The 60948-nt window shown below is 63.8% G+C and overlaps 2 protein-coding genes and 1 pseudogene across 12 annotated transcripts; 2 read left to right on the forward strand and 1 right to left on the reverse strand.

Moving 5' to 3' along the window:
• The first annotated feature begins 2007 nt into the window (after positions 1–2007).
• Positions 2008–5031, forward strand: LOC138997552 (uncharacterized protein C2orf81-like; annotated as a pseudogene).
• Positions 5032–16115: 11084 nt separating this feature from the next.
• On the forward strand, positions 16116–39951 carry LETM1 (leucine zipper and EF-hand containing transmembrane protein 1). 3 transcript variants are annotated; one of them, XM_070400460.1, is made up of 14 exons: positions 16116–16380; positions 20432–20492; positions 25591–26011; positions 27845–27988; positions 28315–28452; positions 29183–29386; positions 33931–34050; positions 35243–35374; positions 35691–35831; positions 36317–36448; positions 36559–36693; positions 37857–38047; positions 38546–38684; positions 39327–39951. In XM_070400460.1, the coding sequence occupies exons 1-14, from the start codon at positions 16302–16304 to the stop codon at positions 39474–39476; spliced, it is 2187 nt and encodes a 728-aa protein (XP_070256561.1). In that variant the 5' UTR covers positions 16116–16301; the 3' UTR covers positions 39477–39951. The 3 variants fall into 3 exon arrangements, with proteins under 3 accessions (XP_070256561.1, XP_070256577.1, XP_070256570.1); XM_070400476.1 differs by lacking the exons at positions 16116–16380; positions 25591–26011 and having other exon boundaries at positions 20478–20492; XM_070400469.1 differs by lacking the exons at positions 16116–16380; positions 20432–20492 and having other exon boundaries at positions 25769–26007.
• A 3659-nt stretch (positions 39952–43610) lies between these two features.
• Positions 43611–60139, reverse strand: FGFR3 (fibroblast growth factor receptor 3). 9 transcript variants are annotated; one of them, XM_070400549.1, is made up of 18 exons: positions 59966–60139; positions 59368–59591; positions 53862–54131; positions 53537–53590; positions 51750–51922; positions 50905–51028; positions 50638–50828; positions 49675–49825; positions 48060–48247; positions 47724–47872; positions 47290–47411; positions 47103–47213; positions 46389–46579; positions 46156–46278; positions 46008–46078; positions 45639–45776; positions 45400–45505; positions 43611–45312 (listed from the first exon to the last, which is right to left on the reverse strand). In XM_070400549.1, exons 2-18 carry the CDS (start codon positions 59474–59476, stop codon positions 45166–45168), a joined length of 2418 nt encoding a protein of 805 aa, XP_070256650.1. In that variant the 5' UTR covers positions 59477–59591; positions 59966–60139; the 3' UTR covers positions 43611–45165. The 9 variants fall into 9 exon arrangements, with proteins under 9 accessions (XP_070256650.1, XP_070256624.1, XP_070256592.1 ...); XM_070400523.1 differs by lacking the exons at positions 49675–49825; positions 59966–60139 and adding an exon at positions 48893–49037 and having other exon boundaries at positions 51750–51919; positions 59368–59539; XM_070400491.1 differs by lacking the exon at positions 59966–60139 and having other exon boundaries at positions 51750–51919; positions 59368–59539.
• Between the last annotated feature and the right edge of the window lie 809 nt (positions 60140–60948).

Genomic DNA, 60948 nt, shown 5'->3' on the forward strand with positions numbered 1-60948 from the left:
GGATGGACTGCAGGAGCCTGAAGGTGGCTTCCTGGACAAGGAGGTCCCATGCAGGTGCACGGCGCTCGGATGCGCCCAGCTGTGAGGCTCCAGCCGGTGGGCCCACAGCTCGGAAGTTCTGAGAGCCGGGGTAGCCTCCGCTGCAGGGTGGACGGCGGGGACAGTGGTTCTTGGAGAGCAGGCCTCAGGCAGGTGGGTGAGGGCCAGGAAAGGCGGAGCCTGGAGCCCGGCCGGCCCAGAGGTGTGCAGGGCACTCAAGGGTGGCGGCAGCTGGGCCTGAACCTGGTTTTGGCCTCTTTGAGACTCATCACTTCCCTAAACGAAAACTCTGTACTCGGATGGGGGCAACTGCAGCCATTGGAGGGACTAAGAGTCCAGTCTCGACTTGAAACAGCAACCACAGACACACAGGAGGCCTTTCAGAGGGCGAGGGCTGCCCTGCTCGGACTGTTGGGGTTCAGGGGCCCTCCATCATGGCTCCCACCAGCTGCCCCCACCCCACCCCCTACAACCAGCCTCTCAGGCTGAGCTGAGCTGAGCAAGGCATTGAGGACCCAGGTACCCCAGACCTGCCCGCCGGCTCTGGAGCCAGCCCCGCAGCCTCCCGTCTCCGGCTGCCCACTGTCCACTGACCGCCCACGTGGGGCCTACAGCTCTTGGAGGCACATCTACTCTCTCTCCCTTGGAGTTCCCGCTTCCTCTCTGCGGTCCTGCTGGAGCAGGGACAGACCGGCCACAGGTTCTGCAGTTCAGGGCCCAGACCCCCTGTAAGAGCTGCTGCCAAAGGCAAGTGTCAGGCCCCTTCACTGAAGGAGCCCCCCAAGCTCCAGCCTGGCCTCCCCATCCCCCACCTGGGCCAGGGTCCCCCAGGGGCCAGGCTCATTGCTGTTTCCATGGGGATGCATGCACTCTGACCTCAGCCTTTCTCCATCCCTGGCCAAATAAAGAGGGCTTCCAAGTGGAAACCAGTGGTCTCAAGCCGCCCCTCCTCCCATGCCCCCCTCCCCACCCCCGTGGCCCGTGGCCCCCGCCTCCAATGAGAGGAGGGAAAGGAGGCCCTCCCTTCAGCCCAGGGCAAGCCCAGACCCAGCAGTGGAGAGTCCTGACCACTCTCCAGGCTTGAAGCCGGCCTTTCCCAACGCCAGGCCCTACCTCAGCTCCCACCCGGCCCAAGGACCACGTCAGTTCCTGGGGCAGCCCCCAGGAGCCAGCAGACAGCATTGCAAGGCCCTCAGGTCACATGGGCCACCCCTCTTGTGTCTAGGCAGGTGGGCGTGCAGACTGAAACCCTGCTAGCTCCTCCCCAAATGCTGGCTGAGAGGCCTGAGCCGGAGGGAGGGGTCCCACCCTCCCTGCCCACCAAGCCTTTCTCCGCCCGCCCTGGGGCTGGCCCTTAGGTGCCTGTCATCAGTCTCCGTGGTCACCTCCAGGAGCAAAGCACAGCCCAGGACCAGGGGCCAGTCCTGGGGCAACTACAGACCCATCTTCCCCACAAAGTCTGCTTCCTGGCGATTCCACCCCAGCCAGCCTAACTCTCCTCTCTTTGTCTCTCCTGCTGCCCTGTCCGCCCCCCCCCCCCCATGGCCTTAGTTCAACTTCCTCCTTGGAATTTGGGGCAGCTTTCTCCTCACTGTTCTCCTGCCCCACTTACTTCCCCTACAGTCCATTCTCTGCACCCAGCCAGGGGGATTTTTTAAATGAAATTCATATATATATATATATATATATATATCCCCTATATAATGAAAGCCTAATATGCTAAGTGTCCAACCCTTCCTTCCAAGGTTCAACCAGTCACTATGACACGCACTGACCACCAGGGGGCAGACACTCCGACCGGTAGGTTAGCTTGCTGCTGGGGTCTGGCCAATGGGGACTGGGCGAGACGGGCCGGACATGCCCTGGAGCCCTCCCACGGTCCCTCCCCAGTCCCAAGGTCCCAAACATGCATCGGTGGGGTCCCTTGGTCTGGCCTGCACCCTCTCGCAACCCAGGACCCCTCGGCGGATGTCGGAGAGCTGGTTTCGGCCCGATCCCCATACGCCAGGGGATGGTGCACATATGTATATATAATTATTATTATCATTATTGATATCAGAGAGGGAGAGAGAAATAGAAACACAGATAATGAGAGAGAATCATTGACCGGGTGCCTCCTGCACACCCTCCACTGGGGATCAAGCCTGCAACCCAGGCATGTGCCCGGACCTGGTTCCTAGGTGGATATTCAACCACTGAGCCATGCTGGCCGGGCCAGGGGATTTGTTTAAAGCACGAATTGACCACGTTACCCACCTGCTAGGTCTCCCAGTGCCCTTCACAAAGACTCCACTCCTCAGTCAGCCTCATGTTGGGCTTTCGGGAGTGGGGCTCCCCGCTGCCTCTCCAGCCCGGCTGGGCCCCCCAGAGCTGCCTCCCCACTGGCCCTCACCCTGCAGACAGCCATGCTCACCCACCTGGGCAGGTGCTGAATTGCATGACTCCCCTCTCCCATGCCAGGCCTTAGCTGTGAAGTTACTTTCTCCCTCGACCCCCTCCCAGACTGGCTGAGGTCCCTGGGTGGTACTCACGGCCCGTGTTTCTCTAGAATGCTGCCTGGAGCTGGCCTGCCAGGCTTCCAGCTCTGGTCCCCCTGTGCTGACTCTTGGGGCCATTGTTAAAGTGCCACAAAACAACACAGTCCTTCCCTCACAGGCCGAGGCCAGATGCCTGAAGGTGGGGTGTACGTAGGGCCCCCCTCCCAGCCTCTGGCGTGGCCGGCAGGCCTGGTGTCAGCATCACTGCAGGCCCAGCTCCGTCTGCACCGGGCCTTGTGCTCTTCCGAGGACACCAGCTATGGGACCAGGGGCCACCTCACTTCCCTGGGTCACCCGCGAAGACACGCTCCAAATAAGGTCACCTTCACAAGCAGGAAGTTGGGACTTGAACCCGTCTCCCCGGAGACGCAATCCGACCCACACCTCTCTTACAGCCGGATGACCTGGGCCTGTGTCTATAAAATCAATGATGTCACCAGCTGCGGGGAAGGCAGAGCTGCGTGGGGGTCGGGGCCGCCCCCCCAGGGCGCGGGCTCGCACCTGCCCAGCTGCGCTCCCTCCAGACGCGCCGGAGAAGCCCGGGGAGGAAGGTGCGGGGCCCAGCAGCCCGGCGCGGCGGGGGCTGCTGAGCTCGCGTGCTCTGGGGCGGATGTGGAGGCTTCGCCTGGCCCCTGGGGCCGCGGGGTTAGAGACCTCCCGGAGCCCCGCCCACCGCCCAGTCCGCCCCGGCCCCGCCCACATCCTGGCCCCGCCCCACAGCCCAGTCCGCCTTGGCCCCGCCCCTGTAGTAACTCCGCCCACTGCCCCGCCTTCCAGGTTGGCTACGCGCCACGAAGCCCCGCCCTCGTCCCGCCCCGCCCCGCCCCGCCGCCCAGGTCGGCCGCTCTTTCCCCTGCATCCCGACTCCACGCCTGTGGCGGCCGGGCTCCCGGAGCTCCCGGTTCCCTCGGAAGGAAGGAAGCGATGCCCGAGGACCCGGGGCAGAGAAGACAGGCGCCATCCGGCCCCCACCCTTCCTCGGGGGACTGCCCCAGGTCGGGGACCACCCAGTGCAGGGCTCGGGGCCATCGCTGCCCATGCACTCAGGCTTTGGCTACAGAAACGTTGTTTTGTGCTAAAGTAACACTTTTTTTTAAAATATATTTTATTGATTTTTCACAGAGAGGAAGGGAGAGAGATAGAGAGTTAGAAACATCGATGAGAGAGAAACATCGATCAGCTGCCTCCTGCACATCTCCTACTGGGGATGTGCCCGCAACCCAGGTACATGCCCTTGACCAGAATTGAACCTGGGACCTTTCAGTCCACAGGCTGACGCTCTATCCACTGAGCCAAACCGGTTTCGGCAACACTTCTTTTTCTAATTATGAAAATTGCAGGAAATTAAAATCCAGAAAGGCACCAGCTCGCACCCCCCCACCCGCTCGCACCCCTCCACCAGCTCGCACCCCCCCACCAGCTCTCCGCCAGTCCCTGGCAGCCAGCTCCCAGGAATCGGCAGAGAGCACACGGCCCCTCAGCTCCCAGTTCTCACTAGAGGACCTCTACTACTCGCCCTCTGCTGGGGACCTCAGTGAGCAGGGGTTCAGGAAGGGCGAGAAGCCCCACGCAGCCTTGGACCCCACCATACTCGGCTTCCACCATACTCGGCCGCTCCGAATCCTTCCAGCAGCCTTGGTGCCTGGGCTCACAGCTGAGAACACTTTTCCGTAGGGCGGGCCGCAAGGCCTCGGTGCTGCCGAGCCAATGGGGAGGCCCAGAAGTTGAGGCTGTGGACACAGACACGGAGGTACGCCCCCTGGAAGTCTACCGCAGGCCCCCCCGCCAGGTCAAGAAGAGAGAGGCCCTGGCCAGACGCCAAGCTACTGGCTCCGGTAGCCGAGCTTTCTGCCCTCTCCCTCCCAGCGGTCCTTTCCCTACTTTGTGGCCGGCTCCCGACTTCCCCCTTTAAGCTTAGGCCCATCATCACCAGGCTCCCAGGCACAGGGGCTCTTACCCGGCCCAGAGAGCCGCTTTCCGGGAAGGCACCTGAAGGTCTCCCAAATGGCCTGCAGCTGCGGTCCCAGCCCCTGCACATGGCCAGGGGCAAAGTGGCCGAGGGGCTGGGAGAGGGAGGCGGAGTTGCTGGAAGAGCTGTGGGCAGCCCACAGCCACGTACTCCGCAGGGCGGCCGGGACCAGGAGGGCCAGGCTCCTCACAGGTGAGGATTTGAACCCCAAATCCTCAAGGCCACGTCCCAGGTGATGTGGCAGCCAGTGTTGCTGCCGGAAGCCTTGAAGCTGGCTCCTGGTTGTGAGCATGTGGAACCCAACCACACAGGTGCTGCTCAGGCCTGGGCACCCCGGCAGGAGGACAAAAACGCTCCACCTCTCCTCCCATTGAGTTGCACCCCATCCGGACAGAAGCCCAGGTGACCAGGGCACAGCTAATGAAGAACTCAACCTCCAAAGTGTGGTCGCTCCCCTCCAAGATCCTGCCCCATTCTGAGCCCTGAACCTCAGCCAGTGGGAATCCTATCTTCCTTCCCACGGCTTGCCAAAATAAACACCTGAGTTGCATTAAGAAAAAAAAAAAAGATGGCGCTAAGGCCCAGAGCTTTTTTTTTTTTTTTTGGCACACATCTGCCTTTACTGTGAGCAGCAGGCAGGACACCCCTCCACCAGCTCGCAGGCTCACTGGCGTGGGTGCGTTTAAATACTCGAGGTGTGTGATTAAGTAATTATGCTCAGGTGGCTCTGGGAGCCGCTTGGTGCCCGCCCTCGGGGTGTTCGCAGAACCAGCTGGGCCAGAGCCTGTGCTCCTGCCCAGGGATGAAGCTGGCAGCCTGGGCTCCTCACAGGCCCCCCATGGCCAGGCCGCCCCCCTGCCGTCAGGCTGCTGTGGCTGCCATGACCCGGGCACAGCTCCCGCCCTGCCTCACCTGAGCTCAATCCTGGACCCCGGATGGCCGTGACGCCGTTGCCCCATTTTGCTTCCATTAGGAATGCCTGTGTATTTCCAACCCTCAGCCACCGGCTTCCCCAGCGGAGGCAGCCTGCGCCCTGGGTGAGGTCACCCCGAGGAGACCAGGGGCCTGTGGCTGCCACAAAGGTGGTTGTGAGCACAGGGGCCAAGGTTGGAACCACACCAAGGCTCCAGGGTCTTCACTGCCTGGCAGGCCGTCCACGGGACCCCGCTCAGAGGAGAGGGACGCCGGCCGGGGCGGAGAGGGGCCCGGTGCTGAGACGGTGCCCCTAGGATCGCCCTGGCTCAGCCTGACTAGCTCACGCTGGCATCGGCCAAGCCCCCTGGGCCACCGCATCAGCCACCAAACAGGAGCAGAGAAGCCGGCCTCAGCGGGTCTCCCCGTGCTGTGCGCCTCCTCCTCCTCCAGAGGGAGCCACCGAGGCGGAGGGGAGGGCGGTGTGTGGAGCGGTCTCACCAGGCGCCTCCCAAAGCCGGTGCTGGGTGTTCGGGTGGATGTTGGAGGAGAGGTCCAGCTCATTCTTCCAAGAACACACAGTCCAGTGGCTCTTCGTTCCCAACAGGAATGCAACGAAACTAACACTCCATTTCTCACCCCCACAGATGGGCACATGGTCCGCAGGCCAGAGGCACTGGGCTGGGCTGGGAGCAGGTGCTGCACCCGAGGTGGGTGTGGGAGCGGCAGCATCGGGGAGGGGTCTGTCTTGTCCCCACAGGTAGGGAGACACAGGGACCTGGCCCGCAGCCCCAGCTCGGTAACTTGGTCACACCGGCCACCTGCACAGCGACCTACATATACCATGGCTCCCGGGGCAGAGCCCACAGGGCAGAGGGTGGGAGGGCCTGGGTTATGGCGCCCGGGCTGCTGGGACACCAGGCAGCTCTGAGCGAGAGCGAGAGTGAGGGCGAGCTGCTGTGAAGGTCGTCAGAGCATGAGGCCAAGTGAGAAGCAAAATACAGACCTGCAGGGGTGGGGGGGAGGAATGTGCCAGCGTGTGCTTTTATTTACATAAACGAACAAAAATGATACAGCTGATGAGGGAATGGGTGTGGCAGACATCTCTAAGATCATGCTGCTCTTTGAACTTCAAGCTATCACCGGGCCGGCTGGTGTGGCTCAGTGGATTGAGCATCGATCTGTGAACCAAGAGGTCCCGGGTTTGATTCCCAGTCAGAGCACATGCCTGGGTTGTGGGCTCGATCCCCAGTAGGAGGCAGCCAATCAATGAGTCTCTCTCATCATTGCTGTTTCTATCTCTCTCTCCCTCTCCCTTCCTCTCTGAAATCAATAATACACATATATATATCTTTTTAAAATAGTCCTTTCTGAGCCCTGGGCCAGCCGCGCGCTGGAAAGCATGGGGAGCACTGGGACCTCGTCCGCTCTGGGCTGGTAACCAGCCCCACCACCCCAGCCAGGGCCTGACCGGAGACAGCCACCTGGCAGCAGCCGCACGGCACAGCGCAGGAAGCCGGCCCGCCCCTCCCTCCCCCCTCCCTCCCCAAGCCAGTGGAGTAGTCTTCATTCTTTTTATTGGAATCATTTCACGTTCACAGGAGAGCTCTACAGCTCACAGAGGCCCCTCCCCCTGTCTCCCCTGGTGTCGGCTCCTTACACGTCGAGCAGCTGTGTCAAAAAGAAGAAACTAACACTGTCCATTGCCACGGACTCCATCCCCGGCGTGGCCAGAGCTCACCGTTCCCCACAGACACACAAGCGTCTCCTTTAACAAGCAAACCTGGCCCGGCTGTGTATCTCAGTGGTTAGTCACGGTTCCATTCCCGGTCAGGGCACAGGCCTGGGTTGCAGGCTCACTTCCCTGTGTGGGGCGTGCAGGAGGCAGTCAGTCTCTCATAATTGATGTTCCTATCTCTCTCTCCTTCTGCCTTCCGCTCTGAAAAATCAAGAATATATATGTATATTTTTAAAAATCCTCACTGAAGGATATTTTTCCATTGATTTTTAGAGAGAGTGGGAGAGAGGGGGAAAGACAGAGAGAAACACCGATGTGAGAGAAACACATCAATAGGTGGCCTCCTGCACGAGCCCCCACCAGGGCGGGCAGGAGCCTGCAGCCAAGGTGCATGCCCTTGACTGGAATCGAACCTGGGGCCCTTCAGTCCCCAGGCCGACGCTCTATCCACTGAGCCAAACTGGCTAGGGCAATAAAAAATATATATCTTCTTTTAAAAAAAAAAAAAAAGAATAAAGTAAAAATTCTAGAAATGAAAAGTACACACATGACAAAAGCAGGGGAAGGGCTTGGAAGAAGATGGAAGGTGACGGGAGAGAGAGTCGATGAACTTACCCACAGGGGTCATCCGGTCCGAAGAACAGGGAGGAAACTGTGGAAGTGATCGTCTCAGGCACCTGACAGACAAGATTTAACGGGTGAACATGTGTGTTGCAGCCTGAGAAAGACAGGGAGGAACCGGAGAGAAAAACAGTATTTGCCAAAATAATGGCCAGAGTTTACCCAGAGCTGACAAAAATGCTGACTTGGACACCCGGACGTGCCGGGAACCCCAGCAGGATCCGGCCTGGTGGGCTGCCAACCAGGTGGGCCGGCAGCGAGGAAGGAGACAGTGGTCCTCGCCAGTCACAGTCAGAACACCCCACTTCTGCAAACTTCACCCCAAAGAGGGCCATGTGAACCCACTGACTGGCCAGGGCCTCAGCAGGGACCTCCAGCTTCAGGGAGGCTGTGCCTCCAGCCAGAGGGACCGGGAGTGGCGTCCTGGTACAGGAGCAGCTAAGACAGAGAAGACAGAGTCCAGGCCGGACGCACACATGAAGACAGAGAGGCACACAGACTGGGGAAGGAAAGACTCCTGAATGCGGAGGCCGGGGGAAGTGCGGGGCTTTGTGCAGGGTAAAAACTGAGGCTGCGCCCTGACCGGTGTGGCTCAGTGGACAGAGCGTCGGCCTGCGGACTGAAGGGTCCCAGGTTCGATTCCAATCAAGGGCACATGCCTGGGTTGTGGGCTCCATCCCCAGTAAGGGGTGCAGGGGGCAGCCAATCAATGATTTTCTCTCATCATTGATGTTTCTACCTCTCTCCCTCTCCCTTTCTCTCTGAAATCAATAAAATATATATATATATATATATATATATATATATATTTTAAAAAATTGAAGCTGGGCTGTACCTCCCATAGCATGCCAGTCTCCTGGGAACTGTAGACAGAACAGGTGTTAAATAGTAAAAGAAAATCTTTTACTCTTTTTGCAGAAGATACGAGTGAATACCTTTCTCTTTTTTTTTTCTTTTTTATTGATTTCAGAGAGGAAGGGAGAGGAAGAGAGAGAGAGAAACATCAATGATGAGAGAGAATCATTGATCGGCTGCTTCCTGCACGCCCCACACGAGGGATTGAGCCTGCAACCTGGGCATGTGCCCTGACCGGGAATCTAACCGTGACCTCCTGGTTCATAGGTCAACACTCAACCACTGAGCCACACGGGCTGGGCAGGAATACCCTTCTGACCTTTGGCCAGGGAAAATTTCTCTAAAACAGTGGTTCTCAACCTTGGCTGCACATTAGAGTCACCTGGGAATCTTTTTAAAATCCTGATTTCTGGGCCTCATCCTCCGGAAGTTCTGTTTCTTTGTTATGGGGTGGGGCCACAACATTAGTAACAAAGAAACAGAACTTCCGGAGGATGAGGCCCAGAAATCAGGATTTTAAGAAGATTCCCAGGTGATTCTAATGTGCAGCCAAGGTTGAGAACCACTGCTCTAAAAGGACAGTAGAAAAACAACAACACATCAGCTGTCAAAGGAAAGATTGACAAATTGTGCTAGAATTAAGAACATCTGTTCATCAAAGACCATCAGAAACTCCCCCAACAAACTTGAAGCAGCAGCAGCAGCAGCAGCACCTGGAGGTCAGCCAGCACCGTCTGTCAAGACAATCAGAAAGCCACGGGCCTGGGGCGCCTGGGATGGGCTCTGAGCATAAACAAAAAGGCCAAGCGGCGGGGTAGCGGCCCACAGGGCACAGGGCCACGGCAGCTCCGTGGGGGCCTGGGCGTTATCTGCTTCTGTAACAGCCTCACACGCGGAGAGGCAGAAAAGCCCGCCGACCTGTGGTCCCATGGCGCTGCGGGTCACAAGTAGGACACAGGTCTCGCTGGCTGACACCGAGCTGTCCCCGAGCTGCGTTCTCCTCTGGAGGCTGTAGGGCAGAGTTCGTGCTCTTGCCTTGTCCAGCTCCCAAAGGCAGCTCTCGGCCTGGCCGGCGTGGCTCAGAGTCCTCGCTTCTGCCTCCCTCTTGTATATTTTTTTAAATATTTGTATTGATCTCAGAGAAGGAGGCAGAGGGAGGGAGAGAGATACATAGAAACATCGACGATGAGAGAGAATCATTGATCGGCTGCCTCCGGCATGGCTCCCACCGTGGTCCCAGCCCACGACCCAGGCATGTGCCCCCACTGACCAGACTGGAACTGCGACCTGGGTGTGGACATAATGGAAAACGGCTCCCGACTACACGGAGTGACCTTTGACACCTGCCTCACAACATACCAGACAAATGGCAGCTCAAAATGATCATAAACCTAAATGCAAACGACAGGACAATTACTTCTCTAGAACAAAACGTAAGGAAAGGCCTTCAGCCCGGCCGGCGTGGCTCAGTGATTGACCTATGACCCAGGAGGTCACGGTTCGATTCCCAGGTTGCAGGCTCACGCCTCAGTGTGGGGCGTGCAGGAGGCAGCCGATCAACAATTCTCTCTCATCATTGATGTTTCTATCTCTCTCTCCTTCTCCCTTCTTCTCTGAAATCAATAGAAATATATTTAAAAAGTAAATAAATAAAAAGAAAATCCCTTAATGCTCTGGCCCAAATCAATAAAAAAATTTTTTTTTCAAAAAGAAAAATGTAAGAGAAGACAATCCCCAGAAAACAGCAAAGTTCTATTACTGTTGTGGGGCCTTTTTCCTTTTCTTTCTTCCTTTCTTTCTCTCTTTTCTTTCTTTCTTTCTTTTTCGGTTAATCCTCACCCAAGGACATTCTCCCACTGATTTTCAGAGAGTGGAAGGGAGGGGGAGAGACAGAGAGAAAGAGAGAAACATTGATTAGTTGCCTCTGCACATGACTGAATGGGCCGGGGATCGAGCCAGTGATGAGGTACGTGCCCTTGACTGGAGTCGAACCTGGGACCTTTCAGTCCACGGGCTGATGCTCTGTCCATTGAGCAACACTGGCCAGGGCCTGGCACCATTTATTATTTTTTGCAAATGCTAAGAGAAAGTTTATTTAGAAAGTCACAGAAAGCCCTTGGGGCCTATCGTGGTTGGCAAACTGCGGCTCGCGAGCCACATGCAGCTCTTTGGCCCCTTGAGTGTGGCTCTTCCACAAAATACCACGTGCGGGCGTGCACGTACAGTGCGATTGAAACTTCATGGCCCATGCGCAGAAGTTGGTATTTTGTGGAAGAGCCACACTCAAGGGGCCAAAGAGCCGCATGTGGCTCGCGAGCCGCGGTTTGCTGACCGCTGGAGGAGAAAGGCAGAGGTAATGCATCTGCGGGGGGGACCTGGGGGGAGCGGGGAGAGAAAGGCCTGGCCTGCTCCCTAGAGGGCGAGCACCGTTGGGCCAGCACCAGTTTTTAACAATTAGCTTCTCGCCCTGGCCAGTTTGGCTCATTGGTTAGAGCATCTGCCTGTGGACTGAAGGGTCCCAGGTTCGATTCCAGTCAAGGGCACGAACCTTGGTTGCAGTCTCAATCCTGGCCCTGGTCAGGGCGTGCGGGTGGCCACCAATCGATGTGCCTCTCTCACATCGATGTTTCTCTCTTTCTCGACTCTCCCCCTCCCTCCCACTCTCTCAAAAAATACAATCAATAGAAAAGTATCCCAGGTTGATGATTTACTAAAATAAAAATACAAAAGACTAAAACAAACAAAAAAAGGAAAGAAAACCCTAAAAAGACCAAAAAAAAGTCACACAACCACCACATCCCTTGGGTTCACACAAAGATGACGGAGGGGAGGCGAGCAAGGCGTCCCCTCCCCAGGTCACCGCATCCGCTGTGCGTGGCTTGAGCGCCCGGGACAGAAGCCCAGCACACGCCAGGGCTTTGGGCCACACCCAAACGCAGCATCGTCGCAAACAGGAGCAGAGTCCAGCGCTGCCCACTGGGCCCGTCCAGGGTGCTGACAGCACCGTTTCACCCCGTCTCCTCCAGGGGGAGGGAGATCAGGTGCTATACTTTGTGTTCAACTCAATTACCGTGTTTTAAAAATAGCCGCCAGAGCCCGCACAGCCCACCGGGGGCGATCCCCGCGTCCCCAGGGCGAAGGGAGCCAGTCACAGATGCAGCCCTGGCTGGGGCCACCTCGCCTTTGCCTTCGGCAGGGCTGCTCCTCTTAACACCATGAAGTGAAATGGCAAGTTTTCATTTGAAAAGGAAAGCCTTAGGGGTTGACAAAAGACACTTCTGGCCCTGGCTGGTGTGGCTCAGTGGATAGAGCAGCGGTTCTCAACCCGTGGGTCGCGACCCCTTTGGGGTCGAACGACCCTTTCACAGGGGTCGCCTAAGACCATCGGAAAACACATATATAATTACATATTGTTTTTGTGATTCATCACTATGCTTTAATTATGTTTAATTTGTAACAATGAAAGTACATCCTGCATATCAGATATTTATGTTACAATTCATAAAAGTAGCAAAATTACAGTTATGAAGTAGCAACGAAAATAATTTTATGGTTGGGGGTCACCACAACATGAGGAACCATACTAAAGGGTCGCAGCGTTAGGAAGGTTGAGAACCACTGGGATAGAGCATCGGCCTGCGGACTGAAGGGTCCCGGGTTCGACCCCCGTCAAGGGCACATGCCTCCGTTGCAGGTTTGCTTGAACCCTGGCCCAGGTCTGGGTGCATGTGGGAGGCAACCAACCCATGTGCCTCTCTCACATCGATGTTTCTCTCCGTCTCTCCCTCTCCCTCCCACTGTCTCTAAAAATCAATGGGAAGCCCTGGCCAGTTTGGCTCAGTGGATAGAGCATCAGCCTGCGAACTGAAGGGTCCCGGGTTCGATTCTGGTCAAGGGCTCACGCCCGGTTGTGGGCTCGATCCCCAGTGGGGGGCGTGCAGGAGGCAGCCGATCCATGATTCTCTCATCACTGATGTTTCTCTCTCCTTTCCCTTCAATAAAAATACTTTTTAAATAAATAAAATAAAAATCAACGGGAAAAATATCCTCGGGTGAGGATTAACAACAACAAAAAATAAAAATATGCCTCTGCAACCACACTGCCCGACGAACCCGCCTCTCAGGTCTGTCTTGAAGCCAGGTGCTCAGTCAGGTTCTAGGCACAGAAACCCCTTCTCCTCAGCCTCACGGACGGGCTGCAGCCGGCAGTTCAGGCTCCTTTCCTTCTGTCCCAACTGCCACGGTGCTTGCAAGCAGAGGGAAGCAGAGGGTGAAGGGGCCACCTTCGCTTCAAAGACCTGTCCGGGGAAGTCCCGGTTCGAGCTTCGAGCGCCCCTCCCTGGCAGCTCACTCACTCTGGGACCCAACTCCAAGCCTCCTGCAGGCCCCCGGGCCCCAAGGCCGGCGACCCTGTCACCACCCCCCCACCACCCCCAGTTCAGACTTCCCACCCAGCCTCCTCACCCTCGCACACACCTGGACCCACGGTCCCTCCCTTCTTCCTACATCATACTTTCGGGCAAAACTCCAACTTGCTCAAATCCAACCGCACCTGCTCTGCACCCGAGTGTGGCTGACGTACAGCTCAAAGCCCAGTGGGGTCTTCCGCTGGCACCCTGGCCCCTAACTGCCTCCTGACCTCACCATAGCCCGATCTGGCCCCTAACTCAGCGGTCGGCAAACTCATTAGTCAACAGGGCCAAATATCAACAGTACAACGACTGAAATTTCTTTTGAGAGCCAAATTTTTTAAACTTAAACTATACAGGTAGGCACACTGTTATTAACTTCATGAGGGGACTCCTAAGCTGGCCTTTGCTAAAAACGTCCTCAATCTGATTGAGGTACGTTCGCTGAGGTCGACCCCTTCCAACTCTCCCATCCACACTTGTCTTGTATACTTGTTTCGTCTATCTCCTTTCGTTCATCCTCTCTATATGTCCACCCCCCACTTCTTCTAACGCCACTTGTTCAAAATAGACTGGCCCAGGGCGAAAACTGACTTCTGCGCATGGGCCATGAAGTTTCAGTCGCACTGTACGTGCGCACCCGCACGTGGTATTTTGTGGAAGAGCCACACTCAAGGGGCCAAAGAGCCGCATGTGGCTCGAGAGCCGAGGTTTGCTGACCACTGCCCTAACTCATTGCCAACCTCCCTAACTGAGATGGTCCTGCTACCGGGACCGTCCCCCCGCCCCCCCCCCGCCGCCCTGTTTCTCTCCACTCTTGTCCCTTGGGGAAATGCACAGCAATTATGGAAGGTTATTAGGAGTTGTGGGGAGCACAGGGGAGAGGAAAAGGGAGCCTCCACAAAAAGAGAAAAAGGCAACAAGAATCCCTGACATTAAAACAAAGGGGCTGTGCCCCGGTTCTGTGCACTTGGACTGCGGGGCGGGGATGCGGGCGGGAAGACGCAGCTGGTGTGGCATTAGGTTATGCAGGGCAAGTGGTCGGGTGCCATGTGGCTACTTCCTCGTTTAGGCTTGTTTGTAAGCTTGAAATAGCCACTATGCGCACACGGTCTCTAGATAAGCAGCAAACCCAATCAACACATTGTTGAAAAATGGGTTTCTCACCCAGCTGGTGTGGCTCCGCGCCTGAGCATGGACCTATGAACCAGGTCAGGGCTGGAGTCTCAGTCAGGGCACCAGCCTGGGTTGCCGGCTTGAAGCCCAGGAGGGGGCGTGCAGGAAGCAGCTGAGCAATGCTTCTCTATCATCACTGATGTTTCTCTCTCTCTCCCGCTCTGTGAAATGAATAAAAACATTAAAAAAAGAAATTAGTTTCTCTGACACCCCAACCAGCCTGGGCTGCGGAGAACTCAGACACATTCCCCCTGTGGGGACCCTGTTTTTCACTTCTCCCGCCCACCTCACTGGGCAGGGCTGGGGGGTCATCTCAAGGGCAGATGAGCAGTGTTGCTGCATTAAAAAAAATTTTTTTTAAACACCTGGAGCCTCGGGCAATACAGGGTGGGCGCTTTCTCCTCCGCTCCCCAACCCATGTCTCTCCAAGTTCTGCAGACACCCTGTTCTGCCCTCCACCACCGCCTCCTGCTGTCTGGGGTCCGCCGGGACCCCGCTGCCCCTCCCAGGCTTGGGGACAGAGCCCTGGCAGCCGCCAGCTGTGGCGCTCGGGCACACATACTCCTACACACCTTGGGCATTAAAGTGCCAGCCCTGTCCGACCCGAGTGCCTGTCCACCCTGGTTCCGGCCTGGCCTTGGGCGCAGGAGCAAGGATCGTCCTTCCTCATACCCCTGGGCCTCCTAGGGGGACGGGCAGGCGAAGGGCCTGGCTTTACCGTTTGTGGGCAGCGGAGTCTGGGTTTCCGGCTCGTGTGCTCGGATTAACTGGCATTTGCCGTCTATGGGGCTCACCGCCCAGTGCCCATGTCATGTCATTTCAAAGCCCCTGCACTGCCCGGCACCTTCTCCCGCCAGGATGAGGACGGCAGGCCAAACTGGCCCAGCACCTGGCAGTTTTTAAAAAAAATTTATTAAGTATATTTCTTTACTGATTTCAGAGAGGAAGGGAGAGGGAGAGAGAAACATCAATGATGAGAATTATTGATTGGCTGCCTTCTGCACACCCCCCACTGGGGATCGAGCCCGCAACCCAGGCATGTGCCCTTGAGCAGGAATCGAACCTGGGACCCTTCGGTCCGCAGGCGTACGCGCTATCCACTGAGCCACACCGCTAGGGCAGCACTTGGCAGTTGTGCTTTGGGAAAACTATGGCCGGAGGGCTACGCTCCTTTCGGACGGTGACAGCGGGAGCCGGGGAAGCTCCGGGGAAGCTCCGGGAAGACGAGCAGGTCCCCCAGCCTCTCCAGGCGAGGGAGCCGGCAGGGTCAGGGGCCCGCGCTCGTGCATCCAGAGAACAGGTGCTCAGGCGGACGGACGAGGCGGGAGAGGAGGCGGGGGGGGTGTGGGGGGGGGACGGGGCGTGCGGCGAGGCCCCGCAGAGAGCCGGGTGCGAGGGGTCGGGTGCAGGCCGACGGGCGCTGCCTGCAGGGGGAGCCGGCTCCACGCCCCCAGCCCGCTGCCCCCGGTGATCGCGCCGACCCCGCGGGCGTGACCTCCTCTAAGGGCGGGGCCCAAGGTCAGACCCGAGGCCGACGGCGGACACGGCGTGTGGGCTGTGCGCCGGCCGCCGCTCCGACACCCGGGGCCCCGCGGCGCCGAGGCCGACCACAGAGCGGCGGGGCCGCGCTCCTCAGTCCCGGCGGCGCCCCCGCTGCCCGCCGCCTCCGGACGCGGAAGGACCCGCACGCAGGCACCACTGCTCCCTCCGCGCGTGCGCGGCGAGGACCAGAATGCAGCGCGCGGGGCCGGCCGCGGGGCACGCCGGGACCGGTAGTCGGCCGCGGGGCACGCCGGGACCGCCCTCACCTGGCCGGCGGCGGGCGCCCGAGGGGCCCAATGGGAGCGGCGCCCGTCGCCCCGCCCCGCGCCGCCGGACGTCTGTGCCGGGACATGGCCGCCGCCGGTGCCGGGTCCTTGAGCTGAGCGCCCGCCGCCGGCAGCCAACCGCCGCCTCAACCGTCCGCGCGGGCGGGCCGAGCCGCCGCCAGGCCGGCGAGGAGGAGGAGGAAGAGCCCGCCGCAGGAGGCGGGAGCCGCCGGACACATGGCGTCCATCTTGCTGAGGAGCTGCCGCAGCCGGGGGCCCGCCCGCTTCCCGGCGCCCCGCGCCGCCGCCCGGGGGGGTAAGTGCTCCGCCGTCGGCGCGGGCTGGGGGCCGGGGGACCGAGCCGGGGAGGGGGCTCCGGGCGGCGGGTCGGGGTCACGCCGGCTGGGCCCGGCCGCCTGCCCTGCGCCACGCCCCGGCGGGCGGGCCGGTTGCCGGGCGCGGGGGCCGTGCGTCCCGGAGGCGGGCGGGCGGCGGCCTGTGACTCGCTCGCGCCGTGACCTCAGCCGCCGCCGGCCGCGGCGAGCAGAGCGGGGCCGGGAGAGCTTTGCAGGGAACGCGCTGCCGTCCGCTGGGCGCTTCTCGCGGGGAAGCTCCGTGGAACGCGGCGCCCATCACGGGAACAGCCGCGTCCTTGGGCCGCTGCCCGGGCTCCCGAGACGAGGCGGCGGGCGGGGGGCGGGGGGCGGGCGCGCGGGCAGGACCTGCGGTGGGACCTGCGCGCCTGCACCCGGGGCGCCCGCGACCCCAGCTGTGACCCGGGAATCACACCCAACGCGGGGCTCCTCGGCGTCCCCCCTCTCGCACACGAACCCCAGGTTGCGGGAAAGAGGACGCTTGTCCTGTGAGACCGAGACTCGAGCGAAAGGAGCCTCCCAGGGCGCGATTCTGGAAACTTTTCAACCGCGATGGCTGCCGGGCCTTTGGAGCGCTGGCAGCGGGAAGGGCCTGCGTGCCGGTGCCGGTGCCGGTGCCGGTGCCGCCCAGCCCGGCCCCGCCGCTCCCCGCCGCCGGCTCCTGATGACGGCGCCCCGGCCCCCGCCCGAATAGCGCTTGGTGGGAGGGGGCCAGCCTGGGTGGCGGTGTCGTCTCGGGGTCACGCGTGTTCCCTGTGGTCATGTCCCCCGTGGGGTGGCCGCCAGGCAGCGGGTTTGCTGTGGGCGGCGGGCTCCCGGCCGCTGTGGCCTTTCGGGTGCAGGCCCGGTGCTGGCATCTGACATCTGACATCAGGGCGCCTCTTTGTTAGAGTCGCGGAGCCAGTGCGGAGACTGAGCTGCGGCCACGCCGGTCGATGCCCTTATTCCGGTACCATTTCCCTGTTCCACACTCTCCTGTCCACTCCTGTCCTGTCCTGCACGCGCTTCTCTCTCACCGACCGCCAGGAGACCACGCGCATCAGCCAGTTTCTCTCCAGCTTCCTGGGTTTCCGGGAGGACTGGTCGGATACATTGTGGCTGCTCCTCTGTGGGGATGTAACCACGTTTCTCCGGGTCTTGGGGAGGGGACCACAGAGGTGGAGCGCCCTCATCCCACCTGGTCCAGGGCGCCCGCTGTCAGCGAGAGGCCCAGGCGGGGTGTGCCAGGTCCCCCTGCTCTGCAGCCACTCCCCCGCCCCCATCGGCACGCTGCTCTTTGGAGGAAGTGCTGTGTGCAGGGCACGCTTGGGGTGGGCCTGGGGCTGCCTAGAGGCGGGCGGGCCAGGTTCACCTTCACCTTCACCAGGGACTGGGTGTGAGGGCAGAGGGCAGGCGCCCATCAGGGAGGCTCCCAGCCCCGGCCATTATGGAAACGGGGGCCTCAGAGGAGCCACCTGGGGGAGCCGGGGTCTTAGAGCTGTGGAATGGCAGGTGCCCATGGACGCTGGGTCAGGTGTACCCACAGGTATTCAGGCACGAGTGCCTGCGGGGGAGCTGGAGGTGGGGCAGCTGGTGGGGGAGAATCCGGCCCGGTGAAGAGAGGTGTGGAGTGTGAAGAAATACACTTGGTCTCTGTCCCTCCCCCAGTTCCTGCCAGAGCTCCAAAAGCCCTTTGGGATTTCTTGTTCATATTTTTAAATATATACATAGGCCCTGGCTGGTGTGGCTCAGTGGATAGAGCATTGGCCTGTGGACTGAAGGGTACTGGGTTCAATTTTCGCCAAGGGCACATCTCCGGGTTGTGGGTTCGGTCTCCAGTGTGGGGCGTGCAGGTGGCAGCTGATCGATGATTCTCTCTCATCATTGATGTGTCTCTCTCTCTCCCATATATTTTATTGATTTCAGAGAGGAAGGGAGAGAGAGACACACATCATCCATTGGCTGCCTCCTGCACGCTCCGCACAGGGGGTAAAGCCCGCCACCCAGGCATGTGCCCTGATGGGGAATTGAACCTCCTGGTTCATAAATCGACCCTCAGGCACTGAGCCGCGCTGGTGGGTGGAGTTTCTGGAGTGATCAGGGTGGAGTGATCTTGGGTGATATATAATGAGCCACTCTGCCTCTAACCTGCGTGTATGCTAATGAAGTACCTGTGATTAGCGGTCTGGACCTTCCTACCCCACCCCCAACCTCTGGGGGGGGCAGTGGGGGCCTGGAGATTGAGCTCAGTCGCCAGTGGTCAAACAGGTAACCAGTCATACCAGGCACTGAAGATAAAGGTCTTGGACAGGGAGGCGTGGGGAGCTTCTGGGTTGGCGGCACCTGCTGACCCCACAAGGAGGAAGCTTCTGAATTCAGGGCGGCTGGACCTTGAGCTTTGTGCCTCCTCCTCTGGGCAGCACCGTGTCCTCTGTAACAAACTGCAGAAGCAAGGAGAGCGCTTTCCCGGGTCCCGTGTCATTCCAGCACGTTGTCAGGTGAGGGGTTCAGGGACCTGCATTTGTAGTTGGTAGAACGTGGGCAGCCTGGGCACCCTCCTTGCAGCTGACACGTATGCAGGGTGGGCGGGGAGTCTCGTGTAACTTGGGGTCTGTACTGACCCCGGCTAGTGTCAGAATTGAATGGTAGGACACACAGCTGGTGTGGGAGAGTTGTTGTGGGAAAAAGACAACACAGCAGGGCTTCCAGGAGGAGGGGGTGTCCACGGACCACCTCGCTGCTGCAGGGGCGGGGCCTGCAGAGTGCAGTGAGCCTGGGAAGGGAGGAGGGGGGGTGAACTCATGCCACCTCGAGCTGTGGCAGCTTGTTGGCTTCTGGGGGGCATGTGCAGGTGGGGAGCCATTTCTGAGCCCACGTGAGGTGGGGGGCTGGCCTGGGCAGGCAGAGGGGACAGGCCAGGGGTGAGGGGCAGACTTCTTTTTGGGAGACAACTGGGGGCTCCCCGGTTGGATGGTGTGTTGGCCGTGTGTTTTGTAATGTTAACAGGAAATGTCACTCGTGAAATAGGAAAGGTACTTTATGAACCATGGTGACCGAGCTTGTGAGCCCAGCCCCCACTTACAGCCAGGCTGACGTCCACGAGCAAGACTCTAAATTTAATGTTTGATGGGAACAGCTTTCTGCACAGGAAAGTGAGACTAGTCCGTGTTGACAGCAGCCTCCTATCGAATTTCACAAGTGACAGCTGGAGCCCATGTCCTCAGAGGGTCCACCTCGCCTGCCACACCGCGGGGCCTAGGGTGGGGCCGGCCGCGGCCCCGTCCGTCTTCTCTCTCCTGCTGGCCCAGCGTTGGCTCTCAGCAGCCCCGGCCTGTTCCTGCCAGCCTTGCTGCCAGCCGCCTCCAGGCTCCCGCCTGCGCCCAGCGGCTCAGGACTGTCCTGTCCCCTCAGGCTGTTTCCCGGCACAGGGCCTGACCCCAGGAGGCCCGCAGGCTGGTCATGTGGATGACCCTGCACTTATGCTGAGGGGGCTAGTGAGGTAGAGAGAGGGTCACACATACAACCAGATCCGAAAATTGCGCTGTGTGCTCATCAGTGTTTAGCCAAGAAATGGCTTACTCTTGGCGTTTGTTTTTCCAGTAATTCTCAGCCCTCGCCCCTCGTGTGGGCAGGGGAAGCGGTGGGTCACTTGGGTGTGGCCTTGCTTGCACGTGGGGCTGCCTGTGCGTTGGGGTCATGTTCATTCTGGCTCTGCCCACCAGAGCCAAGCTGGAGCCAGCAGGGAGCTGTCCCCTGGGGGCCTTTGGCTGGCGGAGCCTGTGTCTCCACTTGGGAGATGAGGAGCCAGGGGCTGACTCGGGCTCCCCTTCTCCCCTAGAGCCCCCCCAAGACACCGGGCCATCCCGGGGCAAACCCTTCGCCTGGCAGCACCCTGAACTGTTTAGCAGGCACTCGGGCTTCCAGCAGCTTACCTTAGAGAGGCTCCTTCAGACTCGCCGAGGGTCAGCATAGAGCGCCTGGTGTGAACTGACTGTTCCCTCTGCTTTGCTGCAGGTAGTCCGGGGGACCACGCCTGTCTCAGCTGTGCCAGCGCCGTGGGGTGGATCAGCCGCCTGTAAGTAAGCGTGTCTGCCTCGGGGGCTGCTGGAACGATGGGATCCCTCCATTTGGGGAGCCAGTGTCTCCTGCTCTTCTATTTTTTATGTTTCTGCTTCTTTAAAAACACACAAACATGTATATATAGTTTAATATATTTGTATTGATTTCAGAGAGGAAGAGAGAGGAGAGAGAAACGTCAATGATGAGAGAGAATCATTGATCAGCTGCCTCCTGCATGCCCCAAACAACCAAAACTTGGTGGTTGTTAAAGCAAAATTGTGCTCAAGCGTATTTCCCATTTTAAGACTTTATGGAGTGCTCACATGAGCCTGCCCACAGCCTTGCACTCATGTGTGTGTATCTGATGGCAGGGCCGGCAGAAGCACAGCCTTCGAGGGGACACAACAAAGTCTGTGTAGGAGCCGCTCCCAGCAGCAGCCCCCCTGGCCCTCCTGCAGCCAGAGTGCTCCCGGCTTTGATTTTAGTTGGATTTCTGTGGCCCCAGGGCTGTGGAACCCTTCTGGTTACGACGGGAGCCTTTGATGTATGAGCAGAGGACATCTGGACTCCTGGTCTTCGCAGATTTCATCCTGAAATGGACTAGGAGCATTCAAGGGCCTGTGGCCCCGGGGGTCTGGTCCTGGTGCGTGAAGGAGGCGGCCCCGGCTGGCAGTCAGTGCTGGGTGTGTGGCCGCTGGCTAAGAGTCCTGACGGCCAAGCCAGGTTGGGGGCGGCTGTGTGGTTGGGTTCACCTGCAGGAGCAGCCCAGGCGCCGCTGATCGGCCTGTCCCCGTGGGCGCGGCTGTTCCTGGGCCGCGCCTCGTCTCTGGGCTGTCCCTCAGTGAGATTATTTCAGTTCTAAAATGGTCTTTTTGGGATTGTAACTGAAATGCCATTAAATCCATAAAATCATTGGGGAACACTACCGTTTTTTAAATCCTCACCTGAGGATGTGTTTTTATTGATTTTTAGAGGAGAGGAGGGAGGAGAAAGAGAAACATCAATAGGTTGCCTCCCGTATGCGCTCTGACCAGGCATCGAATCCACAGCCTTTTTGGTGCATGAGATGCTCCAACCAACTGAACCACCCAGCCAGGGAGAGGAATGTTAACTTAAAAAAATATATATATGTACACTCACATACACACACACATATTATTGATTTCAGAAAGGAAAAGGAGAGGGGGAGAGAGAGAGAAACATCAATGATGAGAGAATCATTGATTAGCTGCCTCCTGCACGCCCCCACTGGGGATTGAGACTGTAACCCGTGTATATGCCCCGACTGGGAATAGAACTCAATCACTGAGCAACACCAGCCAGGCAACTTTCTAATTCACATACGGTGTCCCTGGTGTAAGTAGTTTTATTAAGACCTTTTCTCTCTTTCAGAAGAAGGTATGTCAGTTTCTTTATATGGGCCACACTTACTTTCTTTAGAAAGTTAAACAGTTGCCTTTACGACAATTCCCAGAGATGACCTGTGTGGTGGTGGGATGGTCTTTACTCAGGACATCTGTCTTCCTGGGCCGGCACTTCACACAGCTCCCCTGAGCATCTGTAGCTGCTGTTGTAGCCTCTGTAGTTAGTGCTGGGGGTCGTCCTCCACACAGGGCCTTGGTTGTGTGGTTGCAGTTCGGACCTCAGTAGCCAGGCCTGTTGTCTCTGGGGCCAGGCATGACAGCTGTGGTCATGCGTGCGTCCTCACAATAGCAAGCACAGTGTCTGGTGTGCACTGCTTTGTGTAACAGTAGCTTGTTTTTCTCATTTTAAAGTTTTTATTAGCAATGGGTGCTGACTTTGTCGAGAACCTCTAAGATTCAAATATACTTGCACTCATGGTTCATATCTATATATACACCTAAGCGACCATTCGAGCGGTAGCTGTGACCCACACTGGCCACCAGGGGGCAGACGCTCAACACACAGGCATGGAAACATAGAACAGACTGATGAGTCTCAGAGGGAATGGGGGGGGTGGGGGTGGGAAGAGATTAACCAAAGATCATATATGCATACTAGAGGCCTGGTGCACAGATTCGTGCACCGGTGGGGTCTCTGAGCCTGGCCTGCGGGGATTGGGCCGAAACTGGCAATCCAATATCCCCCAAGGGGTCCTGGATTGCGAGAGGGTGCAGGCCAGGCTGAGGGACCCGCCGGTGCATAGGCACCGGGCCTCTAGTTAAAACAAAAGCTGTGCTTTATTGATATTTTTTATAAGTTCACAACTTTTAGAAAGTTAAACACTTTCTTTAGAAAGTTAAACAATAGGTTCGAATTAGGAATTATAGATGAGAGGCAGAATCTCATGTCATTTTCAGCATCCAAAAATTTTACTCCTTATTTTGATGGCACAATATAAGAAATCCTGAGTAACACGGACGCATCTGCAAGTGGCAGCCATTTGTATTAGTTGCTTTGTAATCTCAGTCTTTGGTTGAAGTGGTTCAGGCCCGGATGAGTGAGCAGGTGGAGAGTTTCTGGTCCTCGACCTCGTCGTGGACGTCACCCCCGCTGCTCCTGACCTCTCCCCAGCAGTGAGGAGAGGGAGGCACCAGCTCTGAGGACCAGACTATAACCTCGTTCAGTGGGAAAACCTGAGCAGCGGGAGGCCGTCTGTGTCCTTACGCTTCACGGTGTGACTGTTCACACGCTGGGCTGTGTCGGCCAGGTGCTCCCCGCACACACGAGGGGTTGCTAGGTGGGTGGTGCGGGGCCTGGGCCTCCAGCAGGCGTTGAGGTGCTGTGGGTGGGGGCCTGTGGTTTCTCTCGTCTCTGGGCAGAGAGGTGCCCTGCCCCTCTGGTGTCGTGTCCCTGAAGGACAGTGGTGTCCCGGCCGCGGGCCATTGTCTTGGTGGGCTGTCCCTTCCGGGGGACATGTACCAGGAGCTTAGTGGCCCGTGAGCCAACACCGTGAGCCCTGCTCCTCTGCCAGGCGCTGCCTAGCCTTGCTCTTCTGGGCGGATGGCAGGCGGCTGGTTGAGAAGGACGCAGCCTGCGTCCTGAAGTGAAACGCGCAGCGAGGGGAGCCCCGACGCGGGCCTGTGCTCGAAGGGGCCCTCCTCGGTGACCATGTGCTCCCTGCTGACATGCTGCCTCCCCCGGGGGCTCCCCGAGTGGGAAGGTGACCTATGAAAAGGGGGGAGGAAAGAGAAACAGGTGTGGCTGGTGCAGGGGCTGCGCTGCTGCCCGCGCAGGTGAGGGGCGGTGCTTCTCGGTGCTGGGCGCTCTGGCGGGTGTGGGCAGAGCAGGGGCGGCCTTGACGATGCCACCTGTCCCAGCTGCCCCGGAGAGGTGGCCGTGCCCAGATTGGTTTAGTTCAGGATTTTTAAATAATAAATGACACCGTATGCTTTTGAAAATAGCTCCCCTTTCTGGCTAGAGTGTTAGTAACAATCTCTCTAATGTGCTGAAAGGCAGCAGGCCCTCGCTGCACACCAGGTGCTCCTCAGCTCAGTCTGACTGCACACATCTGTCCGAGCCTGTTGGCTGCCCCTAAAGACTGTGATGTCACGCCTTCTCCTGGAAGCCATTGGCTTCCTGGCTAATGGCGGGTGGAAATTGGATACTCAGCTTGATGAGCCCAGGAGGAAGGTTGATCTGTGTGTGTGGCCACTGTCCCCCGGGACAGGCGTGACAGTCTCACTGCTGCAGTGGTCAGGGGACTGCCGAGCCCGAGCAGCCCTCCTGTGCCCTGGCAGCCTGTCCCCCGGGGCCTGAGACTCAGGACAGGGAGGGTGTGAGGGACAGAAGTGGGGCGGCAGAGGTGGGGGGATGGCGGTGCCCTGTGCCAGCTGTACCTGCCCACGATAAGCTACGAGTTTCTTCCCCCCCAATTGGCAGCTTCTCACCCACTTTGTGGGCAGTAGCAATAGCTGCCACTCCTGTGCTGTGCCAGATGCTATCACACAGTGTGGCAGCACACACACTTCCAGAGGACATTCTGAGGCACAGAGAGGTGAGGTTACTTGCCCGAGGTCACACAGCAACAAGTAGTGGAGGTGGCATTTGAACTGGGACAGTCTGCTCCAGGGCGCAGGTCCTCCCTGCCAGCGGCAAGCCAGGTGCCGAGAGGTGACTGGCAGGAGACGCTGGGTGTGCCCTGAAGTAAGTCGGAGCCTGTGCCACCCGGAGGCAGGTTTGTGCCTGACCAAGGAGAGGCTTCAGTGACAGACGAGTGGGAGATGGAAACGGAAGGGACTGTGGGCAGCTGTCCAGTTGGCCCTGTAGTCTTTGTCTCTGCTGCAGCTGGAAGAGGGTCTCCTCATCGAGTGCAGACCCTGGGTGGTGCCAGGCTCTGGCCGGGCACCATAAGCTGCAGGTGGCACGGTCCCTGCTCCAGGCACTCAGGCTGCTGCCGCCCTCCTCCCAGGGCCGTTTTGTGGGTGGACCCGAGGATGCAGCTGTGGGGGCCCAGGGAGCAGCCTGGCCTACGTGGGCGGCCACAGCCCGGGCGCCCTGGGGCCCGAGTGTGGATGGAGAGGGCTCAGGGGCGCAGATACGGAAGCCCGCTGTGGTCTCCCACGGGGCTTCACGGAGCCGGTGCAGGGGAACGGAGCAGGCGGGATGGATTCGAGTGTCACGGGCCAGGAGGACAGGCTGGGTCAGGCGGCCTGAGGGAGCGGCGCCTGCCCGTTGCTGGGGGAGGGGAGCAGCGAGGGGCTGAGTGGGAGGCAGTGGGCTTGGCAAAGGCTTCTTGGTGTTTGCCATTTTGTGCAGACACCTGTGGGCGCCCGGGTGGTAGGCCCAGGCCATCGTTGGCGTGGCGCGTCCTCGCTGACCTTCAGGACGTGCTCAGGAACGGCAGGTCTTTGTAGAAGGCCACCTGTGGGGAGAGGGCCACCCCCAGATTCTCAGAGCCTGTGGGGACGGGCCTGGGAGACCCGCCCAGAGCTGGGGTGTCTGTTCCGGGTCCAGCTTTTGCTGCCTGTGTTAGTGTCCAGCCTGCCCCTGTGAGGCCCCGCCCCTGTGGCTCCGGGGGTGGCAGCTCCTCCACCCACCCCGCTCTGGAGGGAAGGGCTGGGTGGGCTCCAGGCATCAGGAAGGGAAGTGGAGGGTGTTTTGTGCGTGGGGGAGGGGGAGGTCAGACATGGCTGTTTGCTCTCCCGTCCCAGGCGTGTCCCGCTGGGCGGCTGTGCTCCCGTGCACCTTTCCTTCGGAGGCGACCCCCTGGGCTGCTGGACTCGGAGGCCCCGAGCGCCGTGGGCCCCGGCCCCAGCGGGCCTGCTGGTCGCCCAGCCGCAGCTCCCGCCCGCGCGCTGCTGGCACTCCTCACCCGCGCTGCGCGATGACTCGGTGGTGGAGAAGTCGCTCAAGTCCCTCAAGGACAAGAACAAGAAGCTGGAGGAGGGCGGGCCGGTGTACAGCCCCCCCTCGGAGGTGGTGGTGAAGAAGTCCCTGGGGCAGCGGGTGCTGGACGAGCTGAAGCACTACTACCACGGCTTCCGCCTGCTCTGGATCGACACCAAGATCGCGGCGCGCATGCTCTGGCGCATCCTCAACGGGCACAGCCTGACCCGCCGCGAGCGCAGGCAGGTAATGCGCACGCCCGCCCCGGGTGCCCGGTGCCGCGGGCCTGTCCTCTGGGCGCTGGTGCTGGGGTCCTCTGGCTGCTTCTCCCGCCGACGGGGCCCTGCCTGCTGAGCTGTGTCGCGGGGGCTGGGGACCTGCCTTTTCCGTCTCGTTGCTTTCCCCTGTCGTTGGGCTGTGCACCTCCTTCCAGGTTGTTGGCATGGCTTGTTGGGGATCTGTGCTCCCGGGCCCCCCGTGTCTTTTCTTTTGTGCTGAGTCCCAGGGGACAAGGGGCAGCCTCCAGCCCTCAGGGCCTTGGAGCCCGAGGAAAGGCCCTGGAGTGTCCTTCCCTGAAGGCTGACACAGAGGCTCCTCCGTGAGAAGAGGGGCCTCGGTCACAGCCAGGGGTTGCTTGTGACCTGTGAGCACTGGCTTCTGGCTTAATGCTGCGCTCAGGGTTCCATGGACCACATAGGAGTGTTTACTGGCTGGAGTCCAAGGGATGCTGGGAGAAGGGTGCAGATGGGTACTTTGAAGAACAGTTGGATTAGAATTTCCCAATTAGTGTTTACTGGACAGGGGTTACACGCACACTGCCTTTTGGGGACTCGCAAGATAAGGCTGTATGGTTCAGATTCTCTTCTGCCCCTCCCTGCCCTGTTCTGCTGTGAAAGTTACAGGGTTTTTGCTACTTCGTTGAAGACAATATGTGCTGTTATGAAAAAAAACAAAGCGCACAGTTGACCCTAGCCGGCTCAGTGGTTAGAGCATCGGCCCAAGGACTGGAGGGTTGCAGGTTTGATTCTGGTTAAGACACGTCCTCAGTTGCACCTGTAGGAGGAACCAATCAATGTGTCTCTCACATCGATGTTTCTAAAAATCACTGGAAAAATACCCGTGGGTGAGGATTAACACAGCAAAATAAACAAAACGCAGCACCCACTTGACAGGCCTTTCCATGGCCAAATCTGGGACCATTTGAGCATAAGATAAAAACAAGAATGCATTGTAAACAAATGAAAAACGTAGGGTAATAAATAGGAAAACGAATGTGCGGAAAAGGCAGCAAAGCTGGTGAGCGGGGAGGTGGCGTGAGTGAGGAGGTTGCTGCTTTGGGAGCATCAGGAGAGACTGGAAGAGCCGTGGCTGCGTGGCCTGGGAGAGGTGGGTGTTGGCCTGGCCTCCAGTGCCTCCGCACTGCCCCCCCCCCTCCCCCCCCGGCCCTGGTTCCCGGCGGGAGCACAGCACCCGCACCCAGCAGCGGGGTGTTTCTGGATGGGACCTCTCTCCCCAGAGGCCTGCGGGCTAGTCCGTCGGTGTGGGGTGAGGGCATGGAGAGGCAGCCTTGGCCTCTCCGCCCACAGCCGTGTGAGTGGCAGCTGCGCGCTCGCCTGGTGGGTTCTGACGACCCCAGTGGCCACGTCGTTAGTGGCGGGGCAGTGTGTTTATGTTGGGGAGGCACTTGGGTTTTCTCTAACGATCGCCATGCAGCTCAGTCCTAAATCCAGCCCTTTCAGGAAGAACCAGAGAAATGCACGGCCTTGGGGGTGGGTGGTGTGGCCACAGCCTCCCCAGCAACGACCCGTCCTCGTGGTTGCTCTCGTCCGGCCAGGCCCGCCTGTGGGCAGCACTGTGTTTGCCGCAGCTGTTTCCCCAGAGCAGGACCCCAGGGTCCCGGGTCAGTGCCTCTGGGGCGGGTCCCGGAGGCCCCAGCGCTGGGTGCTGCTCCCAGCCAGCTTTCCCGCAGGCCCGGCCGAGAGGGACGGCCCGGGAGTTCCTGTGGGTCCCGGTGGCCTGGAGCTCCCGGCCTGCAGGACGCGCGCCATGACCTCTGACCCCGCCGCTCGCTCCCTGCAGTTCCTCCGCATCTGCGCCGACCTCTTCCGCCTGGTGCCCTTCCTGGTCTTCATCGTGGTGCCCTTCATGGAGTTCCTGCTGCCCGTCGTGGTGAAGCTCTTCCCCAACATGCTGCCGTCCACGTTCGAGACCCAGTCCATCAAGGTGCTCCGGGCGTGTTCCTTCGCGGTGGCCACACCCGTGGGGGGGGTCGCCTTCTCTTAGATGTGTTTGCAGCATGCTTGCTCTGGACCCGTGTCTTCAAGCCGGGCTGAGACCATTCGTGGGGTGGGATGCGGGCCAGCCCCCGGCCGTGCGGGCCCTGCCTGTTTCGGTCAGGGAGTCTTGTGGGGACATGTGCCCAGCCGGGTGTGGACTCTGCCAGCCCTGCTCTGGGTGGCACAGTGGGAGGCAGGAGCTGGAGGGGACGCTCCAGCCCCGCTCGTCGGGGAGGGTCTGGGCAGAGGGTAGCGCCCGTCTCTGCCCCGCAGGAGGAGAGGCTGAAGAAGGAGCTGCGGGTCAAGCTGGAGCTGGCCAAGTTCCTCCAGGACACCATTGAGGAGATGGCCCTGAAGAACAAGGCGGCCACGGGCAGCGCCACCAAAGACTTCTCCTTGTTTTTCCAGAAGGTGCCCTGATGCTTCGGAGCCCCTGTGGCCTCAGCCCACTGTCCTTAGTGCTGGTTAGAGCCTCGGGCCACCTGCCTTCCCTGGGGAGTGGTCCTCATTGCCATCCTCCCTTTTTCTACTGTAGCAGCAGGGGGCGCTCCTGACCCCCCTCCCCGGGCGGGCAGGCGGGCGGGCGGGCGGCAGCTGCTGCCCAGGGTCTATGGAGGTTCCCTCCACACTCAGGTTGAACCTCAGTCCGAGAACTTGAACCTGCTGACATTCAGTTACTTGTGTCTGCCTCCGACTTTGCAGCAGCCCCAGGAGAGGGAGAGTTTGGCAAATGAGGAACCTAAGACCCTGCAGTGTGACAAGCGGGGGGTGGGCAGGAGAGAGGATGGACCACAGGCTGCTCCACAGCCATGGCTGAGGTGGGGGGAGAGTGGCAGGGCCTCCTTGCCAGCAGGAGGAGGCCGGGCCTCTTCCAGTCGCCAGCCTACACCCCGGGCTGGGCTGCCCTCGGGGTTGAGTCTTAGGGGCTGTTCTGAGGTTGTGCCTGATAGTCCAGGCAGTCCACCTCCCCCAGCTCCTGGTCCTCATTTCCTCACTTGGGGCGAGTGGCCCCCGGGCCTGGGAGGGGTGCTGTGCGCAGGTGCGTGCGTGTGTGCGTGTGTGTGTGCGCACGCGCTCGCATGCCTGTGCGTGCTCAGGGAACAGCCCCCACCGTGAGTAACACCCGGCGTTGCTCCTGCAGATCCGAGAGACCGGGGAGAGACCCAGCAATGAGGAAATCATTCGTTTCTCCAAACTGTTTGAGGACGAGCTGACCCTGGACAACCTCACGCGGCCGCAGCTGGTGGCGCTGTGCAAGCTGCTGGAGCTGCAGTCCATGGGCACCAACAACTTCCTGCGCTTCCAGCTCACCATGCGGCTGCGCTCCATCAAGGCGGACGACAAGGTGAGCGGCAGCACGAGGTTGGCCGTCCTCGCAGTAGGGGTGGCGTCGCTGGTGGTCTGTCAGCCTCGCATGGCGGCTGTGCCCACCTGGTGGGCACGTGGGTGCTGTCTGCTGGGATCAATGATACTGGGATCGTGCCGTCCACGTGACTTCCCACCTGGCGTGGCATCGGATCTTCCCATGTGGCCTAGTGCTCATTGGGAAGGTGCGTTCTAATGCCTGGCTGACGCTTCCTCGGAGGAGTGCGTTATAGCTTGTTCATTACTGTAGCCAGTCTTTTGCTACCTAACCAACACTCCAGTAAGTTTCTTTTTTTTAATTTCATATATTCTTACTGATTTTAGAGAGAGGAAGGGGGAGGGTAGAGAAAGAGAAACATCTATCGGCTGCCTCCTACACACCCCACACTGGGGATTGAGCCTGCAACCTGGGCATGTGCCCTGACTGGAGATCAGACCTGAACCTTGGTGTATCGGGATGATGCTCTACCAACTGAGCTGCCCGGCCAGGGCATGGGTTTAATTACTCTTAGACCCACTTCTCAGTTCCTCATTTCAATGCCAGAATTTTTTTTTTTAAGATTTCATTTCTCACATAAAGCTGTCCATCTTGCTGTCTGTTTTCTTGAACATGCTAGTCTTAGTTTACGTCTAATTATTCCAGGAACAGCATGAAACAGGTGTATATTGTTTTCTCTCGGGGCTTGGCTTGTTGGTCGTATTTAGCTTTTTCAAATAGAGACCTTGTCTGAAGTAAGGTTCTGGGTGGTGTCCTCCTCCAGGAGCCCCCACAAGGTCATCACCCCAGGGCTGGCCTGGCTTCCGGGGTGCCCTCTGCCTGGAGCTCCCATGGCACAGCCCAGGTGCCTGCCTGCTGCACAAGGCTCTGCCAGCTCCTCCCCGGTGCCCGCTTAGCGTGAGGCCCGACGCCAGGGGGTTCCTGTGCTTTCTGCTCTCTGGACTGAGCCCTAGGACCCCCGCTGCTCCTTAGCCTGGCAAGATGGCTGCCTCTTAGCAGTGGTCTCTGCCTGGACTCCGCCTGCTCTGAGTTGGCGTATGCCGCTGGGCCCAGCGGCTCCCGGATGGCCAGCTCACTCCCTGGCAGCCTGGTCGCTCTCCCGTCTCCAGACGCGCCTGTGTCCTGTGGTCCCTGGGTTCTCCGGCTCTCGGGGCAGCTACCCTTCCTGGTCATCCTGAGTGTGTGGGGGTGAAAGGAGCTCAGCTGTGGCCCCTGTGCGTTTGTCCCGGGGAGGGCGTGCTCGGGGCACCACCTTGCTGGAGAGCGGCGGGCGGCCCGTCCTGAGGCCGGGTTGAGTCCCTGCCACTCACCCGTCCTGTGACCTTGGACAAGCCATCCCACCGTGAAGTGCCTCAGATTCCAAGCCTCCGCTGTCAATAAGGGGTGTGGGCCCTTTCCCTGGACAGGATGCAGGGAGCACACCCGAGAGGACTGCGGTGTGGGGAGGCCCTGGGACCCCAGGAACCACCGTGCGTCTTCGTACCTCATATCCCAGCCTTGGGCGACAGAAACACTGGCAAGTCCAGAGCCTGCTCTCGGCCAAGAGCAGGACAGCCTCGCCCTGGGAGAGAAGACTCCAGCCAGACACCCCAGAAAACACTGGCCCTGCCCCGCGTCCACGGGTGGGTGTGAGACCTCCACCCACCTGACAGTCCTAGGACACTTCCTCCCCGTGCGGGAGGTGCCGGTGGTGGCAGGCATAACGCGGTTCTCCTGCCTCCCAGCCAGGGAACACTGGGAAGCGTGCAGGATGGAAGCAGCACTGTGCCTGTCCCAGAATGCACCTGGGTGCAGCTTGTGGGCTGGCTGATGCACAAAGAGATCGGTGCCCGTGAAGGGAGCCTGCTGTTCCAGGTTCCCTGGAAACGGCCACAGTGCCCCTGAACGGGAAGCGGCAGCAGGGGAGGCGGGAGGAAAGGGGCTGGGCCGTTGTCACTGGTGGGGTGGCCAGCTGGAGACGTTGGTTGGGCAGGAAGTGAAGCAGAGGTCGGGGTTTGTGGTTAGAGGGTTGACAGGTGACTTTGTGCACCCACGAAAGCTGGGCTGCCAGGGACATGCAAATAGCTTGGGCCATCAACAGATGCCAGATAACCAATTGCAAAATCTATAAAGATGGTTAGAGTAGCGCCCCTTACTCTCCCAGAGCCCTGTCAGGGGCAGCTAAGAGGACTGAAATGGGATCCAGTCTCATAACGTCATACTCCACACGCCCGGGCTCCAGTAGGAAGCTACTCCTCATGCCCAGGCACAGTCCAGCACGGAAAACTCAGTGGTGGGCCCTCCAGTAGGATGGACAGGACAAAGTACAGGCTCCGTGAACTAGGGAAGTTGTAGAATTTAACATGTGAACAACAAAGAGGACAGTGAGAAAGGGTCAGAGCCTCCGGGACCTGTGGGCTGTTGCAGAACTAAGATATGTCGTGGGGGCTCCGGGAAGAGAAGGGACAGGGCAGAGCTGGAAAAGTGCTCAAAGAAGTCATGGCTGGACACTTCCCAAAGTCCTTCAATTCTACGAATGTAAGCAACCGAGGGAACCGCGGACAGGACAAACCCAAAGCAGCCCACATCCTGCAGGACACGTCGCCTTCAAACTGATGAGCCTTCAAGGACAGAAGTCATTTGTAAGTGATGAGAGCGAACAGCATCTTGCCTGCAGGACAAAGAATACAGAATGTCAGCCCACAGTTCTGTGTCCAGCAACGTTCCCTGTTGGGCGAAGAGGAAGTCAGACCTCAGAAGAGGGAAAGCTACCGTGTGTCCCCAGCAGGCCTGTCCTCGAAGACCCTGACGGAGGTTTTCAAAGCAGGAAGTGAAGGGAGGGCCCTGGAACACCAGGAAGGAACGTCAGATCAGTCTAGCAGGCTCTCCTCGCGTGTCTCCCAAACGACGTTCGGTGGTGAAAGCACAAGTGATGGCGCCGTGGCGTGGGGCTCTCCGTGCGCGAGTGGAAGAGGGAGCTTCCTCCAGCTCACCTGGACAGGAGAGAAGACGCGCAGCCGGACCGGTCACGCAGGTGTGGTGCCCGCGTGGCCACAGGTGTGGGCTGGCTCAGGCAGCAAGGACACGCCTGGCGGCCGGGCAGTGCGGCTCCTAAAGTGCCGCCAGTGAAGGGCCTGTGCAGAATCAGCTGCCAGGCTGTGGGATGTTGTTTGTTTGAATATATTTTTTAATGATTTCAGGGAGGAAGGGAGAGGGAGAAAGAGAAACATCAATGATGAGAATCATGGATCGGCTGTCTCCTGCATGCCCCCCACTAAGGATCAAGCCCACACCCAGTCCTGAGCCCTGACTGGGAATCGAACCGGGACCTCCTGGTTCATCTGGTTCATAGGTTGGCGCTCAACCACTGGGCCACACCAGCCGTGCTAGGCTCTGTTTTTGGAAATTCGAGCTCAGTTAGCCTCCAGGAGCCCTTTTTTAGTAGGTGTCTTACTTCTCAGGGTCCACACACAGGAGGGCCACCCAGAAACACTAGAGAGGTCGCAGTGGGATCACGGAACCCCCAGGAGGATGGGGGCCAGAAGCAGACATGCAGTTTCTGCCTGAGCACTGCGTGCTGGGCACAGCCAGGCGCCCTCAGTGGGCGAGTGTGACCAGGGCTGTGCTGGGCCGTGCTCCTTGGCACGGAAAGGCAAGTTGTTGATACGCCGGCAGCCTGTGTGAATGGGTCTTCATGGGATCCCCGCAAGTTACATGGATCCTGTGTGCGCTCGTGCGTCGGATGCAGCGAAACGAAGACCCGACGCGAATCTGCGGGTCTGGGGCTGGCTGGGCGGGAGGCGGCGGGAGGGACCTGCTGTCACCTGGCTGTGATCTTGTTCTGCACTTGGGGCGATGTCACCACGGGGCCCGTTTTCGGCAGGTTACCACCACCTGTCTCATCTCAGGATGGACGTTTAAGAAGATGGGGTGGGGGCGCCCCTGTCCCCCTCAGGATACTGCGAGATGAGGTGGGGGGTGGGGACAGATGGGGAGCGCCTGCTGTTCTGTCTCTCCCCTTCCTCCCTCTCTCCCTCCCCCCTCCCCGCTCTCCTCCCTCCCTCCTCCCTTGCACGGTGTCTTTGGCGCTGAGCCCACGTCCTTGTCTAGGGGACTCCTGCGGGCCCCTCTCCTCCCTCTGGCTGGGAGCGGTGGCTGAGGCTGTGAGACATCTTGGGAGCCTATGGTCGCTCTGCTCTCTGCCCTTTCTCTTTCGTCCAGCAAACAGCAATGCTCGGGTTGGGCTGGGTGGGCTGTGGGCAGGGACAGGTGCTGGGACCCTCCCCGCGGGCCTGGGTGGAGACGCCCTTCTTCCAGACTCCGGTCTTGGGGCTGGTCCTGGCCGTGTGTGCTCCCCAGGTCCTTGGTCAGTTCCTGTCCCTGCACACCCAGGCGGGGCCTTGGTCGGGCGTGTGAGACTTAGCGGAGCCTATGAGGGCCGTGGCTGACAAGGGGCACATGGTTCCCACATGTGTGGCCTTTAAGCCGGGAGCCCCTGGTGCCCTTTCAGAACGACAGCGCAGCCACGTGTTGACTTTCTTTTCCAGCTGATTGCAGAGGAGGGTGTGGACAGCCTCAACGTCAAAGAGCTGCAGGCGGCGTGTCGGGCGCGAGGCATGCGGGCCCTGGGAGTCACAGAAGACCGCCTGCGGAACCAGCTGAAGCAGGTGCGTGCTCGCAGCGGCTGGGCCAGGGCCATGGCCGTGGGGCCTCCGTCAGTCCCGCTCAGGCTCCTGTGGGAAGCGTGGAGGAGACCTGCAAGTCCTGCGGGCTCATGGGCAGCAGCCGGGCCTCATGCGCGGGGCCTGCACAGGTGCCTGACTCGGTCTGTGGTGCCCGGTGCTCGCCACGTGCAGAGGCCGCGGTGGCTCCCAGTGCAGTCCTGCCCTGTCTGTCTGCTCCCGTTGTCTGGGCAGGTGAGCGCCACGTTAGCTCTTGGAGACACGGGCATGTCTCACCGAGGCCAGGCTTTAGCGCACCTGCTCCCTCCAGAGGCTCAGGCAGCTCTGCCCGCCCCGGTGGGACCGGCCCTGGGAAAGGCGGCACTCAGAGCGATTCGCCTGCCACATGGGAAGGTGGGAGGTGGAAGGTGGAGAGCGTGCGGGCGCCCAGTGGCCCACCTCCTGACCACCATGCTGCGGCCCCTCCCAGGGGGGTCAGCGCGTCCTCCAGGTGGAGGCAAGTGCGCAGCGCACCGGTCCCCTCTGTCGCGCCATGTGCTCCGCCTCCGCTTGTCTTCTGTGTGGTCCGTGGCGGGCCCTGCCCTGTGCCTGCCGAGGGCCAGAGCGCACGCGGCGTTCCTGCCTCACGGAGCTCGCTCGGGCCTGCGGTCCAAGTGTTCTCACCCCTCCCTCCTCTGGTTACTTACTCTCCTTAGCATTTCTCCCCGTTCTTTGAGTTCCTTCTCATCTCATTTCCGTCTTGTGTCCAGTTTTGTCCAGATATTGTCAGGGTCTCTTGTTGGTTTGAATGTTGTCTTTTTGTCACTAAAATAGCCTAATGTGGTGCCGGGCCCACAGTAGGTGGTAAACCCCCCAGCCGAGGGAATTCACAAACGCCACCTTCAGGGCTTGGTGCCATCTTGAAGCGAGGACTTGGCTGGCAGCGAATCTGTCCATCAGTGTTTGGCGCCTGGAGGCCTGTCCGCCTGGCGCTAACTCAGGGTCCTCAGGCATCTCGTGCAGCTGACCGGTGGGCATCGAGTCAGGAGCCGAGGCAGTGAATCAGCCCCATCCACCCAAGTCCTGCTGTGGCTGTTGCCCCGCCCCCTCTCCCAGAGGGCCAGGTCTCAGGTGTGGGTGGGCCGAGGCCGGCAGGTGAGGCCGGCAGGTGAGTCCAGGTCTTGGCCTCCAATTGCAGTGGCTGGAGCTGCACCTGCAGCAGGAGATCCCCACGTCGCTGCTCATCCTGTCCCGAGCCATGTACCTCCCAGACACCCTGTCGCCCGCCGACCAGCTCAAGTCCACGCTGCAGACCCTCCCCGAGATCGTGGTACGTGTGGCCGAGAGGCCCTCCTGCCCTGTGCTCCAAGGGGCCCCTAGCTTCGGAGGGCAGGACCACAGGACACCATCCACAGCCATGGGACCCTTGCGCCCACCCACTCACCCCCTTCTCTCGGTCTATCCTTCCTGAGTGGTGAGGGCCTGTGAGACTCATGGGGTGGCCTCGGGCCTCATGGTGCCCCTGCAGCTGGGGCCCCGCAGTACGTCCTGTGCCCTCCAAGCCCGGGGGCTGACAGTCAGGGACAGGGGTGTGGGCCTCTGGGGGTGGCAGCCTACGGCTCACCCCAGGCGCGCCCTCTCTGAAGGCCAAGGAAGCGCAGGTGAAGGCGGCGGAGGTGGAGGGGGAGCAGGTGGACAACAAGGCGAAGCTGGAGGCCACGCTGCAGGAGGAGGCAGCCATCCGGCAGGAGCACCGGGAGGAGCGGCAGAGGCGCTCGGAGGCCGCGGTGAGTGCCGGCGCTGGGTGCAGCACGGCTCCTGCTCCACTTCTGCAGGCACTGCCTCGGGGATGGGCCTGGGCCTGGGCTTGGGCCCGGGCGGGGCTGTGCAGGGCCCTCCTGTCCTCCTGGGTGGTCGGCACGGTCGGGCAGGTGTGCTCGGGCAGCCCCGGGGCCAGCTTAGCCCACCCAGGCTGTGCTCAGGACCCCGGCCCCTGGTGGGCTCCAGCTCCCACACACATCCCCGCGCAGCTCCATGCTGGGGTCAGGAAAGGGCCGGAGGGCGGGAGAGGCTGGGCTGTGCACGCCCCTGGTCACCAGGTCTCCTGCACTGAGACCGACGGAGGCAGGTCACCCTACTGGGCGACCCGAGTCCACCGTCACGTAGCCGGCTGTTGAGTGTGCTCTCCGGCCGGCAGCACATCAGCGCGGTGTGGGCACCTGGGGAAGGCCGTGGGGTGGGTGGCACTGAGCAGCTCCGGCCTGTGTTTTAGAAGGAAGTGGCGCCTGAAGCGGTGGAAGCTGCCCCTGGGAGGCCCGTGGCCGAGTTGCAGCCGGAAGTGGTGGATGCGACCCTGCCGTCAGAGGCCCTGAAGGACACGGCCCCCATCCTGGAGGGCGTGAAGGTGACCAGCGCCACGCCCGCGACGGAGGGGAGCGGAGGGCGGCCTGTGCCCCGCCTGAGAACCGCCCCCCCCAGGGACCCCTTTCATTGGGCTCTTTGCTTCCTTCCCAGGAGGAGGAGATCACCAAGGAGGAGATCGACATCCTCAGCGACGCCTGCTCGAAGCTGAAGGAGCAGAAGACGCCCCTGACCAAGGAGAAGGAGGAGCTGGAGCTGCTCAAGGAAGACGTGCAGGACTACAGCGAGGTGCGGGGCTGAGGGTGCAGGACTACAGCGAGGTGCGGGCCGGGGCTGGGGGTACAGGACTACAGCAAGGTGCGGGCCGGGGCTGAGGGTGCAGGACTACAGCGAGGTGCGGGGCGGAGGGTGCAGGACTACAGCGAGGTGCGGGGCTGAGGGTGCAGGACTACAGCGAGGTGCGGGCCGGGGGGGCCTGTGAGTGCGGGGCTGGGGGGCCCGAGGGTGACGGGCCGGGGGGGACAGTGAGTGCGGGGCTGGGGGGCCCGAGGGTGAAGGGCCGGGGGGGGGACAGTGAGTGCGGGGCTGGGGGGCCCGAGGGTTGCAGGGCCGGGGGGGGACAGTGAGTGTGGGGCTGGGGGGCCCGAGGGTTGCAGGGCCGGGGGGGACAGTGAGTGCGGGGCTGGGGGGCCCGAGGGTTGCAGGGCCGGGGGGGGACAGTGAGTGCGGGGCTGGGGGGCCCGAGGGTTGCAGGGCCGGGGGGGACAGTGAGTGCGGGGCTGGGGGGCCCGAGGGTGACGGGCCGGGGGGGACAGTGAGTGCGGGGCTGGGGGGCCCGAGGGTGAAGGGCCGGGGGGGACAGTGAGTGCGGGGCTGGGGGGCCCGAGGGTGAAGGGCCGGGGGGGGACAGTGAGTGCGGGGCTGGGGGGCCCGAGGGTGAAGGGACGGGGGGGGACAGTGAGTGCGGGGCTGGGGGGCCCGAGGGTGAAGGGACGGGGGGGCCTGTGAGTGTGAGGTTGGGGGGCCCGAGGGTGAAGGGATGGGGGGACAGTGAGTGCAGGGCTGGGGGCCTGAGGGTGAAGGGCCGGGGGGGGACAGTGAGTGCGGGGCTGGGGGCCTGAGGGTTGCAGGGCTGGGGGCATCACTTCCTAATGGGACTTAAAGGAGCCATGCTTCCACAGCTCTGCTGGGAAAAGATGGCTGATTGGAGAGAGCAGGTTCCTCCTACACTCATGCCCCCCCCCGGCCCCCCTCTGACTCTGATCTGTCACTCGCCACACACGCAGGGTGAGGTGCCAGACAGACTGCGTCTCCTTTCTAGAGAAGGGGGTCCGAGTCCGCGGAGCCCAGAGCACGTGTGTGCTGGGCGCGGCGTGCGGTGCCCGTGTGTTAGTCACAGTGTAACCGCATGTCAGTGGTAGGACAGTCCTCACACTGCGTGATCCCTTCAGGACCTGCAAGAGATTAAGAAGGAGCTTTCGAAGACGGGCAAGGAGATGGAGGTGGAGGAGTCCAAGGCCAGCAAGAGGCTGACCAAGCGGGTGCAGCAGATGATCGGGCAGATCGACGAGCTGCTCACGCAGCTGGAGGCGGACCAGCAGGCTGGCAAGCTGGGCCCCACCGCCCCGGGCCTGCCCGCAGGGTGAGTGCGGCCGGACGCCGACAACGGAGGGTTCGGGCTGCTGACCAGCGCGTGCACAGCCTGGTGCCCAGCTGCCCTGCCTGGACCCAGTGTTTTCGGCCAGAACCCCGCCTCCCATCAGCCTCTTTTCTCCACGAGGCTGCCGTCAGCGCTCCATCCTCTGTCCCTGTGCGCCGCTGTCCGCCCTCCCCACCGCAGCCACCTCGCTCCAGGCACTCAGTGGTCACCCACGTGGTGTCCCAGCATGACTACCCCCAGGTGGTGGCTGACCTCGCACCCCCAGGGCCGGTTCTGTGCTGTCCTGTCCTCGGGTTGGAGACCCTTCACCCCAGATGAGGGCAGCGTCCGCTCCTGGTTGACCTGCTGGGCTGTGTGGGCCCACCTGCCCTCACTGGTCCAAAGACAGATCTCCCCACATGTACGGGGCGGGGCTGGCCTGGGAGCCTTGAGACGGGGTGCAGGCTGTCACATGCAGGCTCTTCCCTGTCCCCTCCCCAGGGACACTGTCATCAGCGTCACTGAGCTCATCAGCGCCATGAAGCAGATCAAGCACATTCCAGAGCACAAGCTCGTCAGCCTGGCCTCGGCCCTGGACGACAACAAGGATGGCAAGGTCAACATTAACGACCTGGTCAAGGTGGGTCTGAGGCCCTGGCAGGGCTGCTGCTGCGGTGGCTGGATGGGCAGACCCCGGGGAGGGGCCCGTATGGGGGACTTCGGAGGCCTGGGGGTGACCCTGAGGGCCACGTGTGTCCCTGGCACATGGAGCTTGGGCAGCCCAAGGCTGGAGCAGCCCTGCCGTCCTGAGGAAGCTCGCCAGGGCCGTTTCTGCACGAGCTTTCACGGGCTCTCCTGGTTCCCGGTCCAGCCAGTGCTGGGCTGGGGCTGACTTGGTCTCGTTGGGAATCGAGGGCTACCAGGAGCACATTCGGAGCCCTCGCCTTGCCGGCTGCAGGGGCTGGAGAGCAAGTGCAGGCCCCCTGCCCCTTCCCTGGGGCCCCCGGGATGGACGGAAGCTCGGTGTCCGCACCCTGCACCCTGCACCCTGCACGAGCCTCTGTCCAGGGCAGGCCTGGCCCGATGGACGTTCCCCCCACAGCCTGGGCCCCGGGGAAGCACCGTGCCCCTGGCGACGTGTCATCTCCCTGGGGCTCTGGAGCCTGTGGGCCCCTGGGGGTGGGAGGCTGGTTCTCTGAGGAGCCCAGGGCCCCTGGGGGCAGCGTGGGGTCGATGCTGGTTGAGGAAGCCGGTCCGAGCCCTGTCCTTCCTGTGTGTGCAGGTGATCGAGCTGGTGGACAAGGCGGACATTCACATCTCCACCAGCCAGGTGGCCGAGATCGTGGCGACGCTGGGGAAGGAGGAGAAGGTGGAGGAGAAAGAGAAGGCCAAGGAGAAGGCCGAGAAGGAGGCGGCCGAGGTGAAGGGGTAGCTGCCACCCGGCCCCTTCCTGCTGAGGCGATTCTATTAGTGACTCGTCTAATATTTTGTCTGGAATAAATCAGGAATTTCCATCATCAAGCAATTTTTAATTTTCACCATTCCACGAAGAGCCCGTCAGCCTGGAATCCCCGGCCCCAGGGAGTCGTGTCTGCGTCCCCCCGTGGCCACACAGGTCGGCTCGGGGCTCGGGCCTGCGCCCGTGTGTGTCCTGGGAGGAGGCCCGGCCCGTGGGCCCTCGGCTCAGGAGGACACTGGTCTGCGGACTTGGACGCCCGAATGTCGGGGCCACGCCGAGCGCTCTGTGGCCTTGCACACCACGCCTGCAGGACCGCCGCACTCCTGGGGCCTCCCGTCTGTGCCAGCTCTTCTCGATGCACCTTGATTCTCACCTAACCCCTCACCAATTCGCCGTCTGCCTGACTCGGGCGTGACCCTAATGTAAATACGGCGTGGCCACTAACGAAGCCTGGCTGTGTGCGTGTTTATTGTGCTGTTGTGGCTTTTAGAAAGTTTACTAATTTGGGTTGTTAGCGCCATGCCCGGGGGTGATACCACTGCGCCCGCCCAGCGGTGGACCTGGCCCTGGAGCCCCAGGGCCTCCAGATGCCCATCATGCCAATTCCTGGCCCAGCTCCTTCTGAGGCGCAGGCTGGTGGCCACTCCCGGGCCTGTGGTGGGCACCATCCTGGCACTCTCAGTACCTGGCGCTCAGGCAGGTGTCTGCGTGGGGGTGGGCAGGGCCAGGTGGCCTCTGGCCTCAGCTCTGACCCGCCCTTCAAGGCAAGACTGTCCTTTTAGGGAATCCAAGCATAGGCGTGGTCAGACTCCCGGACGGACGGGAGGACTCGGGAAGGAGCTGCTCAGTTAGCTGTGCCTTCCTCCCGGGCGCTGAGGAACTGCCAGCATAGGAGTAAGCGTTTGTCTTCTCAGACGTGAGCCTTTGCACAGGGCATGGGCACACGGTCTATGCCATCGGTGTGCGCACTGCGCTCTGTGCCCTGTGGCGCTGAGGGTTGCCTCACGCATTCCCGTGGCCTGGCTTTCAGCTGTGACCTGCACCTGCCTGAGAGCTGGCCAGTGACCAGGAACGGTGGCTGTCCTTCTGGTGAGCAGTCCCATGGGGCCGTCCGCCGCGCCCGGCTCCTCTGTCCTCACCACCTCGCCAGGCCCCCACGTGCCCTCCGCTGCCACCGCCCTCCGGGGTGGCCTGCAGCTTTGGGGAGAAAGTGTGCCCCTCCCCACCCCCACCCTCCGCTGCAGGGCTCCGTGCGTGCACTGGGCGCGGGCTGCTAGTGGAGCCTCCACTTATGAGGTGGGGTCTGCTGCGGGCTCCCCTGGCGTTTGTGTGGCTTTCACTGTCCTGGACTTACTCGCCGCAGCTGAAACCCCTGCTCAGACGCAGGCGGAGCACGTGGTGGGCCTAGAAATGGGAGTCGCGGTGACACGGTGGCTAAGGGGGCTGTTGGCCCTGCCCTGGCGCTGCGCCCCCCCCACGCTGTCGGAGCGTCACGGAATTTTCACACGTGTCCTCATCACTGTGGAGTCTCACCGTCGATTCGTCAGCCCCGTGGGGCCCTATCACTGAGCCGGGCTTCTCACCGCGGCCCCAGCCTGTGCGCTGGCTCTGGCTCTGCCCGCGTGTCCAGGGCCCGGCTTCACACGTGTCGTCACCTTTCTTGGAAACAATGTTTTTATTAAAACGTCGAGTTAATGTTCCTGTAACAGCTCAGAGGAGGACGTCACGATGTCTCGATTGTCCGCTCGTGGCAGCTGAGCGGCCCGGCTGGTCTGCCTCACCCTCAGCCCAGAAGGGGCACGACCTCGCCTGCCGGGCGCCAGCCCGCTCGCTCAGGTGTCCCCTGCTGTGCGGCAGGGTGCGCTGCTGTCCCTGTCACACTACCCAGACGCCCATCTGATGTAAGGACGGGATTGAATAAAGCGTTGCCTTGGTGACCTGTGGCCCCTCAGTGATGAATCTGTCCAGGTCGGGGAGGCTCACTGCCCAGCCCTCCCCCATCTGACCTCAGTGGATGCCTCCAACCTGGGGTCACTCAGGACAGCACAGTTCTGTTCTCTAAGACCGAGGCCCCCTGGGCACGGGGCCCACTGCCTGGGGGGCTTCCTGGAGGAGGCGGGTGCGTCTCACCACAGCCTGCTCCCCAGGGCCATGGGCAGGGGTACTCTCCTGGGTGGAGAGCAGGCCTGCCAGTGAGGGCGCCCACAGAGGACACAGGTGGTCTCCCCACCCTCCCAGCCCCTCAGTGGATAGGACCCCCACTACCACAAGATGGCCAGTCTATCTTGGGGGGCCTTCCCCCTGCACTGGTACCAGGCTCCTTGGGGGACCAAACGGGCTCCCTGTCTGAGGGCCGCCCTCCCCCTCCCTCTGCCTGGCCTCTGGGCCAGAGGTGCCACCCAGCCTCATCAGGTGCCCCCAGCAGGTACCCGGACCCTTGGTGCTGTGGGTCCTTCCTCAGGCGGAGCCTGGGAATCCGGACAGGCCTGTGAGCCTGTGGCAGGTAGGGCTGGACCTGTGCTGGCCGCGGGCGCCGGGACACGAGGCCTGGGCTGGAGCCCCGGGCAGCACCGGGCTCTGTCCTTGCCCTTCTCAGGAGGAAACTAGAAGCACTGGGGCGGCAGGAATGCTGGGCCCGTCCTGCCCTGCAGGCCCCGGGCGCTGGGGCAGGGCCAGGAGACCCTGGTGGACATCGCACCCCCAGCGGGAGAAAGGGGGAGCCGTTCCAGACCAGACACCGGTGGGTCCTGGGGAGACGTGCACCTAGTTCCCGTGGTGCCTCCTGGAACCTGAGCAGCAGCGCCCCCTCTGTTCCCACACCCGCCGGGGGACAGCGGGCGGAAGTCAGGCTGGGCAGGCCACTCGGCCGGGGGAGGGGCAGGGCCTGAGATGGAGCCGGGCTGGTGGGTTCGGTTAGGTCAGGGGAGGCACGGATGCAGGAGCCATCTGTGCCCGCCTGCCTGGCGTCCGGAGCCGGCCAGTGCCACGCGGAGGTCTCCACTGGCTTCCCAGGAGGCCCCCCACACCCCTGGCGGCGAGGGCCCCTGGTGTCCCAAGCAGGAGCGGGCCCGGGCGCGGCGAGGACGCTAGAGGGCGCCCCGGCTGCGCTGTCCTGGCCTCCCTTGCCGCCCGCCCTGCCGCGGCGTCCTGACCCGGGTGCTCTGGGCACAAACACGGCTGGGGGTCTGGAGGGCCGGGCGCTTCCCTGAGTGGTGTCTGAGTATCGGCCACACCCGCTGCCTGGAACCCAGGACAGGTGAGGTGCACACAGCAGAAGGGGCCGCGAGTCTGAGAAGCCAGAGTGGAAGTCCACCGGCCCCTAGCTCTCCCCCAACTCCAAGATAGCGGGAGGGCGGACGGGGAGTGCTGGGCCAGGACCTGTGAGGGCTGCATGCCACCGTCTCCTGACCTGTGGGCACTGCTGCCTCCTCCAGGAAGCCTTCCTAAGCGTGCCCCATAGCTACCACGTGGGTGCCCTGCGGTGTCCTCTCCTGCCCAGTCAGGTGTGGGGGCGCAGGAGCGCAGGTGGAGCTGGCGAGGAGGGCAGCAGCCCTGGTGGGGGGGGCGGGAAGCCAGCCAGGAGCAGGGGTGTGGCCACTAGTGCAGTCTGGGGGCTCCTTGGGGGCCCCTCCTAGAAGCCTGCCCCTGCCCAGCTGACAGGGGAGGCGGATGCCAGGGGTTAGGGTGCGGAGGGGGGACCTCAGAACCGGGTGCAGGTATCTGGATCCGCTGACACCCACCTGGACTCCAGGAGCTGTGCCCGCCCACCCCCATGGTGGCCTCCCTGTCCCCTCCCACGGACACCGGGCACCGGGCTGTCTGCACTTCCTGCCACTGGGGACCCGAGGCCCGGGCCATGGAGACCCTCAGGGACACCGAGACTCTGCCCTGCCAGTCAGCCCCACGCAGCTGGGCACACGGACCCCGCCCCCAGGCCTTGCCCAGGATGCCCTCCCCCAGCCAGAGCCCTGAGCTGGGGCCTCCAGGGACTCCGTCTGGCCTCCGCCCCCAGCACGCGCTGTTCCTGCAACAGTGGGCCACCCTCCCTCCTGGGGGGCCGGCGACAGGGCGGCGAGAGCAGGAGACCGGAAGGCTTGCAGCAGAGGCTGAACGGAATCTTTGTTTATTTCTGGGAAGCGCGTTTGCCAGTTTGGGGCAACACCTTTGGCCCCCACAAGGCAGGGGCTGAGAACAAACCACCCCAGCCCCTGCGGGGCTCGCCGGCTGACGCAGGAGCAGCCGCCCGCACTGGGGCGCTAGCAGGACGGACGGGAAGTGACAGCACTGAACTCATGCGTCCCGCCGCCCCCCCCCAGCTCCGAAAGGCAGCGGCCCAGGCTATAAAGGCTAAAGCATTGCGTAAGAAGTGTTAAATCTACAGCAAATACATCTTGTAAAAACTCAATAAATTATATATATAGATATATATAAACTTGTAACATCTAAGAACATCTGAGCCTGGTGCAGGGCTGGCCCACGGCGCACGGCCTCCCGCCCGGCACATGGCAATGGGAACGTGTATGAAAATACCAGCTTGCTTTGAAGTCCAAAAAAATAAATCTCCTACAGAAAAGTCCTAGATAATCGAATCCCCTGCGAAAGGCCAGGGGATGCCCCATCCTCCTGGGAGGCCCTCACACCACTCGCCACCTCTGGGTGTGGGGGCTGCTCCGGCCTGGGGTGTGGGCAACGCGGGGGGGGGGGGGTGCCCAGAGCTGGGCACACCCCCCCGGCGGCCCCTCTAAACGAAGCACAAACCCTCTCAGCTGTTAATAAGTTAAGACTGAAGCCGCCGCCGCCGTGGGGCGGGCTGAACACTACAGCTTTGGGGGTGGGGAGAAGGGACAGGGGTCGGGGGCCCATAAATAGCTTTACGAACACACGGGTCCAGGTACAATTTTTAAAACAAAACTGCTGCCGGGGAGCCCTCCACTCGGGCGGTTTTCGTGTGTCTCGCCCACAGGGGCCTCCCACCCCAGCCCCCGGGGCCCGTGCTGCCGATGTGCCCGCCTTCTTCCACGTGGATGCTATAACACGCGCGTGTCACACGGCGTCTAGTTAGAGAAATGTACACTCGTCTGGAGTAACCCTTTCGGATAGAAGTTAAAGGCTCCCGCCTTCGGTACCCGTAATCTCAGTCTCGGAGGGACAGGGTGGGAGGTGGGGCCTGGGGGGGGTGGGCGTGTGCGAACACTCACCCCAGGCGCAAGGTGCCGCGTGGGTGGGGGGCTCGCCGCACGGGCGTCCCTGCAGGCTCAGCTCAGGCACCCGAGGACGCCGGAGCCAGGAGCTGTGCCCCTCGGGGTGACCGGGAGGGACGGGGGCAGGGAGGCCCACGGTGGAGCCCTTACATTCTCACTCGGTCCCCTGGAACTGTCGGCACAGGCGCCAGGAGGTCATGGTACAGCAGGGCGGGCACCCAGGGACCCCTGCACGGGGACCCGGAGACTCTCACACGCGCGCGCGCACACACACGCACTCGGGGGCGCGCGCACACACACACACACACACACACAGTTGTCTATCTGTCCATCCGTCCATCGGTGCCAGGTCTTGAACCTGGGCCGCGGGGCCGCGGTGGCCGACGGCACACCCAGAGCAGCGTGGCGGGCGGGGGCCCACTCTCACATTGGGGGGGGCTCGGCCAGAAGGCGGGGACCCTTCACGTCTGCGGACCCCCGCTGCTGGGAGGGGCGGGGGGCAGGAGGTCGTGGGCGAACACAGAGTCGTCCCCTGAGGAGCCGGAGCTGGGGGTGTCCTGGCCACCGGGCGAGTACTGCTCGAAGGGCACCGACAGGTCCAGGTACTCCTGCGGGTGGGCAGGCGGGGGTCACAGGCTGCACACTCCCTCTCCCCCACTCCCAGGCCGCCGGCGCGGGGTAGGGGCAGCACTCACGTCGGTGGACGTCACCGTGAGGATGCGGTCCAGGTCCTCCACCAGCTGCTTGAAGGTGGGCCTCTGGGAGGGCACGGCGTGCCAGCACTCCCGCATGACCATGTACCTGCGGGGCACGCGGTGAGGCGCCCGCCGGCCAGTGTCCCGCCGCCTCCCCGCTGGCCAGGCGTGAGCCCTGTGTGCACCCACCACCCTGCGTGCAGGCGCCCAGCAGGTTGAGGTGGGGTGGGGGCACTCACAGCTCGTGCGTGCAGTTGGCCGGCTTGTCCATGCGGTGCCCCTCCTTCAGCAGCTTGAACAGCTCCTCCACGGGGATGCCGGGGTACGGCGAGCCCCCCAGGGTGAAGATCTCCCAGAGCAGGACCCCGAAGGACCAGCTGGGGGGACACAGCACACAGGCTCTCACCTGCCCCGGAGCAGGCCCCCCGGGACGGACGCGGCACTCGGGCTGGTCGGGCCCAGGCGGAGGCACGAGGCCCGAGAGGCCGTGGGGCTCCAGTTGGGGACCCAGCTTCACCCTGGAGCTCCCGTCGCCCCACCCTGGGCCGGGCCGGGCCCCTCGCAGCTCCCCGCCCCCCACCCCCCACCCGAGTCCTGGGGCCACGTACACATCGCTCTGGTGGGTGTAGACGCGGTCGAACAGGGCCTCGGGCGCCATCCACTTCACGGGCAGCCGGCCCTGCGGACAGGGAGCCGCACGTTGCACAGGCGCCCCCCGCGGCGGCTTCCCCCGCCCCCCGCCCGGGCCCGGCTCACGTTGGTGGTCTTCTTGTAATAGTCCAGGTTGTGCACGTCGCGGGCCAGGCCGAAGTCCGCGATCTTCATCACGTTGTCCTCGGTCACCAGCACGTTGCGGGCGGCAAGGTCCCTGTGGATGCACTGCGGACGGGGCCGGGGCCGGGCTGAGGCCGCCGCCGGCCGCTCGCGGGGCCGCCCGGTTCCGCCCGTTCCGGCCCCCGGCCCCCGGCCCCCGCCTCCCGCCTCCTCACCTTCTGGGAGGCCAGGTACTCCATGCCCCGGGCCACCTGGTAGGCGCAGGACACCAGGTCCTTGCAGGTGAGCTGCTCCTCGGGCAGTTGGCAGGTGTCGAAGGAGTAGTCGGTGCCCGGGGGTCGCCGCGCCCGCAGGTACTCCCGCAGGTTGCCTTTGGCCGCGTACTCCACCAGCACGTACAGGGGCCCTGTGGGCACCGGGGCTCAGGGGGGCACCGCCTGCGCACCCACCGCCCTGCGTGCACCCACCGCCCTGCGCACCCACCGCCCTCTGTGTACCCACCGCCCTGCGTGCACCCACCGCCCTGCGCACCCACCGCCCTGCGTGCACCCACCGCCCTGTGTACCCACCGCCCTGCGTGCACCCACCGCCCTGCGCACCCACCGCCCTGCGTACCCACCGCCCTGCGTGCACCCACCGCCCTGCGTGCACCCACCGCCCTGCGCACCCACCGCCCTGCGTGCACCCACCGCCCTGCGTGCACCCACTGCCCTGCGCACCCACCGCCCTGCGTGCACCCACCGCCCTGCGCACCCACCGCCCTGCGCACCCACCGCCCTGCGTGCACCCACCGCCCTGCGCACCCACCGCCCTGCGTGCACCCACCGCCCTGCGTGCACCCACCGCCCTGCGCACCCACCGCCCTGCGCACCCACCGCCCTGCGTGCACCCACCGCCCTGCGCGCACCCACCGCCCTGCGTGTACCCACCGCCCTGCGTGCAGGCGCCCAGCAGGTTGATGATGTTCTTGTGCTTCCCGATCATCTTCATCATCTCCATCTCGGACACCAGGTCAGAGAGGTCCTTGTCGGTGGCGTCGTCTGTGCGGACAGAGGGCACGTGGGACAGTGCAGCCGCGCTGCCGGCCCCGCTCCTCGCGCCCCTCGCTTCACGCACCTTTCAGCATCTTCACGGCCACCGTGACGGGCTTGGTGGTCCGGTCCTTGTCGATGCCGATGGCCTCCGCCATGACCACCTGACCGAAGCAGCCCTCGCCCAGGGGTTTGCCCAGGGTCAGCCTGGCGGCAGGGGCAGAGGTAATGAGCCCCAGTGCCACCGCCTCCAGGAAGCCCTCCACACCTGCTCCTGAGGATGAAGTCCCTGCTCCCCACTTCCCCCCGGCCCCCGGCTGCCATGCCCTCCAGACAGAGCTCATCCTGCCTCCACCTCACGGGCACCTCCCCGCGGCCCAGCCTCCTCCTCCAACCTCACACCCAACAGTGGCCTCAGCTCCTACTCGACTCCCATCTGAATCCAATCAGGTCTCTGCATGGCGGCCTCCCTCCCCTATCGTCAGGGCCCCAGCACGCGGCGTCCGTCCCAGCACTGACCGGGCCCGGGGCAGCTCCCACTTGGGGTCGGCGGGCAGCTCCAGCTCGGAGACGTTGGCCAGCGCGGGGCCCTCGCCGGACGACAGCCGGGCGATGCGCACGAGCGGCGTGTTGGAGTTCATGGATGAGTTGGACTCCAAGGACACCTGCTTGGGTCGGCAGGGCAGGTCGGTGCTGCGGGGCCGCGGGGGGGTGGGGTGGGGGGGGGGGGACGTGCAGCCCCAGGGCCTCCCACATGGCTGGGCGTCCCCGGTGCACGGGAGCCCGGAAGGTGGGTCATGGGGGGTTTGGCGAGCCGGGCGGGCGGTTTGGAACCGGGTATCTCCTTTCTGTTACCTGTCGCTTGAGCGGGAAGCGGGAGACTTTGTGCACGGCGGGCGCCAGGCCCTTCTTGGGGGGGCTGCGCAGGCGGCAGAGCGTCACGGCGGCCACCACCAGGACGAAGAGCAGGAAGCCCACGCTGTAGCTGAGGACGCCCGCGTACACGCTGCCCGCCTCGCCGGCCTCCACCAGCTCCTCCTCGGCTGCAAAGACACGGGCGTTGGGGCCTGGCCCGGCCGCACCGCAGCCCCACGGCCCACGGCCACGGGAGCCACAGGCACAGTGGGGGCTGGGGAGGAGGCGCGGCCCCGGGTGGGTGCCGAGGCCATGATGCCCCACGCGGTGGGGTCTGGGGTCAGAAGTGACCGAGAGAAGGAGTGCCAGTGGAGCCACAGCGCCCACACCCGCCACCCGGGGAGACGCCAAAGCCGCTGCCAGGCTCCGGGGGCCCCGCTGGGTGTGGGGGCCCGATGGAGGCCCCTTTGGACCAGGACAGGGCCGGGTCGACTTTTTAGTTTAAATATTTTTATTGATTTAGAGAAGGAGGGAGAGGGAGAGAGAGAAACATCCTTGAGAATCATGGATCGACTGTCTCCTGCACGCCCCCCACATGGGGATCGAGCCTGCAACCAGGCATGTGCCCTGACGGGGAATCAAACCCTGAACGCTCTATCCACTGAGCCAAACCGGCCAGGGCCCAGGTTGACTGACCCCAACCCAGGCACAGGGCGTGGCGCGGAGCCCGGCGGACGTGAGCCTCAGGACCCCCCGGCCGGTCCCTGGCGGCTTTGGCGTGTCCCGAGCCAGCGCCCCGAGAAAGGTGCAGCAGCAGCAGCAGGAGCCGGTACCTGGCAGCACCACCAGCCACGCAGAGTGATGGGAAAACCCGATAGAATTGCCCGCCAGACACGTGTACTCCCCCGCGTCCTCAAAGGTGACATTGCGCAAAGACAGCACCTCTAGCTCCTTGTCGGTGGTGTTAGCGCCTGCCGTCTAGGGAGAGAGAAAGAGCGCTAGGCCGTGCCAGCACCCCCTGCGGCACGGAGCCAGCGTCCACCAGCGACGGTCCCACCGGGCTGCAAAGGAAACGCCGCCACCACCACGGCCACGGCCACCACCACGGCCACGGCCGCCACCACGGCCACGGCGGCCGAGGGTCCTCCGCCTTGTGCGTCCACACTGAGCCCGAAGCCAGTCCCTTCACCGGCGAGTCCTCTGTCCCAGTGAGCGCCAGGCGTGCGGCCAGCAGGGCGGCCAGCAGCGTGCGGGGGTGGGAGGACAGGCAGGTGGCAGAGGGACAGACAGACCAACGGGAAGTGAGCAGGCAGCGGAGCCGGGGGCCAGGGAGATGGCAGGAAAGCAGGTGCCCACAGACGCAGGGCATGGCCCTGCCAGGCTGAGGGCCTTCTGTGGGTGGCACAGGCGCAGGCAGGTGCCGTGGGCCACGGCTCCAGGCAGGAGGTGTCACACGGAGGCACAGGCGCCGGCTTGCAGAGGTGACGGCATGTGCAGCGAGCGAGCGGGGTGGCAAGGTGGGGAGCGAGCGGGACGGGGCGTGCGGCGGGGCGCGGGGCCAGGGCGTCGGAGCTGGAGCTCGGCGTGCCAGGCAGGCGTGGGACAGAGTCGTTACCTGCTCGGGGCCCGTGAACACGCAGCCAAAAGGCCTTCTCAGACACGCCTATGAAATTGGAGGCTCGACAGAGGTACTCGCCCCCGTCGTGCTCGGACACATTGGCCAGGCGGAGGCGCGCGTCGGCCTCCACAGTCTCACTGATCCAGGACTGCGGGGACAAGAGACCCGGCTCAGGGGGGCCCGCAGGCCGGCCGGGCGCCAGGTGCTGCCCAGGAGTGGCCCCGTCCAGGTCGAGACCCGCGGGAGGGCAGCCTCAGATCCTGAGACTCCAAGGCAGGATGTGGGAGACCCCCAAGGAATGACTGGGGCTGTGCCAGCCTGGAGGGCTGCCTGGAGGAGGCGTGTAGGCACGTCCCGGCAGTAGATTGTAGTTTCACAGGATGCACCTTCTGCGCATCCTCCCTCCCCAACATGGAGCACGGGCCTGGCAGGCTCCCTGAGAGGCCCTCGGGGTGGAGGGGTGCTCGATCCGCCCCCCCTGGAGCCCGGCTGGGCCCGTGGTGACGCCACAGACGGCTCACACGCTGACCAGGGCGCAGGCACCACCAGGCGGGGGCCCAGCGTCCTCAGCCTGAGCCCTGCTCCCCACCCCCATCAGCCTGTCTCATCTCTGAAACAGATGTTTCTCTTTGGGCTGCGAGTGTCGCAACCATCCGACCGGGTGGCCCCCACCCTGGGGCCATGGGAACCCCGCTGAGGCTGTCCTGCCCCCAGGCCCCGGGAGGCCGGCTGGGTGGCGAGCTGACTGCACACAAACGCCGCCGCCCAATCGCCACCCCCGCCCCAGCTCAGGGGGGCCCCGCCTGGCCTGCCAGGGGTGCTGGGTGAACTCGGCTGCGCCTGGCCGGCAGGGGCCCTGGGGCCGAGCCCCTGCAGGAGGCATCCCCGAGAGCGAGGGGGAAACGGAGGATGCACTGGGGACCCGGCCCGCCTCTGCCCCCGGCCCAGGGCGGCGCCCACCTTGAGCACGGTGACGTAGGGCGTGCCGTCGGGCCCCACTTTGCTGCCGTTCACCTCCACGTGCTTCAGCCACTGGATGTGGGGCTGCGCGTCGCTGTACACCTTGCAGTGGAACTCCACGTCGCTGCCCAGCACGGCCGTCCGGTTGGCCGGCAGCCCCGCCTGCAGGATGGGCCGGTGCGGGGAGCGCTCTGCGGACACAGGGCGAGCGGGGCTTAGGGACGGCCCGGCCCGGCTCCCCCCCGACCACCCGGGCCCGGGCCTCACCCAGCACGTCCAGCGTGTAGGTCTGCCGGATGCTGCCCAGCCTGTTCTGCACGACGCACGTGTAGTTGCCACGGTCCGAGGGCACCACGCTCTCCATGACCAGGCTCCACTGCTGGTGGCGCAGCTGTGGGCAGACGGGGGGGTGAGCGGGCAGACGGGGAGTGAGCGGGCAGACGGGGGGGTGAGCGGGCAGACGGGGAGTGAGCGGGCAGACGGGGGGGGGGGGGGGGGGGGGGGGGGGGGGTGAGCGGGCAGACGGGGAGTGAGCGGGCAGACGGGGGGTGAGCGGGCAGACGGGGGGGGGGGGGGGCGGTGAGCGGGCAGACGGGGGGTGGAGCGGGCAGACGGGGAGTGAGCGGGCAGACGGGGGGTGAGCGGGCAGACGGGGAGTGAGCGGGCAGACGGGGGGGGGGGGGGGGGGGGGGGGGGTGAGCGGGCAGACGGGGAGGTGAGCGGGCAGACGGGGGGTGAGCGGGCAGACGGGGGGGGGGGGCGGTGAGCGGGCAGACGGGGGGGTGAGCGGGCAGACGGGGGGGGGGGGGGGGCGGTGAGCAGGCAGACGGGGGGGGGGGGGGGGGCGGTGAGCGGGCAGACGGGGAGTGAGCGGGCAGACGGGGAGTGAGCGGGCAGACAGGGGGTGAGCGGGGGGGGGGGGGTGAGCGGGCAGACGGGGGGGGGGCGGTGAGCGGGCAGACGGGGGGGTGAGCGGGGCAGACGGGGGTTGAGCGGGCAGACGGGGGGGGGGGGGGTGAGCGGGCAGATGGGGGGTGAGCGGGCAGACAGGGGGTGAGTGGGCAGCGGCGAGGCCCCTGGAGTGCGGGGTCCGGCCCACCACTGGCGCCCACCTTGATGCCCCCGATGCGGTGCTCCCCGCGGAACTCCTTGCCGTTCTTCAGCCAGGAGATGGACGGCGTGGGGTTGCCGGCCGCCGGGCAGCGGAAGCGCACAGTGTTGGCGGCGGGCACAGCCAGCAGCTTCTTCTCCATCCGCTCAGGCCGCGTCCAGTAAGGGGCCCCTGCTGGCGAGGGGCACGCGGAGTCCATGACCGGCGAGGGGGGGCCCAGCAGGCGGGACACCACCTCCCGGCGACGCAACGCCAGGCCCCCCCGTGCCTTCTTTCTTTTTAATAAGCGTGTTTTGTTTTTCATTTATTTTACTTTTTGTTATTCCTCATCCAAGGGTAATTTTCCATTTATTTTTAGAGAGAGTGGAAGGGAGGGTGAAAGAGGGAGAGAGAAACACTGATGTGAGAGAAACACATCGACTGGTTGCCTCCTGCACAAGCCCCAACCATGGCCCAGAGTCGAACCCGGGACCCTTCCGTTCCACTGAGCCGCACCGGCCAGGACCCCAGGGTGCTTTCTGACAGGAGGCACCTCCTAGGAGAGCACCCACACCCAGCTGGCGGGGGGCACAGTGCCCCTCGAGCCAGAGCTTGGAGGCACTGGGTGCTGCTGAGTCTGCGAGCCCTGAGCCACCTCTGCAGCAGGCGCTCAGGCCTGAGGGCGGCGGGGGAGGGACAGGAGGAGGGACAGGAGGAGGGACAGACAGCGGGAGGGACAGACAGCGAGAGGGACAAGAGTAGGGGGACAGGGTAACAGGAGGCCCCGCCCACTCTCACCCCGGAGCCCGACTGGTTTTTCTCCTTCTCGTGGGCCGGGTGGGGGAGCCTTCCTGCTGTTTGGAGGCTGGGTGGGCAGGGTTTGGGATGGGGGGTGTCCCCAGAGGGGAGGCACCCTCCCCACAAGCTTCCCTCCCCCCCTCGGCAGCCACCTCACAGAGGGCTGAGGCCAGGTGGGGCAGTTTGAACAACGCTGGGAAGAGGAGCCGCCTGGGGTCCAGGGTCCGAGGGGCAGAGACGGGGGGGGGGGGGGGGGGGGGGGGGGAATTGGCGGTGACTTCCTCTGGGAGGCAGCCCTGTGCGGCCCTCAGTGTCCCGAGGCCCAGAGGGAACACCAGGCCCTGCCCGAGGTGGCCAGGACGGGGGGCACTGGGAGCGTGAGGGTGGGGGAGGGCAGGGGCCACCGCGGGGGTCACCAGGAGACACCTGCATCTCAGACCCCCAGGCCTCCCCTCTGGGTCCTCACCTCCTTGTCCGCTGGACCCCAGAGGCCCCGTCCCCATGTCCCCTCACCAGCTCCCCACACTGGGCAAAGCCTCCTGCCATGCCCAGGCCAGCACCTCCGGTCGCGCACCCACAGCCTTGGGGGTGACAACACCCCGTCCCCGGAAAGGCGCCCGCACCTGGCATGCGGCGCCCTGGCCACCGCCTCTACGTGGACTGTTGGGGCCGCCCCCCCACTGGCCCCTGCCCTCAGCCCCGGCCCCCAGCTGCCACCTGAACCCCCGCCTGGTGAACTAACACCCAGAGTGGACCCTCCACACAGGCCTCACACCCCAGCAACCCTGCACCCCCCACACCAGCCTCCCCCAGAGCTCCGGGCAGACACCCAGGGCCACCCCACATGGAGGGGACCCCCACTCATAACCAAAACAGGGGATGCCCAGGCCTTGGTCTCTCACCAGCGGGGTGAGCAAGTGGCCCCATCCCTGGGGGTGCAGGGGGACGGGTGTGTCTGGGGGAAGCAGGTCCCCAGCCCCGACCCGCCCGGAGCCTGGAGCCTGGTCTCACCTGTGTCCTCTGCCTCGTCCTCCCCATCTTCGTCGTCTCCCGAGGACGGGGCATCTGCAGGGCAGGGAGAGGGGCCATGGAGGGGGGCCGTGCCCATCGCCCCAACAGGGGGCCATGGAGGGGGGCGTGCCCATCGTCCCAACAGAGGCTGGAGGGGGGCTGGTGTCTGGCACCCCCAACCAGGCACCCACCCTCCTCAGCGGCGAGGCTGTTCCTCTCCTGATCTGTCTCCTCCAGCCCAGGAGGCCCCGGGTGGTCTGTCCCTCACAGAGCCCCCAGGGGTGCCCCTCTCCTCCAGGGGCCCTCGGGACGCGGCCGCACCCACCTGTCACCCGCACGCTGAAGCGGCACAGCTCGCGCTGGGTGAGCCGCTGCCGGCAGCTGTAGGCCCCTGTGTCCTCGTGGGAGGCGTTCAGCACCTGCAGCCGCTGCGGCCCCACCAGCACGCGGTCCGAGGGTGCCAGCCCCGCCCCGTCCTTGGCCCAGAGGGTGGGCCCCGTGGGGACGCCTGCAGGCAGGTGGCAGCTCAGCTCCACGGTGTCCCCGCTGCCAAACACCAGCTGCTCCTGCTGGGGGGGCTCCGGTCCCGGGACCTCTGTGGGCAAGACGGGCGGCCGTGAGGCAGGCGCCCAAACCGAGAGCACTGGGCTGGGCGCACAGCCCCGGAGGCACCAGGCGCCTCCTCACAGGCGGACCGGCTGCAGCAGGGCTGTCGGCCCGGTGGGCGGGGCCGGGTCCAGGCGGGTCTGGGTGACAGAGGATCTGCACCCAGAGCCCGGGTCCTGCAAACCGCCCCGAGGACGGCGGGCGGGCACGTCTGCAGCCTGGCCAGCCCCCCGGTCCCGGACAGCCTGCCGCGGGCGCCGCGCTCAGGTTCACGTGCAGACAGGTGGCCGCTCGCGCAGGCTGCACGCAGGGCAGGGCCGCGACAGCCACCGCAGCCTCACAGGCCACAGAGCCGACAGCCACCGCAGCCTCCTTCCTTTGAGTTTTGCCAACCACTCAGGAACGCAAAACCCATTCTGTGTTTGGGGCGAAGGGAGCTGGAACCTCTGTTTTACAGGTGACAACACAGGCCTGGGAGAAGGCTGTCACAGGAGGTGCCCGGCCGGCCTGGCTCAGTGGTTGAGCGTCGACCTATGAACCAGGAGGTCACGGTTCAAATCCCATTCAGGGCACAGGCCTGGGTTGCGGGCTCCATCCCTAGTGTGGGGCGTGCAGGAGGCAGCCGATCAGTGGTTCTCTCATCATTGATGTTTCTCTCTCTCTCTCTCCCTTTCTCTCTGAAATCAATAAAAAAAATATATTTTTAAAAAATGTCACAGGAGGAGGCCACCTCAGCACGCCAGCGGCTGCCCAGCTCCAAGGAGGCCAGCAAGGCCTGAGACCCAGGGACACACCCCTGGTTGGGCTGACCACCACCCCCCCGCCTCCCTGCCAGGGCCAGACAATGCCCAGCGCAGGCGGGCAGCCCGGGCTGTGGGCCCAGGACGGGCCGGGTGGTCCGGCGGCTCAGGCCCCCTGCCCCACCCGCTGGGCCGGCAGCTCCGTTACTTGTCATTCCGCCGACGCGTGGCCTAGATTCGAGGGCCCAGCTGCCCCTCTGGGGCCTGGCTCCCCGGACAGGCCAGCTCGGCCCCCCACCTCGGCGTCCTCCTAAGCCCTGTGCCCAGGAGAAGGGTGTCCGGAAGCGTCTAGAGTCTGTGTCCCTGGGGACCCCAGAGTGTCAGACACCTGGCCTGACCTCCAGCCCCCCAGTCCTGGCCACTGTGTCCTGTGGGGACCACCCAGTGCCGAGAGCCGACGGAGGCCCCCCCGACAGGCTGGGGGGGCAGCCTCAGCCCCAGGCCCCGGCCAAGGGCAACAGCATTGGTTCCGCTGGTCTGGGCAGCGAGGCATCTGCACAAGGATTTGCTTCAACCCGGCCCAGCGGGGGCCGGAGGGACACAGCACCCCCAGGCCAGACACGCCTGGCAGCCATCTGCAGAGGTGGGGTGAGGGGCTGACCCCTGACCTGCCCACCACCCTGCTCAGCTGGGTGCCTGCATAGGACAGAGCCTCCCAGACCAGGTCAGTCTCCGCCCCTGCAGATCCAACACACCAGGCCCACTCAGAGCCTTGGGGGGTCCCCACTCAGAGCCTTGGGGGGCCCCACTCAGAGCCTTGGGGGACCCACTCAGAGCCTTGGGGGGTCCCACTCAGAGCCTTGGGGGACCCACTCAGAGCCTTGGGGGGTCCCACTCAGAGCCTTGGGGGACCCACTCAGAGCCTTGGGGGGCCCCACTCAGAGCCTTGGGGGTCCCACTCAGAGCCTTGGGGGACCCACTCAGAGCCTTGGGGGGCCCCACTCAGAGCCTTGGGGGACCCCACGGAGAGCCACAGGGGCGGAGTGAGCGGTGTCAGGCAGGGAGACACAGGCAGACCCGACTCAGGCGCTCAGGGAGCAGAGCGGGGTGTGGAGCGTGGAAGCTCCCGCTGCTCTCCCCGCACCAGGCACAGGCTTTATTTATTTTTAAAAATATATATATATTTTTTAATTGATTTCAGAGAGGAAGGGGGAGAGAGAGATGGAAACATCACTCATGAGAGAGAATCAGTGACTGGCTGCCTCCTGCATGCCCCCCACTGGGGATCGAGCCTGCAACCCAGGCACGTGCCCTGACGGGGAGTGGAACCTGGGACCTCGAACCTGGGACATTCTGGTTCATAGGTCGATGCTCAACCACTGAGCCACGCCGGCTGGGCCAGGCCAGGCACAGGCTTCAGAAGAGCCCGGCCGAGGCGCCTCAGAGGGACCCTGGCCTCCGGGCAAAGGTTCTGGCCTCCCCTCCCCGGAAACATTCCGAAAAGTTCCATAACAAAGTCAGGGGAACAGGGGGGGCTCCGGTGGCTGGGCGGGCTAATGAGGGCTTACGGGATTATCCCGCCTAATCCGCCTACACCCCTCCATTATCAGTCTCCTGGGACAGGTGAGGAGCCCAGGCACCAGGGCACCAGGGCCCCGGGCAGCGGCAGCCTGGAGCCCAGGGCAGGGCCAGGGTCAGGAAGCACAGTCCCAATTCCAGCTCATTTACTTGTAAATCACTCAGGCCGGGGTGGCCCGAGGGGGGGGACTCCCCAAACTCCCGCTCGGCAGACTGGTCCCCCCTCAAGGAGACCCCTTTCCTCTCCAGGTGCCGGTGTGAAATGGGGTCTGTGGGCCACACGGGCCTTGAGAGTGAGAGGGCCGGACAAGCTCCGGGGGTGCCTGCGGTGAGCTCCTAACTAACCACGGCGGATCGTGGCGGGCGGACCGTGGCGGGCTGGGCCTTGGCGGGCGGTCGGCAAGTCCTAGGCCTGCCGCTTCCTGACAAAGGTCAGACTTTACCTTTGAAAGGGTTTGAGTCTTTGTGCCCCTAAGATAACGTACCTGGAAAAGGAGTATCAGAGCCATCTTTTGCTGACCCTCCTGGGCGCACAGAAACCACGGGGCTATCCGGCGGCCCGAATGCCATCTCTGCTGCGAAGGCCCCGCCTCAGAGAGCCCCCCACGCGGACCCTAAAGGATACACCAGGCCCACGGCCGCCATTCTCCCGAGCTTAGCTTGGTCTCACCCCGCGAGCTCTTGCTTCCCGACAACTATCAGCTTGGTTCAAAGTCACCAGGATTTTTCTGAGCGTGGACATTCTTAGGGCGACAGACCCCAAGGGGGCCCTGGGGCCTGGAGGGAGGGGGCCTGGGGACTCAGTCCAGCCTGGGGCTCACGCTGGGTTAATGAACCACCTGGAGGCCCCGGAGGCTCAAAGTCCAGCCCGCAGTGGACGGAGGAGGTGGGAGAGGCTGCAGCCAGTGCCTTCTGGAAAATGCTCAGCACAGGGACCCCCGCTGGCTGGGTGGGTCAGACCCCGGGGGCGGCCTCCTGCTACCCCCACCCCCCTGCCTGGTGGGGGACCCTGCCAGGCCCCTGGAGGAGAGCAGGACCCCCTGGGAATAAGGGGCTGCCTCCGGGGCCTGTGGGGGGGCGGGGCGGCTGGGCGGCCAGCAGCACACACCTCCCCACTGTCCCTGACCCCAGCGGCTTGGCGCCCTAGCTCCTGTCCCCGGGGAGGGCCAGCCGCCCTCTGGAAATTTCAGGAGAACTCTGTATTTTTCCTGCCCAGCCCATCTCTTGAAGGAACCGGATTAAGTTTATTGACCTATCCACTCACTACCTGTTTCACCAGCTCTACCGCGGGGGCGGGGCGGGGGGAGGGCAGGACGCTCCGGCCCGGAGGCGGCCGGGTCTCCCTCTCCAGGCCCCGAGGGCCCTCCTGTCGCTGGGCCCGCGGCCCGCATCCGCGGGGGCGCCCCAGGCTCTGCGTCCCAGGCCCCGACCTCAGAGGCGCGGCCCGTTCCGGCGAGGGGGGGTGGAGGCGGCCGCGGCCACGGCCCCGCGCCCCGCAGGGGGCCCCGGGGAGGGCCTGGGGCCCGGTCCGCCCCCGCCCCCGGGCTAGTTGGCCTTCCCGGGCCGCAGGGAGTAACATCTTTATCTGAATGCGAATGGGAATGCTAATGGGGCTCCCCCGCCGCCCCCACTCCGCGCCCCTGGAAGCGGGGGCGCTAAAAGCGCGCGCTGACCTCCGGGCGGCCCCTGTCACGCCGCTGAATGACACGCACATTCAAGCGCAGGGCCCACTTTCATTCATAAAAAAATGACATTGTTCCGGGAGGCTGCAGCCGCCGCCGGAGACGGGGGCGCGGGGGGGCGCGGCGGGGCGGGGCGGGGCGCCATCTGCCTGCGTCCCGTACCGCCTGCGGCCGCCTCGCTGGCACGGCCGCCCGGCCGCCGCGCTCGCACCTCCCGCCGTCAATGCGCGTCTGTGGCCGCGCCGAGGTACAAAGGAGCGGCTGTTCGGGGCGCCCGCCCGGGTGGGGCGTGAGCTCACCGGGCTCGGGCCGCCCTCGGCGCGGCCCCGGACTGGAGGTAGGGTGCCCGCAGGCCCCGTCCGCGCCCCGGAGGTGACGGTCCCCGCGGGCGGGACTCCCGGTGGCCGCCAGCCGGGCCACGCGTCTCTGCCCCGACTCCCGGGGAGGCGGCAAGGGTAGGGCCGGCCGGCCGGCCTGCGGGGGCCCCGCCGCACCTCCAGGGCCGGCGCGTGTGCGGGGCGGAGCCTGGCGCACAGACCCGCTCCCTCCGCTGCTCTGGCCGCGCGGACCGGGTCCTCCTGAGACCCCCGACGTCCCGCCAGACCCTGACCACCAGCCGGGGGTCGGCGACTCCTCCGCACCAGGACACCGGCTCCACGCCCTGCCGGCGCCCGCCTGGCCTTCGGTGCCCCCGCGGGGGGCAGACACCTTCACCCACAGGCAGGGGAGGGGGGTGGACGGGCACGGGAGGCATCGCCTCCGCACGCAGGCCCCTGGGGGCAGGGCGGGACCCGCTCCTACACCCTCCCTGCAAAGTCCGGCCTCGCTGTGGCCGAAGCTGGCCAGGACCCGGGGCCCAGGGAGGCTGGGGGAGCGGCACCCACAATAGGAACTTTCCGACAATACACAGCCCGCAGCGCAACAACAGGATCCCCGGAGAGGCAGCCCCGCGCCCTCCGACGGCGCCCGGGCAGGCGGCGCCCCCCTGGGGAGGCGGGGCGGGGGCTGCGGACGCGGCAGCGCGTGCTTGGGTGGCGGCTCCGGGCGCCCCACCATCAGCCGCGACGGATCTGGCCGCGATCCCCGGGGAGGAAGGGCGACAGGAGGCCGGGCATCGGCCCCGCAGGCCAGTCCAGGGCGCGCCCTCGGGCCGACGCGGATCGGCGCCCCCCACCACCAGGTGCCCGTCCCGGCCCCTCCCCGGTACCGCCCGGCCCCGCCTTACCTGCCACTCTCCGCACGACGCGCTGCTCTGCACCCGGGGGCCCCGAGGCGGCGCCGGTCACGACCGCCACGGCCACGCAGAGCGCGAGGGCCCAGGCCGGGGCGCCCATGGCGGGGGCGGGGGCGGGGGCGGGGGCGGGGGCGTCCTCAGGCGGTGCGCGCGGGCTGGCCTCCCATGGTCCGGCTCCGGCTCCGCACCGGCGGCAGGAGGGCGCCGCTCGGAGTCTGCGGGAGGCGAGCAGCTGGTGACGCGGGCGGGCCGGGCGCACCGGGGAGGAAGCGGCGGCGGCCGGGTCCTGCGCCCCGGTCCCCAGGACCCCCGGCCGCCCCGCCCGCCGCCGCCGCCGCCCAGCGCTCCCGGGCCGCCTGGCGCCGGCCGCCTCCTCCCCGCCGCGGTCCCTCCCTCCTCCCCCTTCCCTCCCTGGCTGCTGCAGAGCCCTCCCAGGGCGGCGGCGGCGGCAAACTTTCCAGAGCGGGAAGCCCAAGCCCCGGCCGGCCCCGCTGCAGGGACCGCTCGGGATCCGAGCCCGCCGCGCGCTCCGGCCCCGCCGAGCGCTCGCCGCGACCCCTCCCGCGCCCGCCCGACCTCGCGCACCGACCTGGAGGCCGCCGGCGCCCGGCTCGCTGTGCGCTGCCCTTTCTTCCTCTCGCTGCCCGCGGCCCTCCGCCTGCGCCCTGCCCTGCGGCCGTCCGCTCGCCGGTGCGGCCGTGTCCCCGGGCGAACAGGACGGGACCGCGCAGCACCAGCTGCCCGCGCCGCTGCCACCGCCGCCGCCACCGCGCACTGAGTCCAGGCGGCCGGGCGCGCGGCAGCCAGTGGGGGCCGGCCCGCGCCCGCCCCGCCTCCGGGCCCGCCCTGCCTGGCCCGGCCACGCCCGCCCCGACGCGTTCGGGGGCGGGGACCCGCCCCTCCCCTGGGGCGGTCTGGGGGCGGGGCCGCGGACCCGCTCTCTCCTGCCCGCCGAGGGGATTAGAGGGGGTGAGGCCGGCGGGGCGCCGGGCGGTCTCCGAGGGCGTGGGAGCCCCGGGCAGGCGAGCGAGGTCCCAGTCTCCCCGCCGGGCGCACCGGGAGGCCAAGCGCAGACCTGTGTTGGCCCCGCGCGCATCCCGGGTGTCTCCCGGGAGGCTCCAGGGGCCTCCGTGGGTGAAGCGTGTCTGAGAGGCTTCAAAGCAAAGGAGCTGCTCCCGCTGAACCCCGAGGTGTGAGCAGCCAGCCCTCAGTGCGGGGGTCCCAGGAGCGCGGCATGGAGGGGGCGGGTACCCTGCACAAAGGCCTGGGGCTGAGATGCCAGCGGCCTCCACCCCGGAAGCTCGCTGCTGCCGGACACCTGCTGCTGAGCTGCCCGAGCGGGCGGGGTCATTCCCTGCTCCCCAGGAGGCATCAGGGTGGAGGGCAGGGGCTGGGGGCCCCCCAGGGCTCTGAGGAAGCACCATGGGGAGCTGGGGGCAGAGCCTGAGGTGTGCCCGCTGGGCAGGACCCAGGGTGACCGGCTTCTTTGCCACCTTCACAGGGAAGAGGCCTCCGCCCACTGTCAGGCCAGCCCAGGAGGGATGGGGTCTCCAGGAGCCAGAGCGGGGCCAC

The sequence above is a fragment of the Myotis yumanensis genome, unplaced genomic scaffold (assembly GCF_028538775.1).
Source record: "Myotis yumanensis isolate MYYU_CA2020_CCGP unplaced genomic scaffold, mMyoYum1.0.hap1 SCAF_1, whole genome shotgun sequence".
Classification (NCBI taxonomy): domain Eukaryota; kingdom Metazoa; phylum Chordata; class Mammalia; order Chiroptera; family Vespertilionidae; genus Myotis; species Myotis yumanensis.

Bases quoted from the DNA above. Each gene is read 5' to 3' on its own strand.
- LETM1 (XM_070400460.1), top strand. From the start codon at position 16,302: ATGGCGTCCATCTTGCTGAGGAGCTGCCGCAGCCGGGGGCCCGCCCGC. The intron at 20,493-25,590 runs GTAAGTAAGCGT...CTCCCGTCCCAG, and splicing joins GTGGGGTGGATCAGCCGCCT to GCGTGTCCCGCTGGGCGGCT. The intron at 34,051-35,242 runs GTGCGTGCTCGC...CTCCAATTGCAG, and splicing joins TGCGGAACCAGCTGAAGCAG to TGGCTGGAGCTGCACCTGCA.
- FGFR3 (XM_070400549.1), bottom strand. From the start codon at position 59,476: ATGGGCGCCCCGGCCTGGGCCCTCGCGCTCTGCGTGGCCGTGGCGGTC. The intron at 54,132-59,367 runs GTAAGGCGGGGC...TCTTGCCCACAG, and splicing joins CGTCGTGCGGAGAGTGGCAG to AGGTCCCGGGACCGGAGCCC. The intron at 49,826-50,637 runs GTGGGCGCCGCC...TTGTCCCCGCAG, and splicing joins CCTACGTCACCGTGCTCAAG to TCCTGGATCAGTGAGACTGT.